Source organism: Equus asinus, chromosome 23 (assembly GCF_041296235.1).
Source record: "Equus asinus isolate D_3611 breed Donkey chromosome 23, EquAss-T2T_v2, whole genome shotgun sequence".
Classification (NCBI taxonomy): Eukaryota; Metazoa; Chordata; class Mammalia; order Perissodactyla; family Equidae; genus Equus; species Equus asinus.
Window position 1 is genome coordinate 19,014,864 of NC_091812.1, and position 72,089 is coordinate 19,086,952.

A 72,089-nucleotide genomic window follows, 5' to 3' on the forward strand; every position below is an offset into this window, starting at 1 on the left:
GATGCTCATTCTGCTGGTCCAGAGAACACACGTTGAGAACCGCTGCTCCACCTTCTGTGCACTGACAGTCTGGATTACTGTGGAATTCCCTAAATGATGCCTGAGTGATGCAGCTGGTGCCAAATTGGTGTCTTCTAGAGCTTCCTTAGAGTAGTGGTTACTCTATCAGTTGAGAGGTTAACTGAGCACTAGCACCCACGTGCCCCCGAGGGCGTATGCTGGCATCCAGGCCTGGGAGAGCTGAGGCCTGCAGACAAAGGCAGGGCTTCCTTCTCTCTCTCCACTCAGGCTGGACATCACATGGAAGGCCGGGTGTGGGCTTTGAGCAGCTTCGTACTGGGGTGCCCCTGGCCGGGCCTAACCTTACTGTTTCCATAGCTAGAGCCAGCCCTAAACTGGGGAGAGGCATCTCAGTCCCAGGTCTGGAGGAAGTGGGGTGGGGAAGGCGTCCTGGAGAGTGTGCTGCTTGCAGTCTTCCATCTCTTTCCCTCCTGAAAGTCCGTGTCATTTTCACCTGCTGGAGACAGAATGGGGTTAAAGCCAAAAACATAAGACAGAAGGTCACCGCATTCGTGGAATCTCAGGCCCTCAGGTTCTGGTCACTACACCCAGTACCGCTGGAGGGAACAATCCTTTTGGCCCCTGCAGAGCATGGAGTCCCTGCCCTGACAGACATGCCCATCTGGCTGTCCTTCAAGACAGATCCCTGCTCCATGGCGGATAATGAGCAGACTGTGTGTCCAGCCCGGACTTTTAGCTGATAGCGCTTTCGCCAACTGGGAATGTCCTGGCCCCACCCTGGCTCTGCTTCCTGAGCTAGAAGACTTTTCAAGGAATGATTTATATGTGACTAATTAAAAAAAGAAAACTGTCCCTTTAAGAAAAACTGTTAAGAGCTTCCAGAGGTTTCTAAACAGGGAAGATACTTGATGTTCTGATGAAAGAGAATGGGTCATGTTTGTTTGTGAGGGTTCATTTTCTTGCTGAGTTCAGCTAAAAAGAGGAAGAAAGTATATCATCATTTTGTCCTTTAGAAAAAGATAACACATTGTTTTAAGGGGAAGTTATCTCTCTTGAGAGAGGCGATCTGGAACTCTCAACGATGGGAACATTTAAAACCATCCAGAAACTTGGGGTGGGCAGGGGCGAGGCAGCTGGTATGATACTGCCCTGTTTCTGTAGGGAAGGCACTGCCCTTCCCACTTGAGTGCCTCATTTTAAGAAAGTACAAGCACGTGATTGAGCTTGAAACCATCTCCCTCCACCCCTACCCTGAGGAAAGCACAGGGGACATACCGTGTTTTCCTAAGAACATGGTTCTTTCTAAAGATTGAGAGATAGGGAAAAGAGTCATGCTTAAGTGGAGGAAGTGAATTACATCGTCTCTTGCCCTCCCATCCCTCTCGAGAAAAATTGTTAAGGAACTTGAAGAAAAGTACCATTTCAGGTGGCATGGATTTCCACCAACACCAACAAATCTTCCCCAGTGGAGGAGAATAGATACCTTGCTCTGGGCAACTTGGGATGATGAAAACTTTTCTTTAAAGACAATTCAAGCCAGCTCAGGGTCACCAGTCATCCAACTTGTGGATTTTTTTTTTTTTTGAGGAAGACTAGCCCTGAGCTAACTGCTGCCAATCCTCCTCTTTTTGCTGAGGAAGACTGGCCCTGAGCTAACATCTGTGCCCATGTTCCTCTACGTTATATGTGGGATGCCTACCACAGCATGGCTTGCCAAGCAGTCCCATGTCCGCACTTGGGAACCGAACCCGCAAACGCCAGGCTGCTGAAGCAGAACAAGCGAATTTAACCGCTGCGCCACCGGGCCTGCCCAAGCTTTTGGGAACCATTCCAGGTCCACTGGGGCTCATGACAAGGAAGAAGGTGGCTGAACCAAGTGCAAAAGTGCTGGCAGGGGTGACGTTCTCAAAATTGGCACAGAATATTCCAGAAGCCCCAGCGTGCGTGTGTGTGTGAGTGTGCGTGTGTGTGTGTGATGTGAACTGGAATGGAAGAGATGGCAAGTCAGCGTTAGCTGGTCCTCTGTGCTGATGGGTGGCTGGCCCCCCTAAAGCTATCACAAGGGCACTTGATGTAATTTCTTGGTACTTTAATGTTGTAACAGAATGAAATCCAGCAAAAAGTCTTTTTTTTCCTGAATTCCTTGAAACAGATCGCATCAAACATTTGAGGATGGGTCAGAACAGAGGTAACTTTTAAATGCTTTTCATTAGTTCGTTGACTCGAGTCCTTCAGGACTGGGTCAGGGAATTAGCTTGGGCAACGAGGACCACGGCGTTGCAGAGTTCCACACGTTAAATGGCCGGGGCAAAGGGGCACTTGCTTCCTCCAAGGTCAGTCCTCCTTAAGGAGCTAAACCTAAGGGTTTATGGAAATGTAAAACAAAAACTAGAAGATGAAGAGAGGGCTTTTAAATTTCCTATAAAACAACTTCAAGGTTAAATTATTATTTTTCAATTTTATTATGGAAAAATTTAAACTTACAGAAAATAAATATATATACAAGACAAAGCAGTACCCGCCACTGTATTCATCACTGAGCTTCAACAATTATCAACACATGGCCAATCGTATTGCATCTATGTCCCCACTGGTTTACTTCTCTCCTGTATTGTTTTGAAACAAATCTATAAGTTTAATGTTAACATTCCCCTCTCAGTAAAAACTCCTTTAGGGATGATCTTTTTTCTACCAGGACTAGAGATATCCAAAAGCTTAAATACAGGAAGAACCTCGGAGAGACCAACTGTCCTGGTTACTGTCTGTCTCCCCTTACCCTTACCCTGCCCCAGATCCATTTGTGCCATTCTCTGTCCTGCTGGGTCCTGGCAGTGTGCCCACTTGGGGCCACATCCCCAAGCTCAATTCCCTCCCTTGTAAGTGGTGTTTCCCATTGGCCTCTGGTTAGTTTCAGACAAGGGGAAAAACCTGCAGGAGGTCTGAGGCTGGGAGGAGAGAGAGACTTGGGTATTTATTCCTCCCAGAGCCACAACTCTGCTCCCTCCTTCCATGGTTCTGGAGGGGCTGTGTCCCCACAGCTCCAGTTTCTGTCAGTTGTCCCCTCTTCCATGATTGAGGCTTGTGCTTCAGGCCTGGAGTGTTAAAGCTGCCCCACTGCTGCCTGTCCCTGAGCACTTCACCATCCCTTGACTCTGACCTCCTGAGTCACCTGTAAGAAGTCATGCACCCTGCACCTAACTTGGACATGACAGAAAGCAGATGCTTACGACTCTTGAATGGACCTGATCTCACCCAGAAAATACTTAAGGAAAATACTTTGCTTCCCTTTCAAGACAAAGAAGTCATCATCACCATCTTTCAAAGTTGTTTCTTTCTCCCCATCTTCTCAACCCTGTTCCAGGAAAATGCAGATAAGAAGTCACGTAGTTCATTGCCACCATATGATGCCCTTTCTTGGACATATTTGTAAGTAATGGACATCAAGGAAGAGAGATGGGGAAAAAAATGGAGTGCTCAGGGAGATGAGAAGAAATTGTCTATAAGCCATTGCAAAGAACTCCCTTTTAACTCAGAGCACGTAGAAGGCCACTGCAGTCTGATGTGGCCAGGTGGTCCCAGGAGGCCTTTCGTGTCTTCCCTCTGCATGGTAGGCAGGATGGAAAGACGTACTGGAACTGCCCTAAGAGGGTCACCTGAACTGAGCCGTCTAAACCTATAATGTTTGCTTGCGGCCAAATTCTGGCTGTGTGTATGTATATATGTGTGTGTCTGGCCTCTGGGATATCTGGTATTTATTTCCTCTTCCTCTCCCATCCTGGGCCAATTTGCCTTATCATGTTGATTGCACATCTTTGTCATTATTCTGGAAATTAGGCCATCCCAGCTGGCTCAGACAGAGACCCCTCAGCTCTGAGTTGTCCCACGATTGTTTTCCTCAGGGGCACAGAGGCAAACATCTTCACAGGCATCTTCCTTCCGAGACTTTCCAGTTGCACTCGCTTATAGGATTGACAAATTCAGGTTTTTCCTGCTGTCTTAAATACTGTGCCACTGTCACCCTGAAAAAGCAAACGGTACAACACGTACCGTGCGTGGCTAACAAGACCACCAGATCACATTTGGGCCCCTGTCCCTTGTTCCAGGTGCTGGCAGCTGCCTGATGGTACATGTACCTGAGAGGGCCCCATCTGATGTCCCCTATGTAGCAGTGAACTCAGCCACCACAGCTCAACCAGCATCCTCACTGCATGGGGTCATTGTCACAAGGTCACTGGCCCCAGGATGGAGAGTGAGACTATAGTGGAGAGCTAGGGAGACGGGATCAAGGCCCCTGCTGTTGCCTGTGGCTGTGACAGTACCCAGCCCGTGGGACTGCAGCTGAAGCGGGAGCTTAGATCAGGCTCCTCTGGGGAGGATTAAATTCCATTCTCGTTTCTGAAGAACTTCCAGGTGTGAGCCTGGCATTGTCACTTTGACCAATAAGTGTTAAAAGAGAGATCAGAACCCTGATCTCCTGTGAAGAGCTCTTCAGGAAAAGAAATTACATACCACCCGGAGCTGACTGTATTGTTGTTTAGTCCCACCGGAGTCCCTGGAGCCTGCGAGCTCACGCCAAGCTTCACTAACGTCTGTCGATGACTTTGGAAAGTGGAATCACCGTGATGGCGGTGATCCTCGCTCCTCCTTCCAGCTCCGAGCATGAAGCAAGTCTTGGCTTTGCTCCTGCCACTTGCTTCCTCTCCCCTGGCTCTTGGTCTCAGACTTGTCCAGTCTGTTCTTCCCTATTTACTTACGGTTTGGTTTGGAGATCAGGATACTGGCTACAAAGGTTTAGAGTCTGGGAAATAATTTGCCAAAGTAACATCCCAAAGGCTACTTCCTGGCTGGTTGGATTAAGCTCTCGTCGCCCTAATACAGTAGGCAATGGTAGCATCACTAATGGTGGGCGACCAAGTGTTTCGTGTCCCTGATGTGGCGTAATAGGAACTGTGCCACATCTCCTCTGATGGATTTAGCCAGGAAAGGACTGAAGCTAATCTTTTGGATCTAATTTCCAGTGTGCAGGGAACGTGGGAATGTGAGAACAAGCTTAAAGACACATAGTGTGATGAAGGAACAAGGCAAATAAATCCAGAGGATGGACCACAGCTGGATAACTAGTCTGCTCTCTGCAAGGACTCAATGATGTGCATAAGAGAGGCGGTCTAGGTTAAAACTTAATGAACATAACAAATCGATATAACGTATGGTCCTGGATTGGATGCTGGTTTAGATATACTAGCAATAACACACATTTTGGGGACAATGGGGGGATTTTAAAAGTATTAGATTAGGAGAAAATTTATTGACATGGACAGATGACTGATTATATCAGTCTATACATGTGACATATATGTATATGTGCAGAGGGAACATGTGGAAGGATAGACACACAGGTGTTAACTGTGGTGAGCTTGGGGGATAAGAATATGATGTTTTAATTTTCCTTTTTTTCCTTACTGACATTTTCTAATTTTTTCTTGCTTTATTGAGATATAATTAACACACGACATTGTATAACTTCATGGTGTACAGTTTGATGATTTGCTAAACATAAAGATTGTGAAATGATCAAATTTTTTTAATTTTGAAAAGATATTGCTTTTATAGTGACAAAAAGTTGTTAAGCAAACAAACAAACCAAGAAATACCTTTTCTGGCAGCAATAATGCAAAGGGACCTGGGTGTGGGGTCAGCCCAGCTGCTCGTGGGCTGACACAGAGGACAGGCGAGCACCTCCCCGCCCTGCCAGCCTGGGCCTCATCGGGAAGACCCCAGTGGGGACCATGAGTCTACAGCCATGTAGCCCCACGTGTTTCATTTTGAGGTGCAGGTGAACTGTTTAAAATTGGCCACGATATAATTGAACGTGCAGAGTGACTTCCCACTGAGGATGGTTTTTGAGGGGCGGGAACTGTCGGGATGGAGGCGCAGGGCACGCTCCTGGGAAGAGCAGGCAGTGATGCCAGCCCGTTCCTGCTGGGCCACTCTTTGTTCTAGATCGGAAGCACCCTCAACACAGGTCTTGATAGCTTTGCCCATCACCTGGCAAATCCCTCAGGGCCAGGTTTTATGGGTGACATTTTCCTTGGTCAAAGCTTTTCCTGAGAGAAGTATTATGTAAGAGGCAGATGGATGGCACAGAGTTTTCCTCAAACAATAAAAGATATTCTATGCTGAAATAATAACCAGAAAGTTCTGTGCTGAAACCAATGGGTGCCTTCTCCCAGGCAGGTTAGAGATGCTGGATGACTCCTGAATACTCAGATGAATGGATGAGGAAGCGGCTTCTCTCATCATGTTTTGATGGTAAATGTAGGATGAGGAGAAACAAAACCAAAATCCAGGCGAGGAAGAGACAGAGGGGAGAGACGGCTTGCAGCACCATGACTTCAACCAGGCCTTGCAGGGTCACGGCTGCCCTGCGGGATGGGGTGGGAAGGCGCAGGGTGCACTCTGTTCCTTAGCCAGTCGGTTAAGTTCAGCTCAGATCATCCGGCATGTGCAGCTGACTCCGGGACCCAGAGAGACCAGGTCAGCAAAGCTGCTTCCACATGTGCGGATTATGGTCATGACATGCAGATGGTCACCTGGGAGAAGACTGACGTTTCCTACAGAGCAGCCCTGTTTGTGAAAGGCCGTTTGCTGATGCGCTTGGCAGGCTTTTTCACCCTTATGATGTGCAGTTTAAATTCATTAGTGAAAAAAACCTAAATGTGGAAAAAGTAGAACTATCAGGGAGGAAACTGACGTTCACCTCTTGTGAGGTCATTCAGCATTGCGTGCTGGGGCATTCTCTGGCAACTCAGTACTGACCTTCAGGATCGTCCGACTCAGCACGGTGATAGCGCTTAACACCGTGGACTCCTTTTCACCACCGTGCTAAAAGAGTAAGATGTCAAATGTATTAGCTTGAAACATGATTTTTGTAGGTCGAATATGGCAAATGGCAGCAATTAGACTCAACCTAATAAGTGTCCCTTCCCTTAGAGGGGCTTAGACATGAGTTGGGAGACAGAACAGTAACTATCAACCTATGCAAAATGAATAAGATCTGTAATTAAGAAGACTTTACTTGAAGTCAATAACACACATGTTACTAATTCCTTAAGATTTTTCCTGACTGACTACATGGCAGTGAATCTGTTCCCCTAGATGAACCATCTGGTCCAATTTGTAAGTCACAGGGGAAATGGACTCACTGACTATATGCAACTCAGTTTTATCCCAGAATGTTATTATCTGCCTTAACCACCCACCTTATTGCTGAGAGTTAATGCTGGAGGTTTTCCAGAAACAACTCTACCGTCACATGACCAAGATCTACACCCACGGTCAATATTTGGCAGAACATGCTGAAGCTCTGAAGGCGAATACTGGAGAAGGGTGAACGGTAGAGCTGCTGCAGCATCTCGGACAACAGGCAGCTTCCCAATGTGGCTGCTTTGGGGCCCACGGGGCTCACTGGGATGTGTGAGCTCTGGTTGTGTTTCCTTAAAATCAGACACCTTACGTGACAGTCACACCTTGTGAGACAGCGCTCAGGGTCTCCAGAGTCCCGGGAGAGGTATTTGGTTCTTCTGCCTGAGTGTTTTCAGTCTCCTGCCCTAGTTGTCTGTTCCTGCCAGGTTCTATTCCAGGTTCTAGAGAGACTTCCCCTGGATCATCTGTTAGGATTTTTATTTTTTGTTTTCTGGGCTTTTCTATTGTAGTAATCACAGTGCTTTTCAGACAGTTTTGTCCTAATCACTGCTGACTCTCTCATGCAGAGTCCGCTGAGCTGCCGGAGTCACACGGCACAGTACTGGCCTGGTATTTCTCTCCTAGTTATTGGTTTTTCTATTCAATAGGGTAGAGGAAAATCATGACATTCTGGACAGTGAAAAAAAGATCAAAATTAGTCTAAACTATCCTGAAAGTCAGATAACAAAAGTTCAGGTCTCAGTTCTGAACTGATTCTCTGTGTTACCTTGGGCAAGTTCATTAACTCCTGGTAATACTAGTTTCTTCCTTGGGAAAATGAGGGCATCAAAGTAGATGATCTCCCGTTACCATTGACCCTAAAACAATACGTGTCCATGAAAACCTTGTATATCATTAGGCTATTATTTAAACTATTCTATAATCCTTAAACATTCACTTTTGTAGAGAGTGAGAGAAGACAGCTCAGAAACACATAGGTTGGTAAGAAAATCCAGGTTTTAAAATGTTGATCGTAATTGAGTTATATAGAAATAATTTAGATTTCACCTTTTTTAAAGATATGTTTATTTTTATAAGAAAAAATTGTAATAAGATGGTTCAGGGGATTCTGGAGTGTTGCTCCCTAAAGTTTCTCAATTCCTTTCTACATTTGAAATTCTGCAAACAGAAGTAGTCATTTGTGTTGGAATAAGTTCGTGATCACCTTGAGGTTCCCTTTGGTGTGTGAAGATTGAGGAGGTGCCTATTTCACTGTCTTGAATAAGAGACAGAGAGCTTTAGGCAGAGGAATGGCATCTGCAGAACTTTGGGCACTAACTTAGGTTTAGGATTGGTAGGAATGTCTCAGTTTGTGGTCTTCGGCGTCAGACATCATCAGTGCCCTGGCCTGATTTGCTCCAGCGTGAAGTTTGGGCTTGAGCATCCTTGCTGGCGACCTCCTGCTACCTTGTGGCCAGTTTGGGCTTCAGCGTTGTGCATTGTCCCCTAGTTGCACAGGCCACCCTAGGCTGAGTCTGGGAGGAGAAGCAATATGTGGCAGGCATTTCCAGGCTTCGGGAGTCCAAGCACAGTTCTGTGGGTTCTGTTCATTATAGAGTCTTCTCCTGATCATCAAATGTTTGCGTTGCATCCCAGCCCCAAAGGAGAGTCAGCAATCCTCTCATTCTTTCAGAGCGCTCTCCTGCTCAGAGGCTGGCAGAAATGGGAAAGGTTAAGTGCTGGGAATGTCCGATCTTGGTTCTGCTCCTAAATCAATTCTCACCTCAGGTAAGGCCCAGGTTCTTCCTGGGTCTGCAGATTAAACTGTTCATCCTTGGGAAGATCGACTCACCCCTCTGTCCTCCACTGACAGCTACAGTGTTTTACCCAGGTTACCACATGTCTATTACCGCTTATCACAGCGTCCGGATGTGGGAGGTCCTGTTTTTACCCTCATTTGATAGATTTACTGAGGTTCAGAGACATTAAGTAGCTAATCAAGGGCACTCAGGTGATACACGGTAGAACTGAGACCCAAACTAAGTAACTCGACTCCCCCGGTAACCCCTTGGCCCTGTGTCTGTGAAATGAAGTAAAAACACCTCCTCTACTGCACACAAAGCAGATGCAAGATCAAAGGACATGAGGATGCAACTGAAAGCATTTTGTACTGCAAACGAGCTACGCAGGTGTTGGGTTGACATTTTTTTAAAATTACCATTATCACTATTTTTATGCATGCTGTGGAGATTATTGCCAATGGCAGGTCAAAGTTTTCTATTTCCTAAATGGAAGAGAAGAGCAACTTCTTGGACATATCCAGATTGATTTAAAGGTTATTTGCATTGCTATTAACGGTGCTTTCTAATCTTCTCATTTTCCCATTTACTGCACAGTTTCAAATGAAGCTGATCCTAATTAGAGATCCCATTTGTGGAAAACTAATTTGTTTGTGAATTCAATATATAAATGAAAAGGTGGCTTTGAGCCATTGGGGGACAACAACTACATCAGAGTGATAAAGTTTTGAGACTTTGGTGTGTAGTTAGGTAAATGGGAAGGTTAATTTAAATTAAAGGGAGAAGAAAAGGTGTTCAGTGACCCTCTCCAAGGGATAAAGAGGACTTCGTGTTGTGTCCTGTGTCGTGAGACTTGAGTTAGTGGGAATGACTGGGTCTCCCCCAGACATATCCTCATCTGCATTTTACAGTGTAAGTGCAGTATTTGCATCATGAAATGCAGTAATGCTCGGGGTAGAAACCAACCAAACAAAAGACCATGTATCCTTGTTTTCTGAAAGCTAACATCGGGTTTTAGGGAAGCGTACGTCAATAAAACCCAGCTATAAAGTATAAGAGACCATGTTGGATGCAAAATATGTGATCCTCTGGTTTAGGTTTTGCATACTTGCCACTCATCTCCCACATACTGCTCTCACAAATCATTCTTTCAACAGCATTAATCCAGAAAGAGACCCGGGTTGACTAGCAAGTCTATGGAGGGCAAGAGCATGCTTGAGGCAATGGTGCAGACATGAGGATCCATCCCTAAGCACCTCACTAGAGAGTCTGAACATGTATCCTTGTGGCTTCACGGGTGCCTGCCTTGCTGCCCCAGTACAGGAATGGTGTGCTGGAAACCACTTTGTTTTCCTCTGTCAGATATAAATTGCTTTTTTTGGTTCTGTTTTTGATGAGGAAGTTTGGCCCTGAGCTAACATCTGTTGCCAAATTTCCTTTCAGTCACATGTGCTACACTATCACAACAGGCAGCAGCCATGACATCCTTCCTCTGAGAGGCAGCAGGAGCCTTTTCTCCAGCCCCAGATCTCTCTCTCTCCAGCCCTTAGAGGATTCCTCCTGAACAGACCTTTCAGCTGCTGTGGCTTCTGCTCTGAAATGACGTTTTTCACCAATCCTTGCCTCAAAATTAAACAGAGAGCATCTTTTGTTTTCCTGAGCATCTCTGCACAGAATGTGAGTCAGATTTTTCCAGCAGGAAGAGGATTTTGTCTTTACTCACCTCAGACAAGGAGAGGACCCCGAAAGTTTGTAATTACCTTGCAAGGAAGCCTGTGACCCAAGCTCCAGAGAGAGGGGACCAATCGTGCAGACTCAGGTAGGAGTGAATACGCGCAGTCTTACTGTTAGATTCCAGGCTCTGGCACTTTCCTCCTTCCTGTCCCCCCTCAAGCCCTCCCCTTCCTCATCTGCAGCTGGAGAGGGCAACTTTTAAAAGGCAAGCTTGCATGATGACAAGTTCTAATCATCCAGCCAGAAAGGGCAGCTGTTTTCACTTCAGTTCCAATCCTTCAGAGCAGCTCTTTCTTGTCTAACTGGAAAAGCTGATCCTACCAGTAACATTATCCATTATCATAATAAAGAGGAACATGAATGTGATAGAAGCTATTCTGAAATCTTAGAGAAAATAATAGTTGGGCCATTTCCCTATATGACTCTCTCTACATGCTCCAAGTTCTACTCCACCCAGGTAGAAACTCAAGTGGCCAGACCAATTGTACGTTGCCCTATGGATTTTCTCTCCTGGCCAAATGCCAACCAAATACAGCCTCCTGCCCTCTCCCACTGTGAGCCTCAAAGAGGCCCCAGCAGTGGCCCAAACTTGATTCTCACTCCAAACTTTTGTTTCACTGCCCAGGCTTCATTTCTTGGAGATCCCAAAGGCAAGGCTTAAAGGAGGAAGGAGGCAGGGAAGGCAGCTAGTCACCTGGATCTCTCCTTGGGAGGCACATACCATTACAGAATTTTCCTTCCACCTGGATCTGGGCTGGACCCCCACAGATCCCATGCAGCAGCTTCTGTCCTTCTCGGCAGCTGCTGCACTTGTCATAGCCAAGACCTGTGCAGGTTTCCCAGGCTCGGTGGCAGGGCTCACATTCTCCCACCTCTGGGTCCCTGTGGAGGCCAGGGCCACATTTCCTCACACGCTGCTGTCTACCTAGGAACACATAGAGGAAGCACAAAGGCAGAACTCTGGCTGGCTTAGCTCAGTGCTCTATGCAAGGCCACGTTCTAAACAGGCTGAAGAGAATCTCAGGAACACTTGGCATTAGTTTATTTCATCCAACAAATCTGTCTTACCAAGTCCAACACTTTAACTCCTCTTTCAACCAAGAATTTAAATTGACTATCAGCTCAAAGGAGTAAGAGCATAAAGAACTTTACATTCTCAAGGCCTTGAAAAACTACACATAAAATTAATCTCTATACAGAGAACCACTGGAGATGATCGTGGGCTGTCTGCCCCACTCTCTCCCACAAACATTCACAGCACTGGGCTATTATTCTTCAACTGGGATACTCACAGTATATTTCTTTCCCAACCATGCATTTCCATCAAAGTCAATGAACTGACCAAAACCTAAGACAAATGATCTTTGTTTAACTTTTACAGTGCTCAGGAACATACAACAGGGACTAAGTCCCAAGGAAAGAGTCATAGTTCTGAATATTCCAGGTGACTTCAATTCCAAAGTATTTTTCCTCAGCGTCCCTCACCTCATCCCCCATTTGGCTCTTGTTTCCATCAGCTGGAGGGTATTTGAGGTTCATTAGTGAAATGCGAGCTGTGCTTCGGTAACAAAAGCAGAAGGGAGTAGTCCTGGCTAATGCTTATTTTTTGGTTTAATTAAAGTAGACTTTTCCACACAGTTATCAACATGGGATGGAATGGAAACATCAGCCTTTATGAGTCAGGCAGACTCATGTTGTCTCCGTTACAGAATTTGTCAACAAAGATAACTTAAACTCCTAGCTAATTTTGTCTGCTATTCCATAGAGATTTTATAGGCAGTGTAAATAATTGTTGTAAACAACTAAACTAAATAGATGTAAAAAGGTAAAAGGTTTTGGGAGAACTTTTTAATAATAATCATGTGTTCCAATATATATATACATACAACAGCTTAAAATGGTGGCTAACTGCTTTGGTCTCACATAAAATTTTTCTAGTAATCTAGATATGATTGTTAAAAACAAATGGCTTAAATATAAGTGAGATAAGAGTTTATGGATAAACTTTTAACAATAATTATATTTTGTAACACACGCATTTAGAATAACTTCTAAACTCTCTTTGGGTAAGTTAAAACTTTGAAGTTTTACTCGATTAAATTGTGATAAAAATTCATCAAATAGCTAGATAATTTCTAAGTAAGATAAAATATCAGATAAACGTTAATCTACTTTTGGCTTCTTATTACAAAAAAACTAAAAGATGTTCAGGTCTATTAGTAAACACATCCTATATTTTGTTAAAAGATTATAATATGAAGAAACATGTTCCTAAAAATTATAAAAAGTATTTATAAATATGCCAAGCTACAGAATACTAGTGTAAAACACAGTATATAATTACTTCTTCGTTTTCACAGACAAAATCAAAGTCCATGAGGGCTAAAAATTCTAATTAATATATGTGATTAAAGCTACTAAAAGTTAATGAGGGAAAGATCTTTGTATTCAAAGAAAGTAAAATGTATGTTTTCAGTAAAGGATACATAAGGACTACAGATATTTTTATTTGTTTTGTTAAAAAATATAAATTTGTCTAACAGTACTAGAAAAAAAAAGGGAAGGAAGACGTGGAACAAATTCTAAATGTAAGAAGCAAGTGACAGAAAGTTTGTGAAAGTAAAAACTACAAGAAAAGAGTTTCATACGTAGTTAGTGGAGGTAGCCTTCAGGGTGCTCAACACCTGAGATATGACAAAAGAAATGAAAGATGACCCAGAGATGCAGATGCAAGATACCCTGCTCATGGTGATCCTCCAGTCTGCTCAAGGTCAGCCAAGGGAGAAGGAGAAGATGCCATGGGTGAGTGACCCTGGCCCCTACCATGAGACCAGAGGCCACCAATGAAGTTAGGGCCTAATCAGTGTGCAACTACAGACGGGAAGGGCATGGGGATTGTCCGAACCAACCCCAGAGAGTTCAAAGGGATTGGACAAGACCAAGCCATGACAACTTCCCATGACTACAGATGAGATGTGATGGGGCATGGGGCTCCCCAGTTGGCTCCAGGCAACCAGTCCTCATCTCCCCAGAAGGGCCATGGGTAACCTTAGCAGTGGGAGGAGAGCATGTTGAATTTTGCTTGATAATGGCGCCACATTCCTGGTGTGAAATACCCGGAAAGGAACCCTTTCAAAAAAGAAAATGTGATAGACAAGGAGTATCAGGTAGAGGAGAGACCAGAAGGTTTCTGGAGCCCTTGACCTGTGAAATAGGATCCAAAACATTAAGATGTGCTTTTCTATATCTGCCAGAATACCCTCTCCTTGGGAGGGACATATTATGAAAACTAAGGACCTCAATAAACTGGGAACAAGACAAAATAGAAATCCAAGTTCCCAAAAATTGGGAAGTTGAGCTCATGGCCTTGTTACAAGACAACCAGTACCTGAAAAGGAAGAAATTCCCTCAAACATTCTAAGCTGAATCAGCTCAGAGTTACGGACACAAGGACAAATGGGACAGGCAGCTGGTGCCATACCTGCAAAGGTGGACTTAAAGCAGAATGGTCACTGGCCTCTGGGAAAACAATATCCCCTAAAGTCAGAAGCCATAAGAAAAATCCTTCCTGTAACTGGCCAACTGTTAAAACAAGGAATAATCTGGCCATGCAGATCCCCATGTAACACTCCCATTTTACCCATTCAAAAGCCAGGAAAAGGGGAGTACAGATTTGTTCAAGACCTTAGGGCTGTCAACAAAACAGTCCAAGACCCACATCCTGTAGGACCTCATCCTTACACCTGCTGGCTAATCTCCCTGGGACAGCGTGTTTCGTACAGCACTAGATTTAAAAGTTGATTTATTTTACATGCCATTGGACCCCGAGTCCCAAGAGTAGTTTGTGTTTGAATGGGAGGAACCAGACTCCCTCCAGAAACAACAGTGCTACTGGGCTGTCTTACCCCATGGATTTAAAACCTCCCCTACAATTTTTGGGGAAATCCTGGGCTGAGATTTAAGGGAATTAAAATTAAAACTAAGCACTGTGTTATGGTATGTGGATGACATCCAAGTAGCCAGTCCTTCTAAGAAAATCTCTGATGAGAACACGGTGACCATGTTAAACTTCTTAGCCAGTAAGGGATATTGAGTGTCTAAGGGAAAAACACTGGTATCTAAAGAGACTGTAAAGTATTTGAGGTTTATTATATCAAAAGGGCAGCACCACCTTTCTCAAGAGAGGAAAATGGTAATATGTCAACTTCTCCACCAAGAACATGTAGGCAGCTATGAGGATGCTTGAGATGGCTGGGTTCTGGCACATGTGGATCCCTAATTTGGAGTGATTGCTAAGCCTCTCTGTGACAAATTACAGGGGCCAGAAACAGAGCCATTTGAAAGGGATGAGCTATGTGACTAAGCTTACAATAAGCTTGGAAACTTACTAATAGAAGCACCTACACTGGTCTTTCCAGACCTGAGCAAACCATCTGACTTGTACCTTCATGAAAGAGAAGGAATAACTCTGGGAGGATTAGCCCAAATGTTGGGACCTTTAAAGAGATTGATAGCCTGTTTCTCAAAGCTGCTAGACACCTGTTGGCAACAAGACGGCCCTCATGCCTGAGAGCTGTGACTGCCCCCTGCCTGTTAATCAAGGATATGAACAACTTAGAGCCATGCCTGGTGACCCACAAACTTACCTTAGACCAGCAGGAAAAATTCTACTCCTTTACTGGCCCCTATGACAACGCCTACACTCAGGAGAAAGTAGTTACAGAATATGGACCTTTGACCCACGCCCTCAAGAATGAGGAGCAGGATAAAAGTAGAGGAGGGATTCTGTCACCAGCCACGGACTCCAACCCTCTTCTCTTGTCCTGCCTAAACTCTAAACTTTTGTGTTTGACCTAATTCTTTTGTCTTCTTGAAAGTTGCAGACATTCTTCTCTCCAGCAACTTTGGGGTCTTGAGCTTATGTGGTTTCAGCTATGCACGAGGAAGAAGCTCTAAATGACAACCACCCTGGACCCGACCGCTTTGAACTGGACCAGACCCGCCGAGACCGCAAGCACAGGAATGCCACCTATGCCAAGAGGCGAAGAGTTGTACTAAAGTAACCTGCCCTCATTAACATTGTAAATTCTCCTCTGGGAGGGGCAAAGCAGCTGTTTTGAGATCATGCGTTGCATGTAAATGCAGGATTTCAAACCATGCATGTGCAAGCTTCTGCCACCTCTACTTATGATGATAAAACTTCCCCTTTGAATATTAATTCCCTACTCCAAATAAATGTACCCACCTCCCTGTGGTCAAGGAACCATAGATTTTGTGAGTTATTTCCTATGGTTTCCATTTTCTTTCCTGCATGCCACAAACAAAATTTCTGCTTTGTGTGACAACTACTTCACATGTAGGTTGATTAACTTGCCAAGAAGGACACTCATGTTTCATCCAGTAACATACCCACCACCCCATAACAAAACTCTGAAGAGAAACAAAGACATGATTACAATTCTAGAACTTTCGGAGAAAGCCATATTACAACCTGCTGGTTAATAGCTCTCAGATCCACAAAATCCTACTTTACTTTTCAAGCACCCAGTGAAGTCTGTCAGCCTCCCACTGAAAAGTATGGTGGGCGAGGACAGGGAACCACCAGCTTACTCAGACTTTATGGAACTAGAAGGGATGACAGTTCATTGGATTTTTTTTTTTTTCTAAATCAACCTTTAATAACAGCAGCTTGAAAGCTAATGGCGGCCCTCATAGTCCAGTGAGAAACACCCTCGTCCTATGATTTATTTCCAGCTTTTGGTTAGTTCTCCATCTCCCCTGCTCCATTTCCAGGAGCACATTTTCTCAGCTCTGTAACCCCTCAAGGGCTGGCACATGCAATTCACCAAATCACATCCATTTGGCAAAGACAGATAGAAGCGATGACTGGTTTTAGTCTAAAATGAAAAGAGTTTCCCGCTTCTATATTGTAGGACATGCACTTATGTGTTTGGTTGTTTGCTTGCCTTAGTTACAAAGCCCCATCCAGCCTTAGCTGCCAGTTTAGTTCATGATTTTGGTGTTGACTTCTGCCTGCCTTTTGGTTTTTGTCTTCTTACAGGTATCTGGAAAGGAAGCATGGCAGATTTCAGGACTTTTCTCAGAAACACAAAACCAGCTTTCGATACATCTTCTGGGGCATCTTATTAGCTGGTAAGTAACAAAGGGGATGGAATCGAGTGTCTCTTTTTGCCGATACCTCAAATATGAGCTTTCTGTGGAAAGAAAATAAGTCTGCCCCCTGCCCTGGACCTCATGGAATCATCCAGAGAGGGAGAGAATCAACCAGGAAGCCACTGGTGGGGGCTCTCAGTGGGTGACACCTATGCAGAGCTGTCCCCTGTCCAGTTTTTGTAGCAGCAGCTAACATTTTAGGTCCCCTACTCCTGTGGCTTTTGTGGCTGTGGTGTGGATTTGAGGGTTGGTTCATCAAATCCAGGTAAGTGGAAAACATGGTGATAATCACAAGGTAGAAACCTAAGGGCAGGGGAAATATAAGCAATTAATACTCTACACAAACACAACACGAGGAGGAGCCTGGGGTCAGGTAGCTTACTCTTCTTGCCCGAAGGCAAGACCGTACTGTCCTCACAGATGAGCAGGTCTCCAGTTTTGCTCCCTCCCAAACAAAGGGCTCTGAAGCCCATTTTAAAGGGTACTCCTGTCTATAAGATGTGATACTCCCACCCAAGTCCAGAGACTTTAACCCAAGACCACTGCTCCCCGAGGTCAGTGGGTCTGCTGGTGCTCACACCGCAGGAATAGGGAACAGCTATAAACTTTCTGTGTCCCAGGCCAGATGGTGTCTCAGGCTTTGCATACGGCAAAACCCACATAACTCTACGTTATGGTACAAAAGCACACAGACAGTGTGGCTGTGTTCCCATGAGACTTTATTTGTAGAATACAGATACAAACATACAAATACAGATGTACTGGCCACTTACAAAGCACGTGGCAGCCCAGATGTAACATCAGACCATGTTTGCTGACCTTTAACAGGAAACCTTGTTGTTCTTATCCTACAACCTCTTCTTCAAAAGCAGCCCCCTTGGTAATTGCCCCACCCCATTCCCTTTCCTGTAGAGATCCCGGGACACTTAGAGATTGTTGGTGGGCCTGTTTTCCTACTCAAGCTTAGGCCAAATCTGAGCTGCAAACCAGGAGAATCAATACCTTTAGTCAGTGGTGGCTTCAACTCCTGGCCTTTCTCTGATGGAAGCTCGCCTGCCAAGTCTGAATGCCAGAAAAAAGTGGTTAGTACTGAGTGAGAGGCCCAGTGACGAAGCATCAGGATTCGAGAACTCACAAGGTTCTGTGAGAGAAAAAGACCTAGCACGCTGTCCTCCTAGGGTTCATGGTGACACTGTTAGGACTTGCCTGGAAAAACAACACAAGCCACCAAAATCCGCTACTTATAGTCAGAGGAGCCCACAGCCCTATCACAAGCACCCCCGCCTTCAATGCTTCCTTGACTGAACCCCCCTTGGCGGAGCCGATTGGTGCTGTGGCTGGTCTCCAGCTGGTGCTGATGGGCCCCATCTGTGTCTGATTCCCGGCAGGTTACCTGGCTGTGGTGATTGCCGCGTGTGCCCTCAACTTTCACCGAGCCCTTCCTCTCTTCGTGATCACCGTGGCTGCCATCTTCTTTGTGGTCTGGGATCACTGTATGGCCAAATATGAGCATCGAATCAAAGAGCTCCTGTCTCCTGGCAGAAGGTTTCTGGACAGCCATTGGTTCTGTCTGAAGTGGTAAATGCAGTTGGTTCTCTTACTGCTGTTGAGAGCGATCTTTGTCCTTTTGAACACTCTTCCAAAACTGTGTTCTGAAATTGCTTCCTCACTTATGGGATATTGAAGCTAGAGACAACCTAGGGAATAATCTGCTAAAATGCCTTCATTTTACAAACAGGAAATCAAGACCTCAATAAGATAATGACTCATTCGAGATTAGTTCAAATGTCTCTACAAACTGCCTTAATTTCAACTGCCACTAAATGATAAGATATTGTCCAAAGGATGGGGTGGTTCTCACTTGGGGAGGTGACCCTCTCCTCTAGGCATGAAGCTGGCCCCCTTGAGAGGAAGGGTCTGTGAATTACTAAAGCCAACCCTCTCCTACAGGAACCTGTGACCTGCAGGTGACCACTCAGGGCATTTGTCACAGCCTCTCTCTGTGGGACCTCCTCTCCCTCCAGGTGGCCCTGCTGGGTAGGACCCAGGGCCCATTCTCCCCAGCATGGCCCACCTGGGATCTACCAGGAACCTTCACACATCCTTGGCCTAATAAACCAGGATTGTGCAATCCCAACACAGCACCCTTTCTGGTTCTGCCATCCAAGCCATGAGTCAGCCTTGTCATGCCCACTAGATTCCCTGGGGAGCTGAATCCACTCTGAGGTCTGACTTGGCTCTCTGGGTCTCAGGTGAGGTCCCCCAACTGCAGAGAATGCATTTCAAATTCTCCCTTCAAGGGAAGAAGGTAATGCCTCACCTGTCTTCCAAACTGGAGGTGAGACTCCGTGTAGATCTCTCAAAAAAACCACCAGACTTCTCTCCAAACATCCTTTCTTCTCTCTGACCCCTTTATATATCCTTGAAGGGCCCAAGGGTTGTGAATGAGGGGGACACATTGCTTGATGTTTTGGCTATCTGCCTTTATAGACACAACAAAAGAGGGTCTGTTGCAATTTCTGGAAGTATAACTTCTGGTGCCAGAGTGTGTTACTCTTAAAATATTTTGTTTGTTAGTTTAAGCCTGGTTAAGAGTTTCAAGTTAGCACTTGGATGCTACAAACAATGCCACAAATACAACAAAAGATGCCCCCTTTCTGGTTCCTCAGGGTGATTTGGAGCTCTCTGATCCTGGGAGTTGTTTTCTGGCTGATCTTTGACACTGCCAAATTGGGCCAATGGCAGCTGGTGTCCTTTGGTGGGCTCCTAGTGTACGTTATCCTGCTATTTCTATTTTCCAAGCACCCAACCAAAGTAAGTATCAAATTGATCTCTTTTATTTTTTTCCCTCTGTTTTCTCATGTGTAAATTGCTCAAAACAGTCAGTGTGAGAGAATTTAACTGTTAAGTATTTTCTGTAACTTGCTATGATATTTTGAGTGGCTAGGTGGCCCTTGTTCCTGAACTTTCATAAAACTGTCACTTTCTCATTTTCATTCTCAGTAATTTTCATTTTTTTTGTTTTCTTAGTTTCAATTCATTTATTTATTTTTATTGCAGTAACATTGGATTATAACATCATATAGCTTTCAGATGTTCATCGTAATATATTTCGAATTCTGTGTAGATTACATCATGTTCACCACCCAAAAACTAATTATAGGCCATCCCCTCACATGTGAGTCTAATCACCCCTTTCGCTCTCCCCCTTCCCTCCTTCCCTTATAGTAACCACCAATCCAATATCTGTTGCTATGTGTTTGTTTGTCGTTGTTTTTATCTTCTACTTATGAGTGAGATCAAACCGTATTTGACTTTCTCCCTCTCACTTATTTCACTTAGCATAATACCCTCAAGGTCCACCCATGTTATCACAAATGGCCATATTTCATCATTTCTTATGGCTGAGTAGTATACCATTATGTATATATACCTCATCTTCTTTATCCATTCGTCCCTTAATGGGCACCTATGTTGCCTCCCAGTCTTGGCTATTGTGAATAATGCTGCCATGAACATAGTGGTGAAAGTATCTTTATGCATTTGTGTTTTCAAGTTCTTTGGATAAATACCCAGCAGTGGAATAGCTGGATCATATGGTAGGTCTATTCTTAATTTTCTGAAGATACTCCATACTGCTTTGCATAGTGGCTGCACCAGTTGGCACTCCCGCCAGCAGTGTACAAGGGTTCCCTTCTCTCCACATCCTCTCCAACATTGTTGTTTCCTGTCTTGTTAATTATAGCCATTCTGACCGGAGTGAGGTGATATCTCATTGTAGTTTTGATTTGCATTTCCCTGATAGCTAATGATGTTGAGCATCTTTTCATATGCCTGTTGGCCATCCATATATCTTCTTTGGAGAAATCTCTGTTCAGATCTTTTGCCCATTTATTAATTGGGTTGTTGGTGTTTTTGTTGTTGTTGAGATGTATGAGTTCTTTGTATATTTTGGATATTAACCCCTTAACTGATATATGATTTGAAAATATCTTCTCCCAATTTTTCGGTTGTCTTTTCATTTTGTTGATGGTTTCCTTTGCTGTGCAGAAGCTTTTTAGTTTGATGTAGTCCCATTTGTTCATTTTTTCTTTTGTTTCCCTTGCCCAATCAGACATGGTACTTGAAGATATGCTGCTAAGACCGATGTCAAAGAGCATACTCCCTATGTTTTCTTCTAGAAGTTTCATGGTTTTGGGTCTTACAATCAAGTGTTTAATCCATTTTGTGTTGATTTTTGTGCATGGTGTAAGGTAATGATCCACTTTCATTCTTTTGCATGTGGCTGTCCAGTTTTCCCAGCAAGATTTATTGAAGAGACTCTCCTTTCTCCACTGTATGCTCTTGGCTCCCTTGTTGAATATTAGCTGTCCATAAATGTGTGGGTTTCTTTCTGGGCTCTCAATTCTGTTCCATTGATCTGTGTGTCTGTTTTTGTGCCAGTTCCATGCTGTTTTGGTTACTATGGCTTTGTAGTATATTTTGAAATCAAGGAGTGTGATACCTCCAGCTTTGTTCTTTTTACTCAGGAATCCTTTGTCTATTCGGGGTCTCTTGTTGTTCCATATAAATTTCAGGATTCTTTGTTCTATTTCTGTGAAAAATGTTGTTGGAACTTTGATAGGGATTGCATTGACTCTATAGATTGCTTTAGGAAGTATGGACATTTTAACTATGTTAATTCTTCCAATCCAAAAGCACTCGGCTATCTTCCCATTTCTTTGTGTCCTCTTCAATTACTTTCAACAATGTTATATAGTTTTTGGTGTAGAGCTCTTTCACCTCTTTGGTTAAGTTTATTCCTAGGTATTTTACTCTTTTTGTTGTAAATGGGATTGTATTCTTAATTTCTCTTTCTGCTACTTCATTGTTAGTGTGTAGAAATGTCACTGATTGTTGTATGTTGATTTTGTATCCTGTGAATTGACTCTATTCATTTATTTTTTTTCTTTTAAAGATTGGCACCTGAGCTAACAACTGTTGCCAATCTTTTTTTTTTTCTGCTTTATCTCCCCAAACCCCCCCTGTACATAGTTGTATATCTTATTTGCAGGTCCTTCTAGTTGTGGGATGTGGGACGCCACCTCAACGTAGCCTGACGAGCAGCGCCATGTCCGCGATCCGAACCCTGGGCCACCGCAGCGGAGTGCGCGAACTTAACCACTCTGCCACGGAGCCGGCCCCTCATTTATTAATTCTAAAAGTTTTTTAGTGGATTCTTTTGGGTTTTCTATATATAAAATCATGTCATCTTCAAAGAGTGACAGTTTCACTTCTTTTCCAATGTGGATCCCTTTTATTTCTTTTTCTTGCCTGATTGCTCTGGCTAGGACTTCCAATACTGTTTTAAATGAGTGGTGACAGTGGGCATCCTTGTCTGGTTCCCGTTCTTAGAGGGATAGCTTTCAGTTTTTCTCTGTTGAGAATGATATATGCTGTGGGTTTGTCATATACAGCTTTTATTATGTTGAGGTATTTTCCTTCTATACCCATTTTATTTAGAGTTTTTATCATAAATTGCTGATGTATCTTCTCAGATGCTTTCTCTGCACCTATTGAGATGATCATGTGATTTTTATTCTTCATTTTGTTAATGTGGTGTATCATGTTGATAGATTTGTGGATGTTGAACCATCCCTGAATCCCTTGAATGAAACCCACTTGATCATGATGTATGATCTTTTTAATGTAGTGTTGTATTCGATTTGCTAGTATTTTGTTGAGGATTTTTGCATCAATGTTCATCAGTGATATTGGCCTGTAATTTTCTTTTTTTGTGTTGTCCTTGTCTGGTTTTGCTATCAGGATTGTGTTGGCTAACTAGAATGAGTTAGGAACCCTCCCCTCCTCTTCAATTTCTTGGAAGAGTTCGAGAAGGATAGATATTAAGTCTTCTTTGACTGTTCGGTAGAATTCCCCAGGGATGTCAACTGGTCTTGGACTTTTATTTTTGGGGAAGTATTTGTGCTTTTTTTTGTATTTTTTTAAGGATCGGCACCTGGGCTAACAACTATTGCCAATCTTTATTTTTTTTTTTTGCTTTATTCCCCAAACCCCCTCCAGTACATAGTTGTATATCTTAGTTGCAGGTCCTTCTAGGTTGGGATGTGGGATGCCGCCTCAACGTGGCCTGAGAAGCGGTGCCATGTCCGCTCCCAGGATCCAAACTTAACCACTCGGCCACGGAGCCGGCCCCCTTGGGGAAGTATTTGATTGCTGTTTTGATCTCCTTACTGGTGATTAGTCTATTCAAATTCTTTACTTCTTCTTGGTCCACTTTTGGAAGGTTGCATGTTTCTAAAAATTTATCCATTTCTTCTACATTATCCAATTTGTTGGCATATAGCTTTTCATAGTATTCTCTTATTATCTTTTGTATCCTGAGGTGTCCATTGTAATTTCTTCTCTTTCATTTCTGATTTTATTTGTTTGAGCCTTCTCTCTTTTTTTCTTGGTAAGTCTAGCTAAGGGTTTGTCAATTTTGTTTATCTTTTCAAAGAAACAGCTCTTGGTTTCACTAATTTTTTCTGGTTTTTTTAGTCTCTATTTCATCTATTTCTGCTCTGATTTTTATTATTTTCTTCCTTCTGCTGATTTTGGGCTTTGTTTTTTCTTCTTTTTCCAGTACCTTTAGATGCATTTTCAGATTGTTTATTTGGGAGTTGTCTTCTTTGTTGAGCTAGGCCTGAATTGCTATAAACTTCCCTATTAGAACTGCTTTTGATGTATCCTTTGGCATGTCATATTTTCATTTTCATTTGTCTCCAGGAATATTTTGATTTCTCTTTTGATTTCTTCATTGTCCCAATCATTGTTCAGTAGCATTTTGTTTAATCTCCACATTTTTGTGGCTTTTCTGATTTTCTTCCTATAGTTGATTTCTAGTTTCATACCTCTGTGGTCAGAAAAGATGCATGCTTTTATTTCAATCTTAAATTATTGAGACTTGTTTTGTGGCCTAACATGGGATCAATCCTGGAGAATGTTCCATGTGCATTTGAGAAGAATGTGTATTCTGTGGTTTTTGGATGGAATGTTCTGTATATATCCACGACTAAGTCCATCTGGTCAAAAGTGTCACTTAAGGCCAGCGTTTCTTTATTGATCTTCTGTTTGGATGATCTATCCATTGGTGTAAGAGGAGTGTTAAAGTCCCCTACTATTATTGTGTTACTGTCTCTTTCTCTTTTTATGTCTGTTAATAATTTCTTTATATATGTACGTGCTCCTATGTTGGGTGCATAGATATTTACAAGTGTTATATCTTCTTGCTGGATTGTTCCTTTTATCATTATGTAGTGCGCTTCTTCATCTCTTGTTACAGTTTTTGTTTTAAAGGCTATTTTGTCTGATGTAAGTATTGCTACTCCTGCTTTCTTTTCATTGCCATTTGCATGGTATGTCTTTCTCCATCCTCTTGCTTTCAGTTTGAGAGTGTCTTTAGGTCTGAAGTGTGTCTCTTGTATGCAGCATATATATGGGTCTTGTTTTTGTATCGAATTAGCCACCCTATGCCTTTTGATTGGAGCATTTAATCCATTGACATTTAAAGTAGCTATTGATAAATATATATTTATTGCCATTCGGTTACTTTTTCTCTTCTGGGTGTTTTAAGAGTTCTTCTCTGTTCCTTTCTTTTTCTCTTGCTCTCTTTCCTTGTGGTTTGATGGCTTTCTTTAGTAATCTATTTGATTTCTTTTGTCTTACTTATTTGCTTACTTACTATAGGTTTCTGACTTGTGGTTACCATGAGGATCCTATGCAATATTCTATGTATATTACAGTCTGTATTGAGTTGATAGACTCTTTAGCTTGACTTCTTTCTAAAAGCTCTACTTTTTCACTCCCCTCCTCCCACGTTTTATGTCTTTGAAATCATATCTAATCTCTTGTTTTGTGTGTGTCTATCCATTACCCACTTATCATTGAAATAGGTAATTTTAGTAGTTTTGTCTTTTAACCTTCATATTATCTTCACAAGTGGTTGATCTGCTACCTTTACTATATTTTTATCTTTACCAGTGATTTTATTGCTTGGTTTTCTGGGGTTTTTTTTTTTGATAATTTTTTATCCCTATTTGTGGTCATCGCTTTCCCACTTAAATAGGTCACTTCAGCATTTCTTGTAGAACTGGTTTCTTGGTGATAAACTCCTTTAATTTTTGCTTGTCTATGAAGCTCTTTATCTTTCCTGCCAATCTGAATGACAACCTTGATGGATAGAGTATTCTTGGCTGTAGGTTTTTACCTTTTAGTATTTTAAGTATATCATGCCATTCTCTTCTTGCCTGTAGGGTTTTGGCTGAGAAGTCCGCTGATAGCCTTATGGGCTTTCCTTTGTTTGTCACTTGTTGCCTTTCTCTTGCCACTTTTTGGATTCTCTGTCTTTTATTTTGGACATTTTAATTATAATGTGTCTTAGTGTGGGCCTCTTTGGGCTTATCTTTTTTGGAGCTCTCTGTGCTTCCTGTACTTGGATATCTGTTTCCTTCCTTAGGTTAGGTTAATTTTCAGCTATTATTTCTTCAAATAAATTTTCTGCCCTTTTGTCTCTCTCTTCTCCTTCTGGGACACATATAATATGAATGTTAGTGTGCTTGATATTGTCCCAGAGTTCCCTTAGATTGTTCTCAATCTGTCTAATTATCTTTTTTCTATTCAGCTTGGGTGATTTCCTCTAGTCTTTCATCTACCTCACTGATCTGTTCTTCTATATCCTCTACTCTGCTATTGAGTCCCTCTAGTGAATTTTTCAGTTCCAGTATTGTAGTCTTCATTTCTGATTGATTCTTTTTTATATTTTCCAGTTCTTTGTTGATGAACTCATTGTGCTCAGCTAGTCTTCTCCCAGTATCTGTGAGCATCCTTATGAGTTTTTGTTTGAACTCTTTGTTGGGTTGGTCGCTTATTTCTGTTTCATTTATTCCTTTTTCTGGGGCTTTGTCCTGTTCCCTTACTTGGAATGTATTCCTTTGTCTCCTCATTATGCTTTTTTCTCTGTGCTTATATCTATGTATTAGGTGAGTTGGCTATGTCTCCTGATCTTGGAGAAGTGGCCTTGTTTAAGAGATGCCTTTTGAGGCCAAGCAGTGTGCTTCCCTCTCCTCACCAGTCCAAATGATCCAGGAGTGACCCCTTTGTGTCCTTCTGCTGTGGCAAGATTGTTCTTGATGCAGGTACCTGGGTAGTCTAGTCTTTCCTTCCCGGGCCAGCTGTTTGTAAATCTGGTTTGGGGAGCCTCAGCACTGTTGGCTGCAAGGTCTAACAGCACACTCCTGTTACAGTTTTCCTCTTAATTGTGTAGGTACCCAGAGTAGCTGGTTGCTAGGCTCAGGGGCTTACAGTTGCAATAGGCCTCAGGCCTACAAGGCTGTTGTCAGTTATCTTAGGAATGCAGCTGAGAGGAGCTGGACCTAGGCACAGGAGCACTCAGTTGTTTCAAATTATGAAGGTGGGGCCGATCCTTTTTATGGCTATTTCTAAAGCACAGGTCTTCTGCAACTGATAAACCTCACCCCCTACAGGACCACACACAGCATCAACACAGTCCTTGTCCATGCACACTTCCCAACCCCCTGGAGTGTAGGCTGATGCACCACTGCAGAGGACCCCCTACTCTCCAACAATTCCCCCCACAGTTCACCTGGTCCTCACGTAGGCCCTACCCCACAGAGGCAGACTCACTTAACTGCCTGTAGAGGATCAAGGCACCCAGTCAATGCAGGCCAACAAGTAGCCTGAGGGCCTGCTGTTGGGCAGGGCCAGTCCCTAGGCTGGGCTGCCTGCCCTGGCTCAACTGGATTAAATCTGCACTCTAGTGGGTGTGAGTGACCCCTTGGCAAACAGGCCAGAGGAAGAACTCCAAAGGCATCTCCCAGGGTTTGTGTCAATATGCCTGGACCAGGTCACAACCATGGTCACCACCAATGTCTCAGTCTCTGTAAAAGTCTCTCCTCTCACTGAGATGCACCCAGAGCCCAACAGATGAGTCTTCGCCAAAGGACTGTCAGCCTTCTCTCTGGTGATTTTAGCTTGCTGAGATGGGTGAGTTTGTGCATGGGCCTTTTAAGATCCTGGTCTTTTCAGCTGTCATCTGACAGCTTTTCTGGGGGTATTCCCCGCTGCAGTTAATACCCAGCGAAGCCAGATAGTAAGACCCTTGTCTCAGTTGTGCTGAATGTGAAGGATGCTTATAGCAGTATGGTCCCCGACTCTGGACCTCAGTCCTCCAGAGAGGGCTGCCTACCTTAGGGTGTCTCCCACCTGGCTGGCTGCGAAAGTCCTCTGCTCCTGAAGATGGCTTATTTTCTCTCCAGCAGGAATTTCTGCCTCTTCTGCCTTAGTCAGGACTGTCCCTTGTTGTGTGGGTTCTTTTTATCCAGTTTTCAATTTTCTATCCAGGGTAATTTTTCCAAAAATAGTTGTAAACTGTTTGTGTTTGTGGGAAGAGATGAGTTCAGAGTCTGCTTATGCTGCCATCTTGATGAGATCTCTCATTCTTGGTAATTTTCCAGTTATACTTTCAGTGAGATGTTCTGTGTTGTCAAGTCCAACTTCTACTCCTGTACCCGAACTCTCCCCAACAAACACACATTCAAAGAAAACTCATCTCTTTTGATCCAGATTTCCCCAGACCAGTAAATAAGCTAATATTCTACCATTGGATTCTGCAATGTATCAAATTTCTATTTGTGATTTTGGCTATTTTATTCCAAAACTTCGTCCTTAAACAGTTTTGTTCACATTGAATTTCAATCTTATCCTTGTTCTGTCAGTCAGTAACTCAATACGTGGGCAAAATTTCTGAGACATCAGTTGTTCACAAATGACTCATAATGGCAAATCCTGGAAGATTTTACTGGCTGAAAGGTTGACCCCTCAAAAGAAAGCACTAGTCAGAGACCAAAGTCACCTAATGGGATCCAAATTCTTTGCCCTGTAAACATCTCTCTGTGTTCTATGCCTCCAATCCCATAGGTATTTGCAGGCTGCTCATCTCTGCACCAAAATGAAAGCAGCTGATTGTACATGACTCTGCTCTCCCCGAGTCCGTGTTAGAGATAATAGGTTACTTTTACAGCGAAATGAGAGCCCCTCAACAGGGTGGAATTTCTTTCACTTAATTCACTTACAGTTTGTCAGGTCAACAAACCTAGGACACACAGAGAAGTCATGTTCTGCCTCTCCTTCTTCTAGACAGGGCAAATAATTATACATATTGAATATTTACTGCATGACCATCAAGGCTAGATCCTTCCTCCTTATGGCACTGCTAAGACTACTCTTTGGGTTTGAGTTGTTTTATCATGACATAATGGTTCCATACTCCCCTGAGACTGAAGGCTTGAAACTCAGGTTTAGAAAGAGGGAATACCACCCTGAGATTTCTGGGAATGATTCTATCAAGGGACTCTTTGCTCATGACTGCTTGGGCCTCCCAGAGAAGGTGGGTCACAGGCCACGTGTAAGAAGGTTCTGAGGAAACAGTGAGGCTCTGGGCATTTATGCTGAGGTCAGCATTCATCCTCTAACAAGATGCGTCTCTTTCCATCTTTCTCCATAGGTTCGCTGGAGGCCTGTCCTTGGGGGAATTGGGTTACAGTTTCTTCTTGGACTCATAATACTAAGGACTGGCCCTGGACTTATGGCTTTTCAGTGGTTGGGCAAGCAAGTTCAGGTAAGTTGGGTTCAAAAGAACATCTTACTTTTATAGTGCTTTTAACATTTGAGTATAATCCTCAAGACATGTCAGAAATAGGTTTATTTGCATGAGTTGACTGAAATTTCAATGTCATAGCATGAGTTAGACAAATAATTTTATGTGGAAAATGTTAATCTGTCCAGTTTATTGATATTATTGTTGCCCCTCACCCATACCATCCACTACATCTCTCCCCTATCCCGGTTGCCTCCTTCCTCCTGCCCAAGGGGTGTCACACTTCTAAGAGGGTTCCAGAAACAGAGAGACAGCCTCTCTTTGCATCTAGTTGTCAGCAGTGCCACACATGTGCCACCTATTGCTTCTGGAGCAAATTACCACACCCAGCTTACTCTTCAGCACCCTAGAGTCAGATTGAATGTTAGAAATGCTGGGAAATCTGTGTAAAGTTATAGTTCAAAATACACTTCCATGCCACCTACTGGAGGGAGAAAAGCTGAGAAAATTAACTCTCCAAGTCTATCCAACAAGTTTGCTGGGTCCTCACCCTCTTCAGAGCCTGGTGGGTCCTGGGAACTGTAACCACCACTTCAGGGGTTGTAATGGTCTCCTCTTGCCCTTTCTTTATCTCAGACCTTCTTGGAGCACACTGACGCTGGTGCTTCCTTTGTCTTTGGTGAGAACTACACAGACCACTACTTGGCATTTAAGGTAAAGCCAAACCCTTTTCTATGGAGTCGCTTCCTTTTCAGTAACTTCTCAGTATTTGTAGATATTCAGATAGGACCCAACTACCAGAAACCAGGAGTATAGCTGCTGGGCACATCATACGTGCACAGCACACCACTGTCCTTTCTCATGACAATTTTATCTGAAGTCAGTGGTATATAAATGTTTACTTTGTCACCATAGCATTAAGGCAAACATCTAGAGGACTCAGAAATATTGGAATACTTTTGGAGGGCTTGTAGCATGGTGTGAGATACTTATGAAAAACCATGTGGGGCAACAGTATCTGAGATTTCAGGGAAAATATCATGAGATACCTGGCCATGAACAGGCATATGGCCATTAATGTTTTCTAGGTCCAGGATCAGTGACAGATCTGTGCTCAGGAAACCTTCAGTCCCAGGCCAATCAGGACAACCGGTCACCCACATCAGCCTCTGTCCTTCCAGAGCCATCCTCGTGCTAAAGTGTTCCCATTTTCCTTCAGCACAGCCTTTGCCTAGGGAGGCCTGGGGGCTGGGCCTTCTCCCAGCCAAAGAAGGGTGTTGTTTTACAGGGGAAAGGCAAGCTGGCCCCATGCGTGGGCCTCATCAATTCTCCCCTGGGGCTCCCACAAGCCCCGGGAAGTCACTGTCCTCTGGGAAGTCCCTACAAATGCCTGTCCGTGAGTCAGAAAGATGACTTTGGCTTTTTCTTCAGCTTTCCTTTTTGTGATATATGATTGTTCCTACACTTCTAAACTGTTTCCTCACTTAGAGACTCCAAATTTACCTCGAAATTACCCCAGTTTCAGTTAGGCCAACTGTTAGACTGGATATTTTCTTAAACTGCTGATTTGATGCCTTGGTGCTGAGATAACTAAGCCATCTCTGAAAGGTCAAGTGTTTACAAATTGAGATGGAAATATGCTGATATCATGATCTGAATCCAGAATTGGAAAAACTAAAGTCACAAAGAAGGTGTGACTTGCTGCCCAGACTGCTCCAGTGTCTCAGACTTCCGCCCACTCCCCCCAGGGCTGTAGCCTCCATCCTCTCTACCAGCACAGAATCCCTGTGAGCACATTTGAGAGATGAGCCCTTTCAATTCCCTGATGCTTTCAGCAAGGCTCTGCCCACCCATTAAAGCCAACAAAAGCACATAAGTGCATGAGCTCTGAATGACGGCGCAGAGTGTCTTTTAACATATAGTATTAATAGAGTTTCCTAAATTGGATCCTGTACAAATCATCCTCAGTCATTCCGAGCCTCTGGTGGCAGCTTGTCCCTGGCCATTTAGCTGGGGAGCAGAGGGGAAGGGGTGTGGAGGGGTAGGGGTGGGGAGGGACTGAGACTGCAGCTCTGTGTGGTCTCTGCAGGGGAGACACGGCTCCCTGTAGACACACAGGCTGTACTGAAGGCACCCAAAGAACATCAGGAAAATAGGATCTAGGAAAGGACAACCTTTGTGAACACAGAAGTAAGCTGGTTTCCAAAGTTTAACCATTTCTTAGTGATCAAATGTTTGTAAGTAAAATAATTGTGATTCTAAAAGCTCAAAGAGTGGATGCTTCCTCTATAGGAGGCACTGTGTGTGAGGACCTACTATGCTCTGTCTGATCTGTGCAGCCACTTTGAATAAGGATCTGAGGTTGCTCACACTTAATCTTGACCCAGGTTACTCTGCTAATAAGTGGCGAAGCTCATGACTGTTTAATATCAGAACAAGAACATCTGCCAGTGGCCTTCAGTGTGTTGAACCTAATTATTACAAATTCTCCCAAACCTTCATTCCTTCTCTGAGACACTAAAGGAATAAAAGATCATTATAGCAGAGGGGAAAAATAATGTGAAGTTTCCGATTAAATATACTCGAGCTTATCCAAGCAAGTTAGAATAAGAGACTGTAGGTGGGGCAGCTGCCTGATAAAAGTGTTGTTTAGTTCGAGAGGTGTTTCCAGTATTTTTATGATGTTTCAGAGAGGAAAAAGGAGGTAGAAAAAAGGAGACTGATCTGAAACCTACTAATTCTCCTGAGGCCAACGTTAGCCCATGATTGCTTCCATCTCCCCCTCCAGTACCTGCCAATGCTCGTTTTCTTCACGGCCGTCATGTACATGCTCTACTACCTAGGACTGATGCAGTGGATCATTAGAAAGGTACGGGACCAGAGGGATGGGTGATAGATGTAGAGCCGATTATTTCAGGGACAAAGTCCTAAATATGTTTTGTTCAGGGTTTTCCAAAGTGCCTATCTTAATACCAAGTCTCACCCTGCTCCCCCAAGTTATTGGATTCAAACCCAAACATCCTAGATGCGTCCCTAGAGGGAAGTCTATCTCAGGGACTTCTGACTGGGCTGACTTGCAACCCACTGGTATCTTCATGACACCTTAGCAATTACTTCTTTAGCCACAGAATTGACTCCCACAAGTCCCACACCTGCTGGGGAAAACAGCACTGTCCTCCATCTTTGGACCACCCTGTGCCTTATGCAGTCACTGCTTGTCCACAGGAGGTTCCTAAAGGGGGCAATCTGGTCTGCAAGCTGCTGGGAATCAGAGCAGGAAGGAGAAGTTGCTTTTTGCTCCTCAGGGAGTTTTAGAGGCACACAATTTTTTTTTTTAAGTCTAAAATGTTAATCTCCTTCCTGCTGGCCCAATAACTGTCAGTCCTACAGTCACACGTTAGACCAGAAATCTATTAAACGTGTAAGCTTGTTTGAACACACACGAGAGCAAGGCCGTGCACACAGGGTTTGGGCACAGCCCAGCCCTCCTTTGATCCCTGTCAATGAATAAAATGGAGAGAGAAAGAGAACCAGAATACCAGCAGAATTCAGAATTATAGCAAGAGCACCAGGGTCCGCAATTTTCCAATTGTCTATTTAAACATTCAGAACTACGGTGCTCACGTCTAAGGAGAGGGAATGCCACAGGAAGTCCCCATCCTGAAGTGCGCACGACAGTCTCTGGTTGGAAGGGCCACTACAAAAGTGGGATCATAAACCACATTCGATTGAGCGTTAAGTAGAAAAAAACCAAATGTCAACTACACCCCACTACTTATTAGCTGGGTGGTTTTGGACAAAAAAGCTAAACTGTTCTGTGCCTCAGTTTCCACTTCTATCAAATGGGCATAATTATAGGACCTCCCTCAATGGGTTATTGTGTGGATTAAAGCATTGCTCAGATCAAAGGCTCAAAACTGCCTGGAATGCAGTAAACCTGCCGTTAATGTCAGCAATTATTATAACTTACAACTAGTTCACAACGTTTCAGGAGAAATTCATTCATATAATGTTGAAAGTATGTGCAATGACTCAGACTTACCCCTCCAATAGGAGGGTGTGATTGGCCTGCTCTAAGGACTAGGTAAGATGTCCTCACAGTTAGCACCATTGCTGTCCTGCCCATAGTTGTTGAAGGCCTCAGCATTTTCCTCCAAAGATTTTATCCCTACTCTGAAGTTTTGTGTATATAAATAGCTCTTCACTAACTTTGTCCCTTGTCCCCTTTTAGATTGGATGGCTCATGCTGGTTACTGTGGGATCATCTCCTATTGAATCTGTAGTTGCTGCTGGCAATATATTCATCGGATATGTAAGTTGTAATATTGAAAAACAAAAAAACACAAAACACTTACTGAAATGGACATTCTTTCCAGAAACTGGAATAAAAAAATACGATGGTTTTATTTCCTTTAGTGTAGAGGGAAAAGTCTCAAAATAAGGACCTCTCAGTATTGAGAAAGGCCAGATTCCAGAGAGAGAGAAAAAGAGGAAGAGAGAGAGATCCCTTCCAAAGTTCTCAGTGCATGAACACAGCATTGGGGTTCTGGAAATTTGATGGAGAGGACAAAAGATTGAGGCATTTTGTGAAAGCATCGGACTTCTCATGCAGAGATTCTCAACCAATCTTTTCTGAGTTTATAGAATTGTTGAGGCCTCTGGCCCACCCTTCCGAGGTGAGCAGCTCATTCACTCATGTGGAGCTCACCACTATCTTGAGCCTGCAAACCTGTAGCAGGCAGCCTCACATGCTGTAGTGTAAGGCTGGGGCGATGAAAGAGACCAGGAAAGGCTCCCACCTACAACCGTGCAGCTGTATAGATATCTCAGTTCATTCTCAACTTGTCTGAACTGGCCAACAGTCTGTCTTTGCTGAGCCTGCGGAACAATGCTGACGAGCAAAAGCATTTCACTCCCTGATCCATCCCATGGTTAAATGCTCTTTTGCCTGAAGTCCATTTAAGCAAAGAAATATGATGCAAAAGGGATGTCTCTCAAAACAGCGGCATTCTTAAGGGGTGGATGAGTGAGAAATAGTAATAATCATCCTCATCACTCCTCACTTGGAGCTTCAGGCAGAATGTAGTCACATACCAAGGAAACCAAGTGTGAGTGGTCGCTAGCATGCCTGCCCAAGGAAGTTGGATTTGAAGCAAAAATAGTCCCCCAGAAAAACACATGGCCCTGGATCCCAGGCCTACGACTGCTCCAGGCAGCTGAGACTTCTTGGCCAGCCCAGCTTGCTAACCTGGAGCAAGGGCTTCAGAGCAGGACCCATGCTTCCTTCCCTAGGAGTTCAAATTATTATAATTGCAGTCATAAGATCTCTCTGGACTAATTAGGGCACCATCTTGAGTTGATTCCTCCTACCTTCGGGGTAAGAGGGCTCAAGTACTAAATTTCTATTCAGTCCATAAATAGACGCTCAACACATTCACTCTTGTAGAACAATTAGAAATAATAGGGGAAAATTGTAAAATTGCACACATGCTCAATTTGATACCTAATATGCTAAAGTTCACCTATTATTTATGAAGAGCCCCAGGCTGCAGGCCGCCTGCCCTCCTTGAGGGGACTCAAGCCTTTACAACTACACGCTACCTGATTCCTTTCCAGCCAAGGGCAAGAAGGGGGTCTCTGATTCTCAATTAGGGAAAAGCCTCTTGGCACCTGTCCTTGTTTGTTTTTTCTGCTTGTGTCTCTATTTCCCTGTGATGCCAACAAAGAGGTTTAAGGTCTGTCGAGATGAAGCTGGAAGATGGGAAGTCACAGAGGCTTCAGAATTGCCAGTTCTCAAGGCCAGGCCACTGGGCAGAGTTACTTGACCAATGGTCTTCCAACCTTAGAAAAGTGTCCCCAGCCAGCAGAGTCCAGTCCCAGGCTAAGTGGGGGCCTTGTGTGAATGGGCCTTGCACACTCTGCAAACTTTGTGAACCATTCAGTATGCACACTGACCTAGAGTTCAAATGACACAGACAGCTAGGGTTTAGGCTTTCAAATTCAAGCATGCATCAGAACCACCTGCAAGGCTGTTAAGACAGGATTGCTGGCCCCACTCCCAGAGTTTCTGATCCAATAAGTCTGAGAATTTGCATGTCTAAGGAGTTCCCAGGTAATGCTGATGGAGCTGGTCTGAGGTCTTCTCTTAGCAATACTGTTTTAGAGGATGGAATTTTGAGTAGATTGGCATACCCTCCTAAGACTTAAAAGGTAGCACTTAATCTGCTCGCTCTTTGTTTCCAGACAGAGGCTCCACTGCTGGTCGAAGGGTATATAAAAGATGCCACCAGGTCTGAACTCAATGCAATCATGACCACTGGGTTTGCTACCATCGCTGGGAATGTCTTAGGCCCATACATTTCTTTTGGGGTAAGAATATTTGAGGATTAATTTATGGAAAATACAACCTCTTCTTTCTTTGCTATTGTTATTTCTTTTTTTCTTTACCATTGCTGCTGGATAAGGAGGCCAAAAGATAGTCATTTTTGCTGGATGGCTGCTCACAGTTCCTTTGGCATTTGAATGGAGTCCCCAAAGGAGCTTTGGGGCTTCACTTTTATATCCCTGCCACCTAAATGTGAATCCTATCCAATCACAGCAGAATACATCATATTATGAGGCTACTTTGGCTGAAAATATAAATATGCAAAGAAAAAAACCCCATTACACTAGTAAAGGCAATCTAAACCAGAGGTCAGCAAAGAATGACCCATGGGCCAATTCTAGATCACTCCTCTTCTCTTGTAACTGAATTTATACTTGAAACCAGCTACTCCTATTTGTTTCTCTATGGCAGCTTTCATGCTAGAGAGTTGAGAAGTTGTGGCCCCAAAAAGCCAAAAATATTTACTCTCTGGCCCTTTACAGAGAAAGTTTTCTGACCCTGACCTAGAGCAGTGGTTCTCAAACCTTACTGCACATTAGAATCACCTGGGAGCCTTTAAAAGCCTGACTACCCAGGCCCATCCCCCAGAGTAATTAAACCAGAATCTCTTGGGGTGAGACCCAGGCATCAGTATTTTTTTAAAGCTCCTCAGATTCCAATGTACAGATCGTTGAGAGCTGGTGGTCAATAGCATAGGGATGGAGAGCCTTATGATAACTGGCGCATGTGCCCCAAGCACAGAGCTGAGAAGCCACACATAGATTCAACCCCCATGAGACAAATGGGATCAACAGCAGCCCTGTGACCCAGGCGACTGGGCATTCTTACAAGATACACGAGTTTCACTCCAGGACTTCATCTGGGCCTCGGAGGCTGATGAGCAGGAAGAGGGAAGAAGGAAAAGGATGAAGGAGACCTGAGGAATAGCACTGTCACTGGATGCCCTGAGGATCCACTCTGCCACCACTGTGGGAACACCGCCTGCAGAAATGTGCTGGGTGGAATGGGAGTCGGGGGTGGGGGGTTGCTGATTCTGGAATTCTGAAAAGATAGGGAAGAGAATCCAGGAACAAGAAGGGTGTGAGGAGGGGAAGGGAAAGAGTTTAAGTAGACCTGCAGTGAGCAGAGCAGAGATGGCTTACCGATCACAGGAATTCTGCGTAAATGAGTGTTACGTAAAGGCACAAACTTTCAGAAGACCACAAGGAAGACAGAGAGGGTTGTATCCATGCCCCCAGCCCCAGACATCCCCATCTAAATCGAGATGTAATGAAATATGGGCTCTAGGGACTGTTTGAACATTCCAAGGGACAACAGAGGTGCAGGGATCTGTGAAAGCTCCTATAGCACGGGACTAATTCTCTTTGGAAATGATTGGATTTTGGTTTTGTGCTTCTCCCCAAGGACGTGGTCAATTCACACAAATTCTTCCCTCTGACTGTCACGGTGATGCCACCGTGGCTCCCTGAGCTCCTCCAAGCCTCCAAAGAAACACTGTTTTCTGGCATAGACACAGTTCCTGCCCTTCTCTTCCCTAGTGAGGCTTTTGGGCCATTCTTCCTGAACACAACAGAAAAGCTAAACCTAAGTTGCCTTCTTTCTCCTAAAATCACAGATTTCACCCACTCACTTGTTAACTGCTTCAGTTATGTCAGCACCCGTGTCATTGGCTGTGGCTAAACTCTTTTGGCCTGAGACAGAAACACCTAAAACAACTGTCAAGGATGCCATGAAAATGGAAATAGGGTAAGTGACACCTTCACTTCGTTAATGACTATACAAGCTGGGGCAGAGAGAGGGTCTGAATTCAAATTACAGCAAAAAATTGACAGAGCAGACTGAATTATGGTATTAAAGTGAATTTAATTTCCCAGTGACTATTAGACTTCACTCCAAAGAACTTTGTTCAACCTTTGAACCCCTTTTTTTGTTCATTGAAGTATAGTTGGTATACAATATAAGTTTCAGGTGTACAAATATAGTGATTCCATATTTATATATATAAAGAAATGATAACCATGGCAAGTCTGGTAACCATCTGTCACCATACAAAGTCAGGACCGTGTTATTGAGTATATTCCTTATGCTGTATATTACATCCCCATGGCTTATTTATTTTATAATTAGAAGGTTATACCTCTTAATCCCCTTCACCTGTTTCACTCAGCCCTTCTGCCTTCTGGTGAATATCATTTTGTTCTCCACGAATTTTATGTTTATTCATTTGTTTTTTAGATTCCACATATAAATGAAAATATAGTGTTTGTCTTTCTCTGTCTGACTCATTTCACTTATCATAATACCCTCTAGGTCCATCCCTGTTGTCACAATTGGCAAGATTTCATTTTTTTATAGCAGAATAATATTCTATTGTGTCTATATACCACATCTTTATCTACTCATCTATCTATGGGCACTTAGGTTGCTTCCATATCTTGGCTATTGTAAATGATGCTACAGTGAACATTGGGGTGCATATACCTTTTTGAATTAGTGTTTTCATTTTCTTTGAATATATGCCCAGAAGTAGAATTGCTAGATTGTATGGTAGTTCTATTTTTAATTTTTTCAGAAATCTCCATACTGTTTTCCATAGTGGCTGCGCCAATTTGCATTCTAACAACAGTGTAGGAGAGTTTCATCTTCACCTACACTTATTTCTTATCTTTTTGATAATCGCCATTCTGACAGGTGTGAGGTGATAACTCATTGTAGTTTTGATTTGCATTTCCCTGTTGATTTTTGACATTGAGCGTATTTTCACCTGCCTGTTGGCCATCTGTCTGTCTTCTTTGGAAAAATGTCTCTTGAGGTCCTCTGCCCAATTTTTAATTGGATTTTTTGTTTGTATCCTATTGAGTTGTATGAGTTCTTTATATATTTCAGAGATTGATCCCAAATCAGATATGTCCTTTGCAAATATCTTCTCCCATTTAGTAGGTTGCCTTTTGGTTTTGTTGATGGCTTCCTTGGTTATGCAAAAGCTTTTTAGTGTGCTGTAAGGCCATTTGTTTACTTTCGTTTTTGTTGCCTTTGCCTGAGGAGACAGATCCATAAAAATATTGCCAAGACCAATGTCTAAGAGCTGACTGACTGTGTTTTACTTGAGGAGTTTTATAGTTTCAGGTGTTACATTGAAGTCTTTAATCCATTTTGAATTTACTTTTGTATGTGGTGCAAGAAAGTTGCCTCGTTTCACTCTTTTGCATGGAGCTATGTAGTTTTCTCAACACCGTTTGTTGAAGAGATTGTCTTTTCCCCATCGTATATTCTTGCCTCCTTTGTCATAGATTAATTGACCATGTAAGCATGAGTTCATTTCTGGGCTCTCTCTTCTATTCTATTGCTCTCTATGTCTGTTTTTGTGCCAGTACCATACTGTTTTGATTACTATAGATTTGTATTATAGTTTGAAATCAGGGAGTGTGATACCTCCAGCTTTCTTCTTCTTTCTCAAGATTGCTTTGGCTGAAAACCTAAGTAACTGAATGTCATTGCATTTCCTTGACTTCAGTGTAGATATTTTATTTTAAATATAATGTAGTGTTCATTTAGACTTGATTTAGGACTCTTGCAAAGCCACAGAGAGACCATTTCAGGAAGTTTCTTATATTATAGGGAAAGAAGCTGTGATATAGGTATCCTTAACCCCTCTTTGGTTCGTTTTCTTTTGCCATGTGCAAAAGAAAGAAAAAGGGGTGGAAAAAACCAGGGATTTAGGATGTTCAAAAGCATTTCACTTAATAACAGAAGCCATCAACCAACATGTTTCTGAGATTCACCTCTTGTTTGTATGTGGGTAAAGTCATAATCATGAATGAAAAAGCAAGTTGTCAAAGAATATATATATGGAATATGTATGATTCCACTTATAAAGTTAGCAAATGTGTGAACCTACACAATGTATTATTTAGGGATGCAGACATATAAGGAAATTGACAAGAAAGGGAATGATAAGAAACTTCTAGGGAGCCAGGTACCTATGAGATTGAAGAGGATGAGATTAAGGAAGGGAACTAGTGGGGAGGGGACTCAAGGGTGAGGGTGACCTTCCATTTCTTAGGTAATGGATGTTCAGACCTTCCTTGAATTATTAGTGCTTATTCCATGAATATTTTATAAATATTCTCTGGTAGCTACTTTTAAATAGATATAATTTTTAAAGCCTATAATCTTTTATCTTTTCCCAACTTTTTAGTTATAAATGTCCCCAAATTAAAAGAGTAGTATAACAGTTAGACACCCATATGCCCATCACCTACACTCAGTAATTATAAATCCTGTCATGATTTCATGATTTCATGGGATCCAGGTGAGGATTTTGGCCAAGGCGTGGTCCTGAGAGTTTGTCTTTTCATCCGAATGAGCTCTGATTTCCCCGTATCTACACCTGTGATGTCCATCTGCTGACAACTCCTTGGTAATTCTGCCATTGCTATCTTTTGATAAAGTGATTCAAGGAATCTCCTAGAAGCCATATCACAGGGAGCATCTGCATCCATCTCCCTGGTGGCACACATCGCTGTGAATATGATAGCCTTCCTGGCCCTGTTGTCTTTTGTGAACGCAGCCCTGTCCTGGTTTGGAAACATGCTTGACTACCCACAGCTGAGTTTCGAGGTATATTCTATCATGTTTCTCCTCCATTTTGTTTCTGCCTATCTTGGTTTAAAAATAAAATAGGTTGGGGTGGGCCCAGTGGCTTAGTGGTTAAGTTTGCACAATCCACTTCTGTGGCTCAGGGTTTCGTGGTTTGGATCCCAGTCATGGACTACTCACTGCTCAAGGAGCCCTGCTGTGGCAGCATCCCACATATAAAATAGAGGACAACTGACACAGATGTTAGTGCAGTGACAATCTTCCTCAAGCAAAGAAAGGAAGATTAGCAACAGATGTGAGTTCAGGGCCAATCTTCCTCACCAAAAATAAATTTAAAAAGACATAAAATAACATAGGTTTGTGAATCACCTTCCCTAACTGCCTCTAGTGCACTCTTTCTTATACCAGCACAAACCTTTCATGTATCCCCTATCTTCACACCACTGCTTCTCTGACTCCTGTCAGACTCCTTCCCCCAACATACAGTCGTTCTCTCCATCCCAAGGATCCAGGTCACTTCATGTGACGAATCCCAACCTTGACTCCTGTTGGACGAAGATGGACAAGGGCATGTGAAAGGATTTCTATGCCTGCAGGACACACAGACGAGGAGGGAACAATCTCGTCACGAGGGTGAGGCAGAAGAATGGGAGAAAATCACAACTCTAATAAAGTATCTATTTTTTGTTTTTGTAGCTAATATGTTCCTACATCTTCATGCCGTTTTCCTTCATGATGGGAGTGGACTGGCAAGACAGCTTTATGGTTGCCAAACTCATAGGTTATAAGACATTCTTCACTGAATTTGTGGCCTATGAACGCCTCTCAAAATTGGTGGATTTAAGGAAAGAGGCTGGACCCAAATTTGTGGATGGTGTGCAGCAATATATGTCAGTGAGTAAATATTTTCATTTTTCAGTGCACGTCTTTATCACATATATACACTCAACAAATAGTTACTGGTGCCTCTGTGTGTCAGGCCAGGGACCTGGGGTATATTGAAAAAGAGAACAAATTCCAGAGCACATGGAGCTCATAATGAAAATGGCAGCTGATAATTTTCAGTTATGTTGAATTAATCATTGTGTGTCTGTGTGTGTGTAGAAACACAACTAGTCACTACCATTGAGATCACTTACTGTTGAGCACCATGGATCAAACCCAGAGTCGTATGAGCTGAGACTGGAATCAATCCATCAACAATTATCGAATGCCTTCTGTGTGCAATGCACCTAGGAACTGAGGCCACAGCGTTGAAAGTGATGAGGCCTCTGCCCTCGTGGAGCTCAGAGTCTAATGATCAGGAAGCTCTCTTCCTTTCAGCTTAAGGAATTCTATGGACTCTGAGAAACTGCCTAAATGGAACCTAGAGCCTGGACATCCTAAGGAAGTCGTGAGACACAATCGCTGCTCTCCACGTGGATGAGGGAAGAGAAGCAGCACAGGGTCTGTGGTCTGAAACTTTGAGACAAGCGCCCTAAAACTATGTCAGGACTTCAGGTCAATAGCCTGCAAGGAGATGCCCATGTCCCCTTGGCCTTGGATGGGATAAGGGAACTCAGGCGAGGCTCTTTCTTGGGCCATATTTGCAGCTGAGTCTCCAACTTCTATTTTCCTAACAAACAGAATTGTCACACATGGAAACTCCCAGGGAAATGGTGAACATTTCTGACCACCACCATTACTCCTGGAAACAATCCATGTGGACTTAATGTCCTAGGCACATATTGGGCTTTAAAAGGAAAGGGGAGGGAAAGCATGCTGCCCAAGCTTCTGAGATGGCCCACCTCTGAACAGCCCCCGCTCTCCAGCCTCCCAAAGACCAAACATGCACATTTACTCCCATGTGTTACACTAAATAACAGCACACCCCAGGAGAGTGTTGACTTGTGTGTTCTAATCAGGGCATTTGCCCCGCACATCTGATGTGCACAGTGGCTCTGTAGGTATCCTGTTTCTCAATTGTTCATTCTACAGCTCACCACGCCTCGGCACTTGGCTAAATGTCCCTATTGTCTGGATGCCACCACAAAGCAACTTGCTTCCCTGCCAAAAGTATACAGTAGGCTCAATTAAGTGAAATGCTTTTCATTCCCCAACTGCCAGTTGCCAGGAGAAAGTAGTTTTGTTAATGAGCAAAGCAAGCTCACAGGCCTGGCAGTGCTGAGCAGGTTTGTGAGCAGGTTAGTAGGAGAATAGAGACAGGCCAGTAGAGCTGATTCAGGTTGGGGGTGGGCCCGACCAGGGGCAAGATCAACAAAATGGGGATGAGTCCCTGAAGTTTGTGTTTACCAACCAACAATTGGTGGGGGTGTCCCCCTAGTCTCCTGGAAAAGGCACCATGTGACTGAAGTGTAAGATCTGGGTCCATGAGACAAAAATCCCATGTTATCATTGAATTGTGCCCAATGCTGACCTCCATCTAAAGTAAGAGGTTAGAATGTGTACGTTGCACTTTATTACTCCATTTTCTCTTTCTTAAAGATAATACTTTGGATGTTTTGCAATTTGTTTGATTTTGTAAACAAAAACATGTAACACATTTCATGGCACAGGAGTCAAAAGGTACAAAAAGGTGTAGAGGGAAAAGTGAGTTGCCCTCCCTATTTCTCTGGCACTAGCTCCTCTCCCTGTGCCATATTGTGTTCCCTGTCCTTAGCCTTGCTTCTTGCACTTAATAACGTATCTCAAATGCCCCTCTATACCGATGCGTGTGACACAGTATTCTAGGTACAAGCACACCATAATTTATTTTTAATGGGTCCCTTGCTGATCAACACTCTTATCACTCTTATCAATTTTTTCTATTGAAGTGGTACTACAGTGACGGTCCCTGTACATATGGCATCTTTGCTCATGTGAAGGAGAGCTGTAGGATGTTCTCTTAATTTCTTACAGCACTTCTTACCACCATGTAGTCTTGCACATTTATGGGCAGAGACAAAGTGGAATCACCCCAGCCTGCTTTTCCTCTTCTTATAAAACCCTACGTGGCCCCATCTGTGTGCCCTCCTCTGCAGATCCCCAGAAGGAGAAAGAGGACTCTCGAGCACTTCACGCCCTCTCCCTCCCCATGGTCTCCTAATAAGCTGGCCTCTTTTTGAAGCCAATAGAAGAAAAAGCCCTACACAGAGAGTGGGACAAGGATGAGCTTTTCCAAAAACAGTGGACTGCTCAAATACTTGATATATTTTATTTTCCTGCCTGCTATATGCACACTGATTGAAAACATCAACAAAGGAGTTCTCAGAAACCATGAAAAGAAGAAGGGCCTTATCAACAAAAACTTACCTTGACCACTTGACTCTTGAATGTGGGCTTTTTAAAAATCCAGTTACTGAAAGATTAAAAAAAAAGGCACCACCAATTTTGAATGAAGCATTGGCCTGGTTTGTTCTTTGAACCAAATCATAGATTTTTCAGAACTTGGGGGAAATAATTATTGCCTCAATTGTGAGGGTGCCTTTGCCAGATTGGCTGTGCCTCCGGTGAACAGTGAAGTGTTCTGGCTCTTCCCAGCCTCTGCAGTCAGTCCCTCACCCTGAGAAAGAACCATCTGGCCTGAGCAGCACCTCTTGCCTTCAGAATAGAGATGGAGGGCCGTGTTCACACTTGGACGAATTCACCTTCCATCCTCTCACGGCCCTGTGAGAGGACAGTCCATTCTCCCACCTCCAAGGGGCACCTCATGTTCCTATGGGCTGCTCAGAGCTGAGGAGCAAAGAAAGGCAAGCACACCCCACGGCCGGATGGAAAGGACTCCTGTGAAATCTGTAGAATCCTTTCTACTAATAGCATTCCATTTACATTATATCATTTTTACTAAAGTATAATTTACATAGAAAAAAGCCCAATTTTTGGTGGACATGTGAGTTTTGACAAATGTGTCACCTGTGTAACCACAACCACAATCAAGATGTAGAACATTTCCTTCTCACCTAGAAAATCTTCCTCACGGCCGGTTGTCGTCAACAGCCCCCACCCCCACCCCCACCCAGTCCCGGGTGTCCACTGATCTTTCTTTCACAATAGATTACTTTTGCTTCTTCTAGGATGTCACATGAGTGGACTCACTTAGCGTTCATGTTGTTGCATGTATTAGTTCTTTTCCTTTTTATTGCAGAGTAGTATTCTCCTTTATGGGTATCCACAATTTTTTTTATCTATTCGCATGTTGAAGAACATTTGGGTCGTTTCCAACGTGGGACTATTAGGAGTAAAGCTGCTGTAAATATTCATGTACAGCCTTTGTGGGCGTAGGTCTTTATTTCTCCTGGGAAAATTCCTGGGAGAGGGACTGCTGGGTCATGCAGGCAGTGGGTGTTAACTTGAGAAGAAGCTGTCAAGTATGTTTGTATCTTTTCTTTTTTGAAGAAGAAGATTAGCCCTGAGCTAACACCTGCTGCCAATCCTCCTCTTTTTGCTGAGGAAGACTGGCCCTGGGCTCACATTTGTGCCCATCTTTCTCTACTTTATATGTAGGACGCCTACCACAGCACAGTGTGCCAAGTGGTACTTTGTCTTCACCCGTGTATACTTAAGCACTGTGCCACCGGGCCAGCCCCGTATGTTTGTATCTTACAAACAGGCTGTGTCAGTTTACATTCTCACCAACAATGTACAAGAGTTCCAATTCCTCCACATCCTCCCCAACACTTAGTATTGTCCATGTTTTCAGCCACTTTAGTGGATGTGTGTTGGGATCTCATCGTTTTAACCTGCATTTCCCTGGTGATAAACACTATTGAACATCTTCTCACATGCTTAGTGGACGTTTGCATGTCCTTTGTGAAATCTCTTGACAAATAGAAATGGCAAGCAATAGGACATATTGGAGCATACAAGGAAGCCATTTGGTGTAAACCTAATTCGGCCTGACTTCGTTTTTTCCAAAAGGGCCTGACTGTGGCTGTTGAGCTCGCATTGTATATCTGCTTTAAACATTTCCTATGACAAAAACAAATGGCCTTAAGATAAAGGTGCAACTTCCCCCCACATTTGCATTTCCTTAGGGATAAGCATCTTTCGGGAGGCTAGGAACTGACTGCTGTGCTCACCTGTGACCACCCAGCTCCAGACAACAGACCTGCCACCCTTCTGTGTCCACCTAGACAGCAGACCTACCTGCTTTGTCCATCAATGGCTGTGCCCACAGAGCAGTTTCACAACTATTGTAAAAGGGACATTTCAATCATATGTGAAACATCCTCTTTGGGGGTGTATAACCACTCTGTAGACCCCACTTCTTTGGTGCTCTTTCTTCCTTTGGGAAGAAAGGCCCTGGGCCATGGTCCTCACATTTTAGCTCAGAATAAACTCACCCAAATTTTCATTTATAGATTGGTTATGGATTATTTTTGTCGACACTCTGTATTCGTTTATTAGACGCTTGTCTTCTTATTATTGAGTTACAACAGTTCTTTATACATTCTGAATAAGACGTTTGTCAAATAAATGTGAATATTTTCTGGGACCAATTTTGTGTCTTCAGCAGCTGGTCCTGTGCCTGGCACATTGTAGCAGGTGGCCAGGTCACACTGAATATTAAAAGTTGTCATTGAGCAGAAAGTAGCATTTGTAGAGGCCAAGACCACCCATTCCAAGCCCTTTGTGGAGTCTCTGAATCCACACAGCCCCTTTCTCTCCATCCAAATTCAAGGGGAAATGGAAAGAAAGAGTCTAGGAACCAACAGGTGTTTGACACCATGCACTTATTTGTCAGTATTGATTCTGTCATCAAAATAGGAAGCCCAGTTAGGGTGTCAGATTTACTAAGCTGGTCACACCGTGTATGCATCTGTGTCTTTATGCTTCTTTACAGATTCGTTCTGAGACAATCGCCACTTACGCTCTTTGCGGCTTTGGCAGTATCAGTTCCCTAGGATTAGCGATCAAGACTCTCAGTAAGTAAAAAGAATATTCTTCAACAACAGATGTGATGTGAACCTGCTTCAGATCTCCACGTTGCTCTGTAACATTATTCATGTCAGGAAAAGAAGGCCCTGCAAGAGCAGTAAATCCTTTGGTGTCTATTTGTTATCCTGCTTGCAATGTAGTTCCCTGTGTAGACCCAAGCTAACATCAGGAAGAGTCTGCCCAAATGCACAGGTGCTTCTCCAGCCAGGGGTGACACATGGCTTTCAATTCACGTGCCAATTCCAATAGACTTATAATGGCCACCTGGAGAAGGATTCTGAGGTCCAATGGAAGTCAAGTGGGAAAATGCTGTGATTAGTGAGTGATGTCTGCCATGGGCACAGACGAGGATGGTGACAGATGAGTTGCTGATGTTTGGGATCCTCCATTGTGATGCGTTTTCCTTGCTGTGCCCTCAACATGCTGTGTGCGCCCTTTGGATGAAAATTAGGACTTGTTTCTTCTGTAGAGAATGGAAGCCTCTGGGCCTTTCGGTGTGGACAATCTTCTTTTCCTCCCACATCAGAGGACTTCTCTGGACGTGGAACTCATCACTAAGTTCGTGAATCTTGAATTTCCCAGCTAAGCTAAAAAAAGAAAAGTCAGCTGATCTGAGACTCCAGCCCCAGAACAATTCTCAGAGGTTGGGAATTTGGAATTCTAATCAATAAGCTTCAACATTAACCTCATATCTGCTTCCATGTTTCCCAGCAAATATAGCAGATTTCAGAAGGGATGACATCGCTGCAGTGGCAGGGAGAGCTCTGATTGCAGGGACCATCTCCTCCTTCATCATGGGCTGCATTGCAGGTACTGCTTCCATTTGTTGTGTCCTGTCCTGCTGTGCCCACAGCTCTCAGGGGGCGGTTCTTGCAACTTATGTGCAGCATATGCTGTGCAGAGAGCTCAGAGGCAGAGCTGTGTTAAGCATGTCATGAAGTGAAATGTGTGGAGTGTGGTGGAGAAGCTAAGAATGGAAGGAGACTTCAGTGACCTCGTGAATTAATAAAATCCATGGCACTCTGTTCCACTTCTAGGCATCCTTTCCAGCACTCCTGTAGACATCAACTGCCATCACATTTTCGAGAACACCTTTGCCTCTGGCTTACCTCAAAACACAACCAATGTGGTGTCCTGTTGCCAGAGCCTACTGAGCAGGTATTGTATTCTGGATCATAACCTCTTTATATCCATTATTAATTTAAAAATTAGACCTAAAGACCTCTTCCACTTATTTTTATAACTTCATAACTTACTTTATTTAAATATGAGAACCTCTGTGACAATTCTAACCGCCTTTCATTTTGACGTTTCTTGGCTAAGACTAGGACCCGTAGCCATCTAGTGTCACTCAAGCATTTCACACGCCCCTGCTGTGTTAGGCACTTGGTGTGAATTAACTCTCTCATATCTTGAAGACACAGTGTAAGTTAGGCACTGTTGCTTTTTTAAGCATTATATAAAATCAGGGCTTGGGGAGGCTATGTCGCTGACCCAAGCAAAATGAGTGCAAGCACAGTCAAGATAGAAAGACCCCAGAAAATCTAGGTCTTTCTGCTCACAGAGCCCATGCACTTAACTAGTACTGTAGTACTCTAGTACTAGTTACTAGGTGCTGCCTTCCTTTCAAGGGGGTCAAGCAACGCAAGCTGTCCTGACAACATGGTGATGGTGATGGGCCATGGTGCATGAGGCGCTGCCAGTGCCCCATGCTGGCCACCCCCTCCCTGTACAGTTTCTATTTGCAAAATCAATACCCCAACCCCATCTGCCCTTCTTAGCATGCAAGGGTTTTATAAGGATTAGTTCTATCTTTCTTTGTTTATTCTGGAGGAACTAGGGTGAGTCCTGAAGACAAACAGGATTTGAGAGTCAAAGCTCTTTCACTGGGGCCTGTGTCCCTAACCCACCCTAACCTGAATGTGAGGGGGGGAAGTCAGCTTGCTGTCCTATGCTATTTTTAATGTGTCATCTTCTGCTCATCTACACTTTCTGTCTTCTAAGTCTCAGATAACTGTTTCATTCCACTTTCTACCAGCACTGTTGCCGTGGGTCCCGGGGAGGTCATCCCAGGAGGGTACCACAGCCTGTCTTCTTTGAAGAACTGCTGTGAATTGTTGAAGCCATCAACACTGAACTGCACTTGGATCCTTGATGAACTCTGAGTTCAGCTACTTCTCCAACAGAACTCTAAGTACAGATGCTGAACTTTCTACTTCGGGGAGAAAAGAAAACACTATTCTCCACAGATTTGTACTTCCATCATGGAGTCAGCTTTAACTGGAATGAAGAAAAACGGGAGTGCACCCTTCAGATCTAGAGCATCTTCCTCCCCTCCTCAGCCCCTTCCTGCTGAGAACTACTATAGTGTCCCAAAGTGAGGTGTTGTCTCCAGTCCCCCAAATGTCTTCCAATCTTAGAATTTTAGGACATTTAACCAGAACGCAGGTATAAATGATGGCACACAACAACTGGGCTGTGACTCGGCCGTACTCATTAGTGTGAGTCTCTGAGTAATCCAGAGTGACCCACTTTAAAATCATCTCATGCGAGGTCTCTGCTTTCATCCTGGCTGAGCTGAAATAGCCTAACAGGGAATCTCAGGTGGAAGAGGACCAGTCACATATCACCCACTCATTACCTGCCCTGAGGAAGTCCCACAGAAATCAGGAGTCCTTCAGGAGAGCGCCTAGACCATTCCAAAGTTAGGTTTTCAATGCCGTGTGCTTTGAGTTATACCAGTCAGCTTAAGCTGAACTATGCTGCAGTAACAAATACTTCAAAACCCTGGTGGCTTACACGTTTATTTTTCAATCATATTATGTGTTTAATGGGGGCCAATTTTGGCTATATTCCATGTTGTCTTCATTTCCAGGACCCAGGCTAAAGGAGCAGCCCCTATGTGGGGCATGTTCGTCTTATGGGAGAGGGAAAATAAAGGTGGGGACCACATGATGACTCTTAAAACTTCTGCTAGGAAGTGATACCCTTCACTTCCACTACATTCTATTATCCAAAGCTAGTCATGTGGCAAGCATGAGTCAATGGCCATAGATGATTTATCCTGTCATTGGGAGCTATAGCGAATATTTTGAAGAAATAATATGATGTACCACATGGGTACATAATATCCATGTCTACCTTTGAGAAGTCAACCTGTTCTAGGGCATAACTGTAAGCCTATTCATGTGCGAATTTGATTATGTTCCTGGTGAAAAGACTGGAAAATGGTGCTACTCTTTAGTCAAAATCCACATAAGGACTATTTGAAGAAGAAAACCTTTCACTGATACTTCCAGAAGAGCATCAGCATCAAACTTGTTTAATGGGTATCAAAGAAGAACCTTAACGGGTTCTGAGACATAATGTGTCTCAGAAGAAAATTCAGAAATGATGGTGGGCTGCTCTTTAAGGAAATGCTCATCATCAATGCCCTTAAAAGCATAAGGATCACATTTTGTGAGAAAACGCAAACAGTAATGACTGGATTAAAAGGTGATTCACGCAAAAGAAAGCATGTGAAAAATGTTTTGGAATACCTTAGGTTATTTATATGTTTTCCCTTTTGTTCATGCATAAGAGTAATTTTTCTAAATGCATGTGTGACTAGTTGCTTTTTATGTGTGTGATGGTAGTTGGTGGTGGTGGTGAAGGAGGGAGCTAAATGCCTACAGGACTCTTAATCTCTGAAGTACAGTATGCTAGGATATTTCTAATTATTCACCATTTGAATTTTTCTTGGAAAAATTTTTCTTGAAACTCAATGTGTCCTTTCAGTATTTAGACCTTCACTTAGCATTATATACTTACCTGTCTTTCCCTCCGTTCTCAGTGCTCTGGTGTCAGCCTTCATAAAAGCCTGTGGCACAGTGTGTCAGGGATGCCAGTTATTCACATGTTGGATCTCCTTTTTATGTTATTGTTATTATTTTTCTAACTCTTTTTTTTCTCCTTTTAACTCTTTGCATTTTTCTATTCTGTTTTATTCCTAAGAATCTCTTTCTGAGAGAATCTCTTTGCTCTTTCTAGAGTGTCTTTCTGGCCAACTAATTTTCAAATTCTGTCTGTTGTCATTACTGTTTCTTGGCTATTTGTAGCTCTTCTCTGGGTTCCTTTTTTCTTTTTTTTCAAGAAAAACTCAGTGCCCCCTTTTTTTTTTTTACTATTTTCTTTTTCATCAAAAAGTATCCAATCTTAATAAAAAGTGATGATGTTATACACAGACACACATCCTTCTTCCTACCCTGTTCACCCCAGCTCTCTTTCTAGTACCACACACCCCTGAGATTATTATTGTTAATTAGCATATGCACCTTTCTCCAAAATTATATAAGAAAATGGGGAAGTTGCTGTTTCTACAAAACTAGAATGAGCTTTTTAACATACCACCTTCAACTTCTTTACACTTGGCAATACACTTTGGAAATTCCTACATGTCATTATATATTGTTCTAGCTCTATCCCTCCTTTCCCCCTAGTGTGTGTGTGTGTGTGTGTGTGTGTGTGTGTGTGTGTGTGCAATTCTACATAAATGAGATAATGTACATGCTTGGGATGGGAGGGAGTTAGACCTTTAATTTTCTTTCCACTTGCTTCCCTCCTCCTCTCTCCTGCCCTAGCCCACCACACACAGGTAACCCAGGTTAAATAACTTGATTTTTTTTAACATCACTGTACTTTTTCCTGCCCTTTTTTTCATGTTTAGATAATATTTTACAAACATATCCACCTATTGAGGATAGGGATGATTGTTTCACACTACACATCTTCCTTGACTTACAATGCAGTTATGTCCAGATAAACGCATTGTTAGTTGAAAATATGTCAAAATTGCATTTAATGCTCCTAACCTACTAAACATTATAACAGCCCAGCCTACCTTAAACATACTCAGAACACTTACATTAGCCTAAAGTCAGGAAAAATCACCTAACAGAAAGCCTATTTTATAATAAAGTGTTGAATATCTCATGTAATTTGTTGAATACTGTACTGAAAGTGAGACACAGAGTGGTTTATGGGTACAGAATGGTTGTAAGTGTATCGGTGGTTTACCCTTGTGATCATGGGGCTGACTGGGAGCTGCCACTGCCCAGCATCACGAGAGAGTGTTGTACCACATAGAGTATCACTAGCCCTGGAAAAGATTAAAATTCAAAGTATGGTTTCTACTGAATGCATATCAGTTTCACACCATCATAAAGTAAAAAAAAAAAAATCATAAGTTGAACTGTGGTTAAGTTGGGGACCATCTGTACTGGATTAACCACATTTCTATGCAGTTTGCTTTTCTTCCATAACAATACTTTGTGGATAGTCAAGTGCACTGGCAAAACATTCTTCTTTTCAAATGCTTAATAACAGCCCATGATGTGTATGTATATTTATAAGCCAGTCCTCTATGCATAAGTATACACTTTGTTTCCAGTTTTTTTTTTGTTTTGTTTTTTGGCTACTTTGAACAGTGTTTTTCCATTTTCTGTACATATTACTGCTTTTATTTTCTTTAGCTGTGCTATCTGATCAAAATATAGTGCAAGTCTCATGTTATTTAAAATTTTCTAGTAGCCACATAAAAAAGTACAAAGAAACTGGGAGAGTTAATTTTAATAATATATTTAACCCAATATATCCAATATATTATTTCAATGAGATATTTTACATTCTGTCTATTGAATTAAGTCTTTAAAATCTAACATATATTTCCTACTTAGAGTTTATCTTGAGACGCTAAATTTTCATTGGCAATACTTGATCTGTATTTAGATTTCATAAAACTTAGAGTTGAAAAGTAAATTTATGGGGTGGGCCCCATGGGCAAGTGGTTAAGTTTGCATGCTCTGCTTCGGTGGCCCAGGCTTTCACTGGTTTGGCTCCTGGGTGCAGAAATGGCACTGTTTGTAAGGCCACGCTGAGGCAGTGTCTCATATGCCACAGCTAGAAGGACCCACAAGTAAAATATACAGATATGTACTGGGGGATTTCAGGAGAACAAGCAGAAAACAAAGATTGGCAACAGTTGTTAGCTCAGGTGCCAATCTTTAAAAAACAACAAGAAAAAAAGTAAATTTAAATACCCTGATTGTTCCAAACACACTTAAAAGTTTTCCTGTGGAGAGGAGTGACGTCAGTATCATGGTGGAGTGATCTCTTCCCCCAGACACTCCCTTCTAAAATACAACTAGAGGGACATTCAAACACCAACAGAGGTCACACACACAACACAGGAGACATCTGGGAGACCCACTCAGCCATACTCCTGAAGGTGATGGTGAGGCTGGATCCTCTGGAAGAAGGTGAAACTGCTTAGCAGGAGCTCTGTGGAGAGAGTAGACCCACAGGTAGAGGAGGGCACAGTTGGGCAGAGGTGCTTTGTTCCTGACTGGTGCTCCAGGCCCATGTTCACTGGGAGCATGGCACAGTGAGAGAGGGGCTGGTTAGACATGGTTCAGCTGGGGAGCATCGCTCTCTTCCTGCCCAGTGCTCCAGCCTTACTCTTCAGATACACAATTGCAGGGAGCACTGCACAGAGAGAGAAGCAGTGATAAGTGGAGCCCCCTGAGCACCCAGAGTACCACGCAGAGAGAGAGGCATCAGTTGGGGAGGTATGAAGGTGTAAGAAAGTGCTCCTTACCCTGCCTTGCACTCCAGTCCTGCTATTACCCAGAGCTCCACATGGAGAGAGAGGCAGAAGCTGAGGGAAGCACACGAGAAAGAGAGCACCCCACCGCTGCCCAGTGTTCCAGATCTGCCATAGGCTAGAGCATAGCACAGTGAGAAGAGCAGTCAGTGGCTGGAGCTGGGGATCCCCAGATCATGCTGGACCCAGAATACATGGCACCTGATCTTCACCCAGTGGAGGTATGTGGCAGCAGTGACCAGATAATAAATTCTTGCAGAGGCAAAAATCCACACTATTAATCAATGTGAGAAACTACATTAAATCTCCAGCCCAGAAGGAAGAAGACAAGTAGCCAGAAGCCAATGACAAAGACACAGAAATCCATAACCTAAATGACAAAGAATTCAAAATAGCTATCATAAAAAAACTCAACAAGTTACAAGAAAACACAGAAAGACAAATTAACAAGTTCAGGAGCTTATTCACAAAAGAGATTGAACCTTTAAAGAAGAACCAATCAGAAACATTGGAGATGAAAAACACAATGGATGACATTAAAAAATCTGGACTCCCTAAACAGCAAAACTGACAATATGGAAGACCGAATTATCAATTTAGAAGACAATATTATAGAAATGATTCAGAGGGAGGAGAAGAGAGAACTAAGACTAAAGAAATGAAGAGGCTTTCAGAGAAATATCTGACTCCATTAGGAAATGCAACTTAATGATTATGGGTACTCAGAAGAGGAAGAAAAAGAGAATGGAGCAGAAAGCTTGTTCAAAGAAATAATAGTGGAGAATTTCCCAAACTTGGGAAAGGAGACGGAAATCCATGGAAAAGAAGCTCCCAGAACTCCCAACTGTGTTAATGTAAAAAGATCTACTGCAAAGCATATAGTAGTAAAGCCGGCAAAAGTGAATGACAAAGAAAAAATATTAAGGGCAGCCAGGCAGAAGAAAATAACTTACAACGGAGCTCCTATGAGGCTTTCAGCAAATTTCTCAGAAGAAACCTTACAGGCTAGGAGAGAGTGGAATGATATATTCAAAATCCTGAAAGATAAAAACTTCTGGCCAAGAATTCTCTATCCAGCGAAAATCTCCTTCAGTTATGAGGAAGAAACAAAAACTTTCCCAGATAAACAAAAGCTAAGGGAGTTCATCACCACAAGACCTCCACTAAAAGGAATCCTCAAGAAGGCTTTCATGCCTGAAAGGAAAAAAAAAAAAGAAAATAGGAAAAGGACTACAAAGCCCTGAGCAAGGAGATGAATGGGCATGCAACAATCAGAAATCGGCAGCTCTCCATCAGATCAGGTTGGTAAACACTTAATTCTTACTTCAAGGATAAAGAAAAGGAAAACATGAAAATAAAAATTATTTCATCATCTTAAGCACAAACTCACAACACAAGATGGAATAAGATATGACAGTAATAAATTAGAAGGGGAAGAGCAAAGGATGGAATCAGCATAGTCTAAGGAAATAAGAGGGAATCAGAAAATGGACTATCTCATTTTTGAGACTTTTTATACGAACCTAATGGTAATCACTAAACAAATAATTAGAACAGGGACATATATGATAAAAAGGGAGAAAATGAATAAAACCAACATAGAAAACTATGTAATGAAATCAATAGCCCAATATACATGGGACAAGAAATAAAGGATATGCAGAAGAACTGGAAAACATGCAATAAGATTGCAGTATCAAGCCCTCATATATCAATAATCACTCTAAATGTAAATGGACTGAATTCTCCAATGAAAAGACACAGAGTGGCAGGTTGGATTAAAGAACAAGACCCAAGAATATGCTGCCTCCAGGAAACACATCCAGCTCTAAAGACAAACATAGGCTCAGAGTGAAGGGATGGAAGACAATACTCCAAGCTAATGGCAAGTAAAAGAAAGCAGGTGTTGCCATACTTATATCAAACAAAGTAGACTTCAATATAAAACAGGTAAAGAGACATAGAGGGGCAGTATTTAGTGATAAAAGGGAGTCTCCAGCAAGAAGACATAAAACTTATAAATATATATGCACCCAACACAGGAGCACCAAAGTGCATAAAGCAACTATTAACAAACCTAACATGAGATACTATAAACAACACAATAAGAGCAGTGGACCTCAACACCCCACTTACTTCAATGGATAGAACTTCTAGACAAGAAGTCAACAAGGAGATAGTGGAATTAAATGAAAAACTAGACCAGATGAACTTAATAGATATACATAGAGTACTGCATCCAAAAACAGCAGAGTATACATTCTTCTCATGTGCATGGAACATTCTTAAGGATAGACCATATATTGGGGAACAAGGCAAACCACAATACATTTAAGAAGATTGAAATCATATCTACTATGTTGTCTGACCATGATGCTATGAAACTAGAAATGAACTACAAGAAAAAAGCAGGAAAGGAACAAAAATGTGGAGACAAAACAACATGCTACTGAACAACAAATGGGTTGTCAAAGAAATAAAAGGATAACTCAAGAAAATATTTGAAGGCAAGTGAGAATGAAAACACACCATACCAACTCATATGGGATGTAGCAAAAGCAGTCCTAAGAGGGCAATTTATAGCAATATAGGCCCATGTTAACAAACAAGGAAAAGCTCAAATAAACAATCTTAAACTACACCTAACAGAATTAGAAAAAGAAGAACAAAGCCCAGACTCAGTAGAAGGAGGGAAATAATAAAAATTAGAGAAGAAATAAGTCAAATTAAAACAAAAAAGACTGTACAAACGATCAATGAAACAAGGAGCTGGTTCTTTGAGAAGATAAACAAAATAGACAAACCTTAGCCAGAATGCTAACAAAAAGAGAGAGAAGGCTAAAATAAATAAAATTAGAAATGAAAGAGGAGAAATTACAACAGATACTACTGAAATACAAAAGATTATAAGAGAATATGATGAAAAACTATATGCCAACAAACTGGACAATCTAGAAGAAATGGATAAATTCTTAGGCTCTTATAACCTCCCAAGACAGAATGAAGAAGAAATAGAGAATCTGAATAGGCCAATCAGAAGTGGAGACTGAAACAGTTATCAAAAATCTCCCCCAAAATACAAGTCCAGGACAAGATGGCTTGTCAGAAGAATTCTACCAAACATTCAAAGAAGATTTATTACCCATTCTTCTCAAACTATTCCAAAAAATTGAGAAGGATGGAAATATTCCTAGCACATTCTGTGAGGCCAACATCACCTTGATACCAAAGCTAGATAAGGATAACACAAAGAAGGGAAATTACAGGCCAATATCACTGATGAACATAGATGCAAAAATCCTGAACAAAATATTGGCAAACTGAATACAGTATTAAAAAGATCATACACCATGACCAAGTAGGATTCATACCAGGGGCACAAGGATGGTTTAACATCCACAAATCCATCAGTGTGATTTACCACATTAACAAAATGAGGAAGAAAAACCACATAATAATCTCCATAGATGCAGAGAAAGCCTTTGACAAGATCCATCATCCATTCATGATAAAAACTCTCAATAAAATGAGTATAGAAGGAAAATACTTCAACATAATAAAGTCCACATATGACAAACCCACAGCCAACATCATACTCAATGGGAATAAACTGAAAGCCATCCCTCTGAGAACATGAACAAAACAAGGGTGCCCACTCTCAACACTCAATTATTCAACATAGTAATAGAGGTTTTGGCCAGAGCAATTAGGCAAGAAAAAGAAATAAAAGGGAGACTCGCCCAGTGGCTCAGTGGTTAAGGTCACATATTCTGCTTCTCGGCGGCCTGGGGTTCACCGGTTCAGATCCCTGGTGCGGACATGACACTGCTTGGCATAAGCCATGCTGTGGTAGGAGTCCCATATATAAAACAGAGGAAGATGGGCACAGATGTTAGCTCAGGGCCAGTCTTCCTCAGCAAAAAGAGGAGGATTGGCAGCAGTTAGCTCAAGGCTAATCTTCCTCAAAAATATAAAAATTAAAAAGAAATAAAAGGAATCCAAGTAGGGAGTGAAGAAGTGAAACTCTCGCTGTTTGCAGATGACATGATTTTATATATGGAAAACCTTAAAGAATTCATCAGAAAACTATTAGAAATAATCAACAACTACAGCAAAGTTGCAGGGTACAATGTCAACTTACAAAAGTCAGTAACATTTCTATACTCTAATAATTAACTAACAGAACAAGAACTCGAGAATACAATTCCATTTACAATTGCAACAAAAAGAATAAAATATCTATGAATAATTTAACCAATGAAGTGAAACACTTATACAAAGAAAACTATAAGACATTACTGAAAGAAATCAATAATGACATAAAGAAATAAAAATATATCCCTTATTCATGGATTGGAAGAATAAAGATAGTTAAAATGTCCATATTGCCTAAAGCAACCTACAGATTCAGTGCAATCCCAATCAGAATCCCAAGGACATTCTTCATGGAAATAGAACAAAGAAGCCTAAAATTCATCTGAGGCAAAAAAAAGATCCTGAATAGCCAAAGCAAGACTGAAAAACAAGAACAAAGCTGGTGGCATTGCAATCCCTGACTTGAAAATATGTTGCGAAGCTATAGAAATCAAATCAGCATGGTAGTGGTACAAGAACAGATACACAGATCAATGGAACAGAATTGAAAGCCCAGAAATAAAACCACACATCTACGCACAACTATTCTTTGACAAAGGAGCCAAGAACATACACTGGAGTAAGGAAAGCCTCTTTAATAAATGCTGCTGGGAAAACTGGACAGCCACCTGCTAAAGAATGACAGTAGACCGTTATCTTTCCCCATGCACAAAAATAGACTCAAAATGGACCAAAGACTTGAAGGTAAGACCTGAAACCGTAAAACTTCTGGAAGACAATATAGGCAGTACACTCTTTGACATCAGACTTAAAAGGATCTTTTCGAATAACACGTCTATTCAGACAAGGGAAACACAAGAAAAAATAAACAAGTGGGACTTCATCAGACTAAAGAGTTTCTGGAAGGCAAAGGAAACCAAGATCAAAATTAAAAAGCAACCCACCAACTGGGAGAAAATATTTGCAAATCACGTATCTGATAAGGGGTTAATCTCCATAAAATATAAAGAGCTTGCACAAATGAACTACAAAAAACCAAACAACTCAGTCAAAAATTGGGCAGAAGGTATGAACAGACATTTTTCCAAAGACATACAGATGGCCAATAGGCACATGAAAAGATGCTCAACATCACTAATCATCAGGGAGATGCAAATCAAAACTACACTTAGATACCATCTTAAGAATGGCTATAACCACCAAGACAAAAACAACAAATGTTGGAGAGGATGTGCAGAACAGGGGACCCCCATACACTGCTGGTGGGAATGCAGACTGGTGCAGCCACTGTGGAAAACAGTATGGAGATTTCTCAAAAAATTAAAAATAGGAATACCATATGACCCAGCTTTCCCACTACTGGGTATTTACTGAAATAACTAGAAATCAACCATTGAAAGAGACTTATGCACCCTGTTAGGCCACAAGCCCAGCTGGGCTAGGATGGCTAGGTATCGGGCCAGGAGACTGAAAAAAATGACCCAGAGACTGCGAACGAGATATATAATTTTATTGGGATTTACTAAGAGGGTGAGTGTCCAGTGGAGGCTGGCTGGACATAGATTTGCGCAGTGCTACCGCCCCCTGAGAGAAGCTTGCTTAAGTAGGCGGAGGAGCAAAGGCTCCATGCTTGCCAAGGGGCTGTCTTTGGTACAACCAGCTTTCCCAGGAACAGTAGCTCACATGGAGGGGCTCTGTGTCCTTGTAAGACACAATGTTCTTTATGTGAGATAAGGGAGGGTCCAGGCTGGCCAGGCATGGATTGTTACAAATCTCAGCAGCTGGGCAGCCTGCCCACAAGGAAGCCAGAGGGACACATGGTTGCAAAGGGCCTGGGGGCTTTTGCTGAGCAAGCAAGGCCCATGCTCTACACAGCCCTATGTTCAGTGCAGTGTTATTCACAATAGTCAAGACATGGAAGTAACTCACATGCCCATCGATGGATGATTGGATAAAGAAGATGTGGTATATATATACAACGGAGTACTACTCAGCCAGAAAAAAGACAAAACTGTCCCATTTACAACCACATGGATAAAGCTTGAGGGTATCAAGTTAAGCAAAATAAGCCAGACCAAGAAAGACAAATACCATATGATTTCGCTTACATGTGGAATATGTACAAACTTACGGACAAAGAGAATAAATTAGTGGTTACTGGGGGAAGGGGGCTGGAGAGTGGGCACAAGGGGTGAAAGGGCATACTTATATGGTGTATGACAAATAATAATGTACAACTGAAATCTCACTATGGTATAATCTATTATGACCACAATAAAAAAAATGAGAAAAAACAGAAGTTTTCCTGTGGAAACTTCCATTTCTGACTGAAATTAGTATCATTTTTAAATTAAAATTTTAGGTCCTCAGTTCCATATATGAAAGAGCTCCATATTTCAAGTACTAGTGGCTAGCATATTGGACAGTGAAATTCTATAGCATGATTTCCTAGGTGAATTGAAATGTGTGTAGATATTTGGTATTAATACATGTTGCCAGATTGCTTCTTAGAAAAACATATTGTCTTGCTTTTCATCTGCTTCGTGGTATAATCTTTCTGATGTGTTTTATTCATCTACTTCTGTGTGTATGTGTGATATTTTTAATGAAACATGTTCATGTAAGTCCCATGCTTATTTCGTTTTTTAATATTGTCTATCCTTGAGCCGAGGATGGGGTTACTATTCCTGAGTCATATGAGAGAAGACAGTGAGGGTAAGGACCCGATGAGTGAGCTGGTGAGCACTTTGGGCTTGTTGCCTCCAGAACCTTCTCAATGCCCTGTGAATGCTGTGATTGGCTCTGGGCTGACTGGAAGTTTCCATCCTCCCAGTGAAACCACTTGATGGAGGTTTTTGGTGGCGGTGATGTCTTCACTCTTCTCTAGCAGACACAGAAGGTGGAAGGCTGCTTGCTCCCCCCAGTTCATCCTCCACCCACCCGCCCATCGTCTCCTAGGATGGCAAAGATGGAGGGTGTGTGTGTTTCCTGTGTGTTTCCTCGGGTGTTGTCTGAGGTCACTCAGGGCTGACAGCATGTTGCTGTCCGTCTGTGTACCCCGACCGTGTTTCAAGCCAAGGCTGTGACCACTACTTTGAAGAGTTCTGTTCTTTGTCTTGTCTGCCCATGACATTTGAAGCCCCTAGCCTTCTCTCTGTGTTTATCTTCACACTGGTACAGTTTTCACTAATCTGAAACCCTTTTTAAAACACAGTATTATGGGTCCAGATATTAATTTTTCCTAATTTCAGTGAAGATGGAAGTTTGATTTACTGCTTCTCTCCTCCTTGTTGTTTTCCATTGGTTTGCAAAAGGAGATGGAGGCAGAAATGGCATTTCTCTCCCCAATCCAGAAACCATGGTTATAAACAAACTCTCTGACCCAGCAGAGGCCTTAGGGTCTCAGCCAAGAATAGACTGGAGTCGTGGGACATGGAGAATTTTCTTTGATTTTTTTTTCCATTGGTCAAATCAGCACATCCACACAGTTAGATCTGAGTGAGAAGGTCTCTGTAACTACACAGATCACTAACATGCATTCATTTTGCAAATGCCTGCAGCTAATTGCTTCTATATTTCTGTAGTCTAACTAGGCTGGTAGGCCACTGTGAAGAGCTGAAGAGGCGCACTTGCCCAGTGAGGCCGACTTCCAATTACAGAGCAATTCCGAATCAGGCACGCTCATGAGGAAGGTGCTGCAGGACAGTGTGCCAGGAAGGGTTAAACTACCCGAGTGCGCTGGAGCAGAGGAAGGGAGGCAACCATGCTTGCTTCCCAGGCAATCTCACCCCCGTCCTCCCACGTAAGCCTGATTGACTTTCTCTTCCCCAGAGATCAGTTCAGATAAATGGTTCAGAGAAAACTTCATAGAAATGGAGTCACGCATGCTTTCTTGTCTTGCGCTCTTTGCCCTTAGACCAATGTGTTTAAGTTTTATCCAGTAGGTCATTCTGTTTATATTGCTGAGCATTATCCCATTGTATGAAGAAACACCATTTATGAGTCCATTCTACTCTTGAAGGACTTTTAGAGTGTGTTCAGTTTTTGCAGAATTGTTGTTTTTGAAAGAAGCTTCTATTTGCCGCCATTGTTTGGGTGTTTCAGAATATTTTGAGCTTCGGAAATGTAAACTGGAGCGTGAAGAAGGCGTGGTGCCCTCATGGGGGCTGCTGCTTACTGCCCTTTCTCTCCCTCGTCATCTTGCCGAGTCTCTTTACTTACATGTTATTCTTCACAGGGATTGTCAAGATCATTGGCCTCAGGCCACAAACTGGAAGATCAGTGATGCTGGAGCCTCAAAGCGAAGAGCAGGGAAGCTGGAGCACCATGAGGCCACTCTCAGCTGAACAGCACATTGATGAGCCTGCTCCCCCACGCTGCATAATGGCCCTTTCACTGTGCTGTGTTCTGAGAAAATCACTTTGCTTTTTTAAGTCTCCAATAAAAGTAAGAGTTACATTAGCATTTGACCCCACAGGGCTATAGAGCAGGAATGTGAATTTAAAAAATATAAGAAATGTAAAAAAGACCACCACTTTGTAGTTTGAAAGCAGCATAGGAAAGCCTGATGCTCATGCAAGGTGAGCTCCGATCATAACAGACTTGAAAGGTATAGAAGCATCCGTCAGCTGGGAACTTTGTCACTTAGGAGCTGTAATAAATTTAATCCCATTTACAGGAAAGATTGGCCAGTTCTTAAAAGCACTTGTGTGTAGTAGCAAAGACCCTAATTTTCATCAGAGTTCACCCATCAAAATTCAATCTGCCCTTTCTGAGAGGGACATCCCAAACAGTTGAGAGTTATTTGCTCTCTTGACCATCCATTCCTCAGTGTCTGGCCACGAAAAACAGCTGATCCAGAAAGTGAGGGTTTCTGCATCTACTCAAACCAGACGGAACCAACAGAAGGAAACAATATATTTTGGAGGATTCAGGAAAGTCCTCCTGTCTTGTCTTGTTTTCATCCCAATAGAATCCAGAGTCCTCAAACAAGCACAACGTGGTCACAGAGGCTGCAGCTGAACCCATCAGATAGTTCTTTCCTAAAAGCTACTGGAGTATTCATAAAGAATTCAATCAACATTACGTCTAAAATTGGCAGAAGGTGATCATCTACGTGACCTGAAGATAAAGTGAATTTCTTAAATGCTTTCTCCTCTCTCTTACCAATAACATGCTTGAGGGGAATTTTATTGCGGTTATAGGTTTCTACAAGTGCCTCTGCTCAGGTGGATGGCACAGACATCAATAGCGAGGAACAGGGCAGACCCAGAGAGCTTCCCCAGAAACTGACCAGAGTCCGCATGGGCCTTGGGCAACAAGACAGGGGTCCAGGTTCTAGAGGGGGCTCCCTGCGTTGGCCGCTGTGACTGTACCAGAACAGGAGCTCAGAGGCATTCTTGTCTCTACCCTTCTCATAACAGCTTTTGTAAGATGCTTTACTGCAAAGGTATCAGTCATATTTGTTGTAGAAAAATATGCATAATCTTAAGAAAACAAAAACTAGACCCATCTCCATATCCATCATGTGTTGTGCAGCCATTCAATGTGTGTGTGTGGGCGCGTGTATGTGTATAATACTTTTAAAATGAGATAACTATTGTGATTTATTTTGTGGCCAGCTTTTCCCCCTTTAATATATCATTAACATATTTTCAGGTTGTTAAATGTTCTTCTACATCATCATGTTTAAGTGGCTCCAGAGCATCTCATTGTGTGACTGTACCATAATTTATCCCATCTCCTATGGTTGGCTGTTATGGACATTTCCCATTTTTCATGATTACTAACACATCTGCAATAAACATTCTTGCATCCATATATTTACACAAATTCATGATTACTTCCTTATAAAATATACCAAAATGCTAGAGACATGTAGAGATTTATCTCTCAACAGAATGTTTCCTATCTTATGCTAAGACTCAGGGTGAAGCCAAATGATCCATCTTTGAATGGACATTTCTCCATCACAAAGCCACTCTACCTATGATCAAACTCCTAGACTCTGCTAGCCATCAAGAAGGTGGTTGAAACACGACAGCAAGCCTTGGCTTTTGTGGGATTTCATATAAATCAGTGAAAACCACTTTGTAAAAATCCTTGGTAAAGGACGTACCAGGTTATCTTCATCTAATGAAAGATGCATTTTGTAGTTCCAGAGTTGGAACTAAGATTGATTTCTCTGTTTCTTCAGTGGGCTTTTATCCTGCCCACACAGATTCATTGATATGAATAAAGCAAAAGTAAGTCTGAATGCTAACTCCCGACCATTCTTAGACCCAGTGCAGGAGGAAAGAAGCGTTAGTTCACAGAGAATAATAAAGTATGGTCCCAGGCCTGGCCTCAAAGCCTAGTGATTAATTTTGGCACACTCCATCTTGGTGGCCCAGGTTTGCAGCTTTGGATCCCATGTGTGGACCTACACCACTCAACAGTCATGCTATGGTGGCAACACACATACAAAATTGTAGAAGACTGACACAGATGTTAGCTCAGGGTGAACTTTCATCAGCAAAAAAAAAAAAAAAAGAAGTATGGTCTCCACCAGCACAGTTGGATACAGGGCGTGCTGATGGCGGGGAAGGGGTGAGCACAGCATGGGTCCCTGAGGAACTGGGTCTGTTCACCCCATCAAGGGAGGGCCAGCAATTTCACCAGCAAAGGCAAGATCCACAATTGTGTGTCCCATCTCCTCAGGTTGCCCAGGAGAGCAGCTGTGGATTCCCCTTTGTGGAGAGAGGGGCTCGACTCCCTGTACTCATGGTTCACAAAGGGCAACCTACTGTACACTGTTCTGTATCTGGGCTTTTCACTTAATAATATGTCCTAGGGCTCTTTCTAAATCACTACATAAAGACTTCATTCTTTTGTACATATCATGTGGATTTACATCATATAACTTATTTTGTACTCTTCTATTTATGTTATACCCCATGTTTTCTAGACAAACAAAAAAAGTGCTGCAGTAAACAGCCTCTACCTATGTCACTGCAGACATGTGTGAGGACACTTACAGGAGAAATTTCTAGAAATGGAATTGCTGAAATGTAGGCCATGTACATTTATGATTTTGGAAGATGTTGACAAATTGCCCTCCACAGAGCTTTGTTTGACTGATATTGTCACTAGCCAAACACAGTGCACTATCCTGTTAAACTTTTAGATTTTTTCAAATGCAAAGGAAACGGTCTCTCGGTGTTGCTGTAATTCACATTTCTCTTGTTTAACGAGGCTGAGGATCTGTCTGTGTATTTAAGAGTCATGTGCATTCTTCTTCTAGGAATAGTCTCTTCCTATCCTTCATCCATTTCTCTGTTGGGTAAGTTGTCTTTTCCTCAGACATTTGTAGGTGCCATTTGTCTATTAGGAAGCATAACCCTATGTCTGTGATATGAATTGAAAATATTTTTCCCATATTGTCATTTGTATTTTTACTTATTGGGTGCTTTTTTCCATACAGATGTTGTCCCAACATCACTTCTCAAATACTGATAATTTCTATTTTCCCCATTTACTTGAGATGCCACTTATATCCCATCCTAAAGCTTCATTTATTTGGGTGCATGTGGACTTTCTGTTCTGTTCTGTTATCTGTCTATCTGCTCCAGTGAGGATCAGTTTGTTGATCTTGAGGGGATCAAAGTGTGCTGCCCTAAAAGATGTTGCTTTGGTGTAAGGATTATTTTGAGCTGAAAGCACTTAGCTCTTTACTCTCCCCCTTACTCACTGGAGATGACTCATCAAAGGAGAAGGCACCAACTGGAGTCTGTATGACACACCTTACTGCATAATTCTCTTTCTATCGTTCCCTCATACATTTACCTTCCCACAATTTACTGTCCCTAGGAGCCTGGAAGCACAATCTACTTCCTACCATTTACCCCATTACTTTGTCCAGTTATGTCACAATTTATCAATGCTTGTTAAAATGGTATATAAGTCCCCCGGTCTAGTCATTTCTTTGAGTTTTCATTTCTTTCTTGGGAAGCTCCCATATACATGTGAAATAAACCTTTTCTTCTGCTAATCTGTGTCTTATCAGTTTAATTCGTGGGTCCCAGTCACAAACCTAAAAGGGTAAGAAAAAGATCCCTTCCCTCTCCCTCAGTCTCTAAAAAGGAGATTATAATATCTACCCCAGAGAATGAGCCTTAAGAATTAAATGAACATGGAATGTTTTGCCCACAAATTCCAGCAATTATGATGAAGAGAAGGAGAATACTACCTACTCCACTCTTGTGCAAAGAAATGCAGGTACCCAGAAGGCTAACAGAAAATGACGGTTCAAGGATTAGCCTTTCCATTACCCTCTGAACTAATGACTTCTCTACATGCAGAAAGTGATGTTATCAATGATTTTCATAATGGGTTTGAGAGGATCTTAGTGAATTTTTCACTAACCCAGTTTGAAAGGGAATCCCTGGGCTGTTGTTCCCCTGAAACTGGCCTGAGGAGGCGAAATGTCAGATGAGAGCAGACTTGAACTCCAGTTTAGCCGCTCGTCTCTGAGCCTCTGTTTTCTTCTCATCAGAAGAGGGATAATCATGCCTCCTCCTCCTTCTGTCAGGTAACGAGATGGTAACATCACAACAGTGGCCAGCACTGCGCCTGTGATATAATGTGTGTTCTAAATGTTAGCTATTCTCATTGTTATCATCACTGCATTCTTTGCTGTAATCATTAAAGACGATGGCTTCGGGTGGCTGAGGACAAATAAAAGGAGGGTAATAAACACCAGAACTGTAAGGAAAGAAAGAGGGAAATAACAATGAGAATATTAAAAGCAAAGGTATCCAGAAAAATGAGATGTATTCATGGAGGGACAGAGGGACACACAGATGGACAGCATGTGATAAAGCAGATAAAATGAAATGCTAACAGTAGAATCTAAGCAGTGTGTTTCTTTCGAGTTTGTTGTGTATGTTTGAAAATTTTTTATAGTAAAATGTTGGGAAAAATTGAAGGCTACCAGCCCGCTCTCCTAATCCTCATTTTACCGTAACCCCCATAAACACTCACAGATGAAGGAGGATGGATTTTCCTGTCTTCATATTTCTGTAGAGTGAAGACCTCGTAACTCCCCTCCAGGCCGAAACATCAAGCTGTCTCTGTGACTGGGAGTTACTCCCCTCCCCTCAGATCCATGCTTCTTATTTCCTGCTGGTCCAGCTGACAGCTCCAACTGACACACGTGCCACCAATATCACTCAGGTCCCAGGACCCCCCGCTCATCCTCTTTCTCTCAGGTCCCAACTCCCCGAGTCCACACAGCTTCCCACCCAGAAAACCGCAGAGAGAGACAAGTCGGGGCCTGGGACTGAAGCCCTGTTTCCAGGCACTTGTAACATAGAAGACAACCGCAGCTTCTCCTGTTGCCGTGACACAGGCAACCCTGTAGAGGGGCCAGCCTGGACACTGACGGATAGGGACAGTGTGCGCTGGTTGCCATGGTGAGCGGGGACCTAAGGGTGGTTCCTCCAGGCCCCTGGTGCCTGGCGGGTCAGGTGCCCTGAGCTGCCAGACAGCTAAAAGGCCTCCTGAAATCCTTAACATTTAGGCAGGAAGTCAGCTGTGCGCTATTGGTCGGAGGTCCTGCTCCACAAAAGAGAGTGTTAGACCCTCAGAAACCTAGAAAATAAAGTATTTAAAGCAAACTCTGTAGGTTTTTTGAAATGATTTGTTCATGTTCTTTTTCAAAAGAAAGTTTAACTCCATTTTGAAATGTTTATCTTTGGGAAATCAGCATCCTCTAGTCCAGTACTTGTCAAAATGCTGTTCCCTGAGCTATCAAATCAGAATCTCAGGGGTGGCGCCCAGGTCACTGCAGTTTTAACCACGTCCCTAAGGTCCTGGGAAAACTGAAGTTTGCAAATACAGCTCTAGTGGAGCTATAGAACTATAAAGTCTCCTGACAAACAATCCTAGCCAGTACCTCCCAGCCTTCTCTCTATTCCGGGTCTTTTTGTCACATCCTTCCATCCCCGTGGCATCTCAAGAGCTGCATTCTTTGAGAGAGATTTGTCTACCAAGCAAATTGCCTTCATTGAACAATAATGATTTTTCCCTTTTTATAAAAAATGTATGTAATCCCCAACCTGATTAGCAGAGAGAAGCAGTGTTAAGATGTTGCGTTGATAGAAAATTCACTTCCAATCAAGGAAAGTGGATCTGCCCTCCCAGCCTCTGCCCTGGTGAGTGTATGTTGCTCCTCAGGCTTCAGAGATGCAGAGCTCGAGCTCAGCAGGACCACCTCTGAGCATCCCAAGCTGGGACCGGTTGAGACCTCTGTGGCATCAGAGCCCGTTCTGAGATTCAGACTCTGTTAGACAGAAATAATAACAAGAGCCATCCTCCTTCGAAGAATATAAACTTATTTATTCCTTCATTTACTTATAATCACCCCTCCCCCAGTATGGACAGAATTTAAAATAGTTCACAAAAGATCCATAAAATAATCTAAATTATAGAGGTACCACAGCCTGCTACTTGTTTCTGAATGGCCCATCTCCCCTTCCTCTACAGTATTAAGACTCCTCATTTTTAGCTAAAATAGCTATGCACATTTCTGAGCCATCCTTATAGATAGGTGTAGTCATGTGACTAAGGCCTGGTCAATGGGCTGCAAATGGAAGTCGTGTGTGCAACTTCTAGCAAGCAATTTTCAAAGGGAGGCTTGGTTGTGTCCCTCTTCTCTCCCATTCGCCTTCCTGCTGACTGGATGCAGACATGATGGTGAGAGCTCGAGCACCCATCGTGTACCATGAGCTGGAAGCTGTGTGTTGAGGATGGCAGAGCAACACATTAGAAGTCTGGGTTCCGGATAGCCATGGAGCTGCCATTCCAAACTGGGACCACCTACCTAGAATTTTACCTGAGAGAAAATGAAGCCTCTATCTTGTTTAAGCCACTGGTATTTTGGATTCTCCACTCCTCATAGCCAAACCTAATCCCTACTACTAACACAAGTGAGGAAAAAAAGATAGAAACATACAGAGTCAGAAATAAACTTAACACAAAAATATATACCATCAAGTCATATATTTGCTATATAAGTTGCAAATTTAGCGTCAGGCTTTCTAGCAGTTAATGCTATAGTAAAAATTTTAAGGACACAATTCTCAGTGTCATAAGGTTTATTTTTTTAGTTGCCCAGGAGAAACACTACTATTCCTGATGCTAAGAACAAATTGGTTTATCCTAAGAGTCTTCATAAAGAGGACATCCATGATATAATGTAGTTAACAACAACTGCAATAACTTCTTACAGTAGGAACAGTGTGTTTCACGATGTTCTTCAACATAGACCAGGAGACTTGGAGTGTCGATAATTTGAAATTTCCCTGTCTCCCAGTTTAATGTACAGTCGTGAGCCGCATAACCACATTTAGGTCGACAACAAACCTCATATACAATGGTGGTCCCATAAGATTTTAGTGCAGCTGAAAACTTCCTATCACCTAGTGACATCATAGCTGTCATAACATCATAGTGCAACACATTACTCACGTGTTTGTGGTGATGCTGGTGTAAACAAATTACCACACTGCTAGTCATATAAAAATACAACACATACAATTATAGTCATGACCCGCACAACGTTTCAGTCAACAATGGGCCACATGTACAATGTTAGCTCCATAATATTAGTACCATATGGCTGAGGTGTGTAGTAGGCTATATGATCTAGGTTTGTGCAAGCACACACTATGATGTTTGCATGACGGAAAAATTACCTAACGATGCATCTCAGAACATATCCCCGTCGTTAAGTAACCAATGGCTGTGGTCCATTAGATTGAACGCTTCTTTTCCCATCCTCAGGCACACTAGCTAGGCAGGACTTAGACAGGTAACTGGTTCAAGAATAAGAAGGTAGTTTAAAAAGCTAAATTGTTATACACTCAACCCATATCCAAGTTGTCTACCACCAGCACCAACACTATCCACAAGAAATGAGCCGAATTCACCCGTTCTCCCTTTCACTATGCCATTCAACCTTTCTTCTTATGACTTAATTTATCCTTCAACACATCGTTGAACTAATCTGAATTTAAATTTTATAGGTTATTTCAAACCTATTAAAAATTGTGTGTGTGTGTGTGTGTTGTGTGTACTTGGGGAGAAACTCATTGCGTGATTTTTCAACTTCTAGTCACCACATGTCTCCAAATACACAATACAGGTAGACAAGGAATAAAATTCAACTATGTAAGGCCCTCATTTACCAATAAACACAGGGACCAAAAATGTAAATATTGAACTTATGAGTCATGTGTCCCAACTGTGAACACCAAGTGGTGAATGTCAGCAATTTATATCTCACAGAGGAAACCACAGTGGTTTCCAGCACAGCATTCCTTTGCTGGGGCAGCAAGGCAGGCACCCCTGAAGCCACAGGGACAAGTATTCAGAATCCCTAGTGAGATGCTTCCTGATGGGTCCTCACGCCTGCACCGTTGATTCTACAGCATTTCAAGCAGGCTCTCGTCCTCCACAGACTTGTTGGTCAACCGCGGGTCTCTTTCTGGATTTACCCTGTTGAAGGGACGATTTGTGAGAGCAGTGCGTGGGAAATGAGTGGTGAATGTGCACTACGTAAACCAGAGGATTACATATTTGCATCCAACATGGTCCCTTATAATGTATAGCTGGGTTTTGTTAAAGTATGCTTCCCTAAAACCCAATATTGGCTTTGAGAAAAGCAGGATACATTGGTTTTTCTTTGGTTGGTTTCTACCCCAAGCGTTACTACTTTTCAGGATGCAAACACCGTACTTACATTGTAAAATGCAGATGAGGACATGCCTGTGGGAGACCCAGTCATTCTGAGTAACTCAAGTCTCACCAACACAGGACACAACATGAAGTCCTCTTTATCCCTTAGAGAGGGTCACTGAACACCTTTTCTTCTCCTTTTAATTTAAATTAACCTTCCCATTTACCTAACTACACACCAAAGTCTCAAAACTTTATCACTCTGGTCTAGTTGTTGTCCCCCAATGGCTCAAAGCCACCTTTTCATTTATATATTTAATTCACAAACAAATTCATTTCCCAAAAATGGGATCTCTAATTAGGATCAGCTGCGTTTGAAACTGTGCAGCAAATGGGAAAATGAGAAGATTAGAGAGCATCATTAATACCAACTGCAAATAACCCTTAAATCAATCTGGATATTTCTCTCCAAGAAGCCACTCTTCTCTTCCATTTAGGAAATAGAAAATTTTGGCCTGCCATTGGCAATAATCTCCACAGCATGCATAATGATAGTAACAATGGTAATTTTTAAAAATGTTAACCCACACCTGGGTAGATCGTTTTCAGTACAAAATGATTTCAGTTGCATCCTCATCTCCTTTGAGCTTGCATCTGCTTTGTGTGCGGTAGAGGAGGTGTTTTTACTTCATTTCACAGACACAGGGCAGAGGGGTTGGTGAGGGAGTCAAGTTACGTAGTTTGGGTCTGGGTTCTAGCATGTATCACCTGAGTGTCCTTGGACTAGCTACTTAATGTCTCTGAACCCCAGTAAATCTATAAAATGAGGATAAAAATAGAACCTACCACAGATGGACGCTGTGATAAGCAGTAACAGACATGTGGTAACCCGGTAAAAGGCTGTATCTGTTAGTGGAGGACAGAGGGGCGAGTCGATCTTCCCAAGGACGAACAGTTTAATCTGCAGACCCAGGAAGAACCTGGGGCTTACCGGAGGCGAGAATTGATTTAGGAGCAGAACCAAGATCACACATTCCCAGCACTTAACCTTTCCCATTTCTGCCAGCCCCTCAGCAGGAGAGCACTCTGAAAGAATGAGAGGATTACTGACTCTCCTTTGGGGCTGGGATGCAATGCAAACATTTGATGATCAATAGAAGACTCTATAAATAATGAACAGAACCCACAGAACTGTGCTCGGACTCCAGAAGCCTGGAAAAGCCTGCCACATGTTGCTTCTCCGCCAAGACTCAGCCTAGGGTGGCCTGTGCACCTAGGGAGAACGCACAGTGCTGAAGTCCACAACTGGCCACAAGGGGGCAGGAGGTCACCAGCAAGGATGCTCAAGCCCAAACCTCATGCTGGAGCAAATCAGGCCTGGGCGCTGATGATGTCTGACGCTGAGACCACAAACTGAGACATACCAACCAACCCTAAACCTAAGTTAGTGCCCAAAGTTCTGCAGATGCCATTCCTCTGCCTAACGCTCTCTGTCTCTTATTCAAGACAGCGAAATGGGCACCTCCTTAATCTTCACACACAAAAGGGAACCTGAAGGTGCTCACGAACTTATTCCAACACAAATGACTACTTCAGTTTGCAAGAATCCCAATTTTCACATGTATAAAGGAATTGAGAAGCTTTAGGTGTCAGGAGCAGCCCTCCAGGATCCCCAGAATTCTCTTGTTATAATTTTTTCTTATAAAAATAACAATATGTAAAAAAGAAATATTTAAATCTAAATTATTTCTATATAAATCAATTACGATCGACATTTTAAAACCTGGATTTTCCTACTAAACTACGTGTTTCTGAGCTGTCTTCTCTCTTTCACTCTCTACAAAAGTGAATGTTTAAGGATTATAGAATAATTTAAATAATAGCCTAATGATATAGAAGTTTCTACACAGACGTGCCTTATTTTAGGGTCAATGGGAATGGGAGATCAGCTACTTTCATGCCTTCATTTTCCCAAGGAAGGAACTAGAATTTCCAGGAGTTAATGAACTCTCCCAAGGTAACACAGAGAATCAGTTCAGAACTGAGACCCTAACTTTTGTTATCTGACTTTCAGGATAGTTTGGACTAATGTTGATCTTTTATTTAACTGTGTCAGGGAAGTCATGATTTCCTTTACCCTATAAAATAGAAAAACTACTAACTGGGAGAGAAATACCAGTCCAGTACCGTGCTGTGTGACTCCAGCAGCTCAGCGGGCTGTGCGTGAGAGATTCAACAGTGATTAGGACAAAACTGTCTGAGAAGCACTGTGATTACCACCATAGTAAAGCCCCAAAAGTAAAAAGCCTAACAGGTGATCCAGGGGAAGTCTCTCTAGAACCTGGAAAAGAACCTGGCAGGTCACAGCCACTCAACTGTGACAGGAGACTCAATAAGACTCAGGCAGGAGAACAAAATACCTTCCCCAGGGCACCGGCCTGGTGGCACAATGGTTAAGTTCACATGTTCTGCTTCAGGGGCCCGGGGTAGCTTCCTTGTTTAAAAACCTCAGAAAGCTCTCATGCAGTTTTTCTTAAAGGGAAGCTTTATTTTTATTTTTTTAATTAGCCACATCCAAGTTATCCCCTGAAAAATCTTCTAGCTAAGGAGCCAGAGCCAGGGTGGAGCCAGGACTTTCCCAGTTGGCATTAGCGCCATCAGCTAAAAGTGCTGGCTGGACGCACAGTATCCTCATTATCCGCTGTGGGGCAGGGATCTCTTTTGAAGGACAGCCAGATGGGCGGGCGTGTCTGTCAGGGCAGGGACTCCACGCTCTGCAGGGTCCAAAAGGATTGTGCCCTCCAGTGGTGCTGTGTGTGGTGACCAGAACCTGAGGGCCTGAGATTCCAAGAACAAGATGCCCTTCTATTTTATGTTGTTGGCTTTAACCCCGTTCTGTCTCCAGCAGATGTAAATGACACAGACTTTCAGGTGGGAAGGAGATGGAAGACTGCAAGAAATACACTTCAGGATGCCTTGCTCCCACCCCAAATCCTCCAGACCTGGGACTGAGATGCCTCTCCCCAGTTTAGGGCTAGCTCTAGCTATGGAAAGAGTAAGGTTAGGACAGGCCAGAGGCACCCCAGGACCAAGCTGCTCAAAGCCCACACCCGGCCTTCCATGTGATGTCCAGCCTGAGTGGAGAGAGGAGGGAGAGAGAGAAGGAAGCCC

The 72,089-nt window shown here is 42.7% G+C and overlaps 1 protein-coding gene across 1 annotated transcript; it reads left to right on the top strand.

The window, feature by feature from the left end:
• Positions 1-10,443: 10,443 nt before the first annotated feature.
• On the top strand, positions 10,444-50,671 carry LOC106825816 (solute carrier family 28 member 3-like). Its single transcript, XM_014832789.3, has 17 exons — positions 10,444-10,821; positions 15,614-15,795; positions 16,798-16,889; positions 18,299-18,488; positions 19,580-19,724; positions 28,474-28,587; positions 29,203-29,280; positions 31,355-31,435; positions 32,798-32,878; positions 34,810-34,935; positions 36,567-36,697; positions 39,403-39,571; positions 40,247-40,444; positions 45,372-45,453; positions 46,178-46,276; positions 46,504-46,624; positions 47,505-50,671. The coding sequence occupies exons 2-17, from the start codon at positions 15,671-15,673 to the stop codon at positions 47,629-47,631; spliced, it is 1,959 nt and encodes a 652-aa protein (XP_014688275.2). The 5' UTR covers positions 10,444-10,821; positions 15,614-15,670; the 3' UTR covers positions 47,632-50,671.
• The last annotated feature ends 21,418 nt before the right edge of the window (positions 50,672-72,089 follow it).

What these genes read in the sequence shown, in the direction of transcription:
- LOC106825816 (XM_014832789.3), top strand. Translation starts at nt 15,671, where the DNA reads ATGCACGAGGAAGAAGCTCTAAATGACAACCACCCTGGACCCGACCGC. An exon ending in TTTCCAAGCACCCAACCAAA is followed by an intron (nt 19,725 to 28,473) that starts GTAAGTATCAAA and finishes CTTTCTCCATAG; the next exon opens with GTTCGCTGGAGGCCTGTCCT. An exon ending in GCCCATACATTTCTTTTGGG is followed by an intron (nt 34,936 to 36,566) that starts GTAAGAATATTT and finishes CTAAAATCACAG; the next exon opens with ATTTCACCCACTCACTTGTT.